This window comes from Argentina anserina, chromosome 7 (assembly GCF_933775445.1).
Source record: "Argentina anserina chromosome 7, drPotAnse1.1, whole genome shotgun sequence".
NCBI classification, from domain to species: domain Eukaryota; kingdom Viridiplantae; phylum Streptophyta; class Magnoliopsida; order Rosales; family Rosaceae; genus Argentina; species Argentina anserina.
The window spans coordinates 15,378,694-15,450,782 of record NC_065878.1 but is presented as its reverse complement, the minus strand read 5'-3'; the positions used below and the strand labels follow the sequence as shown (position 1 = coordinate 15,450,782).

At 38.0% G+C, this 72,089-nt stretch overlaps 4 protein-coding genes, 1 long non-coding RNA gene and 1 pseudogene across 7 annotated transcripts; 1 reads left to right on the top strand and 5 right to left on the bottom strand.

The window, feature by feature from the left end:
• Positions 1-16,634: 16,634 nt before the first annotated feature.
• On the bottom strand, positions 16,635-18,305 carry LOC126801731 (hydroquinone glucosyltransferase-like; annotated as a pseudogene).
• A 997-nt stretch (positions 18,306-19,302) lies between these two features.
• Positions 19,303-20,545, top strand: LOC126801732 (uncharacterized). Its single transcript, XR_007672868.1, has 2 exons — positions 19,303-19,447; positions 20,366-20,545. It is a non-coding gene; the product is annotated as an uncharacterized LOC126801732 (long non-coding RNA).
• A 383-nt stretch (positions 20,546-20,928) lies between these two features.
• Positions 20,929-27,384, bottom strand: LOC126803659 (protein trichome birefringence-like 25). Its single transcript, XM_050531426.1, is given in 5 exon segments — positions 20,929-21,414; positions 25,038-25,387; positions 26,172-26,451; positions 26,895-27,147; positions 27,375-27,384. Coding segments are annotated over 5 exon segments (1,335 nt in total). The 3' UTR covers positions 20,929-20,972.
• A 4,025-nt stretch (positions 27,385-31,409) lies between these two features.
• Positions 31,410-36,454, bottom strand: LOC126801933 (protein ENHANCED DISEASE RESISTANCE 4-like). Its single transcript, XM_050529431.1, has 5 exons — positions 35,744-36,454; positions 32,971-35,275; positions 32,441-32,501; positions 32,127-32,350; positions 31,410-31,895 (listed from the first exon to the last, which is right to left on the bottom strand). The coding sequence occupies exons 1-5, from the start codon at positions 35,859-35,861 to the stop codon at positions 31,841-31,843; spliced, it is 2,763 nt and encodes a 920-aa protein (XP_050385388.1). The 5' UTR covers positions 35,862-36,454; the 3' UTR covers positions 31,410-31,840.
• A 5,150-nt stretch (positions 36,455-41,604) lies between these two features.
• Positions 41,605-42,041, bottom strand: LOC126803658 (uncharacterized). Its single transcript, XM_050531425.1, has one exon. It carries the CDS (start codon positions 42,037-42,039, stop codon positions 41,605-41,607), a length of 435 nt encoding a protein of 144 aa, XP_050387382.1. The 5' UTR covers positions 42,040-42,041.
• A 3,946-nt stretch (positions 42,042-45,987) lies between these two features.
• Positions 45,988-50,319, bottom strand: LOC126801472 (jasmonoyl--L-amino acid synthetase JAR6). Of its 3 annotated transcripts, none has more exons than XM_050528832.1 (5): positions 50,010-50,319; positions 48,378-48,678; positions 48,175-48,276; positions 47,245-48,023; positions 45,988-46,604 (listed from the first exon to the last, which is right to left on the bottom strand). In XM_050528832.1, exons 2-5 carry the CDS (start codon positions 48,668-48,670, stop codon positions 46,060-46,062), a joined length of 1,719 nt encoding a protein of 572 aa, XP_050384789.1. In that variant the 5' UTR covers positions 48,671-48,678; positions 50,010-50,319; the 3' UTR covers positions 45,988-46,059. The 3 variants fall into 3 exon arrangements, with proteins under 3 accessions (XP_050384789.1, XP_050384790.1, XP_050384788.1); XM_050528833.1 differs by having other exon boundaries at positions 48,378-48,675; XM_050528831.1 differs by lacking the exon at positions 50,010-50,319 and having other exon boundaries at positions 48,378-49,968.
• Between the last annotated feature and the right edge of the window lie 21,770 nt (positions 50,320-72,089).

Below are 72,089 nucleotides of genomic sequence, written 5' to 3'. Positions count from 1 at the left end.
CTGTATGAATCAGATCAAGGGGTTCATTGTTTCTTTCAACACTTTGGAAGATGATCTAATCAGTTTTGTCTCTACACAAGTTCACACTTGTGCATGTTAATTGACATATATTATATTCTTCACTACCATAAATTAGGAAGACTCATATAGGTGTAATAACTAGTTTTTGACAATAAACAATCCACCACCCATGGCTCTATGTCAATTTCAGACAAAACACATTTGTCAACACGAAGTTTTATACTCATAAAACCCTTAAGAACATACATCAATTTATTCGATAATTTCAGTTCTGTTCTACAGATCAATCCAAAAACTTGGCTTGGTCATACCATAGCTCTAAGTCATTTAGTCCCTAGTCATAATCACTGACTTTTTTCCATGCTATCATCTGATATCATACAACAGATGTTCATGTCTGCAACCTCCTGAGTGACGGCTTCAATCAGGTTTGCCTCTCTCGTTTTGTTCCTCTTTGGTTTGTTGCAGTCCACAGACTTGTGACCAGTCTTGTCATAGTTGTAGCACTTGCCTTCAAACCTTGGCTTCTTGGAGATGCCTCCTTTCGGCCCCAGTTTGGACCCATGATACTTGCCTTTCTTGTTTTTGGAACCTTGACCGTGTTCCATCATGTTTGCCTTAGCAGAGACATCATTGATCCATGCTTTCTTTTCGGATCCTCGGTTGTCTTCCTTAATGCGAAGTCTAACCTCTAGATCCTCCATGGTCATTTCCTTTCGCTTGTGCTTCAAATAATTCTTGAAGTCCTTCCAAGCAGGTGGTAACTTTTCAATAGCACATGCCACTTGAAAACTTTCACCTAGTTGCATTCCTTCAGCGTGAATCTCATGCAGGATTAGCTGAATCTCAGAGAATTGACTCATCACAGTTTTGGAATCCACCATTTTATAATCAAGGAAACGGCCCACGATAAACTTCTTGGCGCCGGCATCCTCGCTTTTATATTTTTTCTCCAAGGATTCCCATAGCTCCTTTGCCGTTCCCATGCTAATGTACACATTGTACAATGAGTCGGCTAGACCATTCATGATATAATTCCTACATAAGTAGTCAGAATTATTCCATACATTCACAGCAGCAATCTTTGCTTGATCGCCATGGTCATCTTCCTTTAACTCAGGAGCATTCTCCGTCAAAAATCTTGCAAGATTCAGAGTGGTCAGATAAAACTTCATCTTTTGTTGCCACCTCTTGAAATGCAAACCGTTGAACTTCTCAGGTTTTTCCCCATGGGATACTGAGACAAGTACAACGGGAGCAGTAGGCACAGTTGGCACCAAAGGTCCCTTGCCATTTCCAGAATTTTCTCCGTTAGTCATTTTTTAGAAACTGAAGCACACACACAAGGTGTAAGAAACAGTGAGATAAATATCGTATACAAATTATATAAGCAATATCAAAAATAAACGTCTTAAGATTGTTGTAAGAAACAGTGATATATTGCATATATAATTAATAAGCTGAATTATAAATAATTATAAATCAGAAATGAAGAACACGAAAAGAAATTCAACAAAAATACCGAACGATTTGTGATGGAAGAACTAGTCGAGACGTGTGTGATACCACACTGTCCTTAAGACGTTTACGCCTCCTCTACCGGTGCAAGGATGCTTGGCGCTTGTCTCCCAGGATATAACGACTAAACAATTCTAGAAAGTTGCACTACTAACTAAAACCCTCAACGAACTCAAAATGTACCTCTATCTATCACCAGAGAAGAACTAAGAACTTTGAGAGTGGGAGAGAAATGTGTTTCGAATGGGATTATTTTACAATGAAAGGATGGTGGCTATTTATACTGTGAGGATTTGCAATCAGCAATAAATAAGATGACGGTTATAGAAATCAAAAGATCATAACATATATGAGTTACATATGTTACGAACATTGATTTCAATTCTGTTATAATTCTCCATAACACACAATAACTCAGTTGTTACAAGAAGAATTTAAACAGTCAAGAGAATTTGAAAAGTCAAAACCGAATTTTCGGAAATGCAAAAAGAATCTGCGTTCCGACCCTCAATTCGGTGTTGCATTCGTGTCCGCAGGTCGCACGGGCATAGACGAGTTTCCCTTGCGACCTAGGATTTGCACCCCACCTGCGCGTGCGCGAGAGGGTATAAGAGGGCTTACACACTTTACAATCCATACACAATGGATTCTATATAAAGTCTTTTCAACACTTCTCTTTTCCAATGTGGGACAATTACATTTCCCTCATTCTAAGTAGCCATCTTTGAGTGACAATTTCTTATTCACCCACAAACCAAATTACACAAATAAACATATGATCTTGTAGCCCTCATTATGGAGAACTCAAATCTATGTTCATCTTTTGATTAATTATAAGTTTAACTTAATTTAATTAATCAATTAAAATTTGGTTTTAAATGGTTTTTCCAACCATTTTCCAACAAAGTCCACACATACTTCCAAATGTATACCTCTGCGGTTTAGCTTTGACGACGATTACATTAATTTTGAAAGTTTGTATGTGTACGTGTATGCGACATATCAGTGATATCACTTGCATGTCATGTTAGAATTTCAATCTTCAATTCTATTTCCTACATACTTTGTGCTATGCATGTTCCAAAGTATACATCGATCAAGCTTAGAAGACTTATACGTACGTACTAATTATTAAAAACACACACACACAAAAATATATATAGGAATCTTACTATGAAACCTTGAAATGCAAAATAATCCTTACGGAATTGTTCTTTTCTATGTTCTTTTATAATAGTGTTGCCAAAAATAAGATGATACTGTGATAGAGTTCAGCATGAAGAATATGAACTAATTAAAGCTCATTCCAATATAACAAACAATTAACAAATTGGAAAGTAAGCCTGATTTGATTTCCTCCCCTATCAAAGACATGAGTTTCCATGAACAAAATCACAGTTGCATGCAATGTGCATTTCTCGATTGGGTACAAAACCGTTGAACTAGTTAATTAAAACATAGCATTTGATTTTTTTTGTTTTTGAAAGGAGCATTTGATATCTTATAATCAAATGCTTGATGCTACATGTTTTATGTTTTACGCACTAACGGTAACTCATGATCAGCTGCCGAGCTGGTCCGAAAAGATTAGGTTCAATCACTCGCTTTTATGAAAAAGACATGCAAAATAAGTAAGTATCTTCTTCCCTTTTATTGGTGGACAGATCGATTGAGTTCGTTTTTCTTGTAAACCATCATCTAACGAAATATATAGAGTGATGCTATTAACACATATATAAAAATGACGACACAATTCACATTCATATCATTCTAGTGACAATGATGTTATAACACACCATTCTTCTATATTCACACATCTAAGAACGAAACATTTAAAGAGTGTGTGAATAGAGACTTTAGCTATGTCAATATCATCATATCATATATATAAGGAGCATATATATATTAGATTTATCCATTGCCAAATGTCATACTTAAATATGCACACAAATTGAGTGTAATTTTACAACTGTAAGAAAAAAAATGAGGGCTTTATGCCTCTGTCTCTCTTGGCTAAACCCTAGCCGTCAAGGCTTAGAGATCTATCAATAGTGTCACAATCACCATCAGCAAGCAGATCATTGGTGTCTGGCTCATGTTGTACCCTTACAACACTCCAATATCGTCTCTTTTTCGACAAGCTCTCTATCAGGCTCTCTTTCCATGGCAATCCAAGCTACTTTTGGATCAAAGAGTGACAGTGTAAGGGGTGGTCTCTTGCATTTGTTTCCTGCAACTAATCCGGATGGTGTACGGCCGACACGAAAACGACTCAAAACAATTGAGGATTTGAAGATTGGTAGAGGTATGGGTCAACCAGGAAGAACTGGATTAGAATGGCGACATCTTGATGCTAGTGATCCAGTTTGGAGCTCTAAGATTGAGTTTTGCATACGTCGATCTTCTGAAGATGTGGAGATCCACACTCATGCCCTAATCTTTAGGGCTACGACGATGTCCTGGCTTGATGCGGCGGTGGGCGGTGCCGTTCTTGTAACCAAGGCTGCGATGGTGACTGCAAAGAATCCAACGGCGGAGGTTCATTCACTGAATTGGGTGCTCAAGTCTTTGGGTCTACCCAACCTTGAGGCCCAAAGCTATTGGTGTGTCCAATTTAGTATGGGTGCCCCTATTTTTTTGCAGAAATTTATGGATCTAGCAGATAAACTCTAGCTCTCTTTGGTCTGAAAGAGCCAAAGTGACTACAGTAACCGCGGCTCTGCGATCTGAAAACCGAAGCGACGCGATTTGAAGACCGATCGCGATCTGAGAAACCGACATGATCTGAAGAACTCGCAGAGACCGACACGATCTGAAGAACCATCGTCAGGTGACTTCATCTCCGACGCGATCTGAAGAACCACTGAGTCTCCGACTAGCGTTCGGGCTCCGTCTCTGACGCCGCCCAGCCTTCAGTCACCGATGCGAAGTTCTGCCTTCAGTCCCCGATGCCTGCATTCAGTCTCCGACGCCGCCCAGCCTCAGTAACCATCATATGTTCCCTCAGTATCACCACCGCCTCACTCCGGGTCCCTGGCCCTTTCCTGTGAAACTAGCCCCGTGACGTCTACGACGCTGTGAGCTACGAATGTGGACTCGAAGGAGCCTTATGGCTGGAGTGGAGTCGATTCCGCCGGAAATTGGAGCTTTGGTGATCTGAGCTGAGCTCTGTGTTGTTGCCTTGTTCTTGTGGCATCCTCGGTCTTTATTTTCTCCGCCCTTCCTTCGGGAGGTGGTGGAGTTTCAAATCCTATGTTTTCTCAACGCACACACACTAAGCATGGGGGTGACTGCAAGTTTGATCATGATGATCTCAGAATGGAGGAGCTGCCCTCAGCCCTTCACAACCCCATCCCTCTTCTACCGCTGCCTTTTTATGCGAGCACTCTCAAGAATCCTATCGACCGTTTTCACCAAACCATGATTGAGGAATTTTTTTTATGCTGATTGTAGCTACTCTATCGGAAAGCATGGGCAAAATATATCATTTTATGAGAAAGTTCATAACAAGATTGATTATGAGTGGCGTTGTGCTCTGATTGTCAAGCTCATGGGAAAACCAAATTCCACTAACTCTTATGACTTCATGCTTCGTGGACATCGCAGAAAATGGCAGGTAAGAGGAGGCTAACAACTTATTGATCTCACTAAGGACTTTTATATTGTTAAGTTCAATTTAGAAAATGATATGAATCATGCTTTGTGTGGGGGGTCCTTGGATCTTAGCTGGTTAAATTCTTGTTGTTTCTAAATGGAAGTCTGATTTCAATCTCTCTGTGATTCTATTGGTAAAATGGCATTGTGGGTTCGATTTTTTGGTTTGCCTGTTCAGTTCTTTAAGGACTTTACTCTTGAAAAAATTGGTAAAACACTGGGTGATGTTGTTAAGGTGGATAAATTGACTTTAGGCCAGTCTAGGGGAAAATTTGCTAGAGTTTGTATTGAGGTTGATTTAAGTAAGCCATTAAGGCCTTTTGTTGGGGTTGAATCCATTGCTTATAATGTGGTATATGAGGGTATCTCTCTTATCTGTTTTGAGTCTAGCTGCTTCGGCCATACTAAAGGCATATGTGCTACTCTGAAAAAGGATTTTGTCCCTGCAACTTCTCCTAATGTTGGTTCTGTTTCTAAGGATTATGTAATGAATAGTGTGAATCATTATGAGCCTAATTTGAGTTTCATCATGAGGCTACTACTCCAATATCTGGGGGTGTTCTAAAAGATGATATGGGGCCTTGAATGCTTATGTCTTATAATAACAAGAAGTCTAATGTGAACTCTAGTAGTAAGAAGGCTGGCTATGGTGGTTCTCGATTTGCTGTGTTGCAGAAAGACAATTTTAATGATGCTGATGCTAATGACTCCAAAATGACTGATTCCGACTCTGTTCATGCTGTAGCACCAACTATTATGAAATTATGGAATAATTTTCACGAGAAGAAAAATACATTACAATCAAGTCCTACTAAGAATAATCAGTCTTCTTAGAGTTTGAAGCCCACCCATTTAGCTAATCGCCTTGCTTCCAAGTCTTCTCCATCAAAAGTCAAGTTACAGCCTAAAGTTTATATACAAGATGTTTCACATGTGGGTGAACCTAGTGGCACAAAACCTGGAAAATTGCTCCAAAAAATGAAGAAAGGTTCATCATGATAAAAAAAAAACAAACTGAAATCCTTGAGGAACTTCCCTTTCAGGGTTTGAGTTTTGGTGGTTTGGGTAGTGGATTTTTTTATTCTAATTTTGGGCACTCACCTCCTGAGGAGTCTCTTGTTGAAACTGGTAAGTATTTTTCTCTTGTTGGAGACTCTAACTCTTGTATCGAAGATGTTTTTGCTGAAAATTACAAATTCAATTGTGATGATAATATGTCTTCTCCTTCTGGGGAAGATATGATTGATAATTAATTGGGGTTTCCTCCCTCCTTATTGTTGCTTTTCTAATAATTAGGTCTTTATTTTGGAATGTTAGAGGTGCAAGAAGTGAGATTTTTAGATTAGCTATTGCTGATCTTGTGAAAATTCATTCTAGTGATATTTTGGTTATTTGTGAGCCTAGAGTTTCTTTTAGTAAAACTTGGTTTGCTTTAGAAAAAACGGGTTTCACTGATTATACAGTGGTTGAAGCTAGAGGTTTTTCTGGTGGGCTTTGGCTAGTGTGGAATAAAAACAAGGTGCATATTGATTTTGTTGACGATAATTTTCAGTCTATTATAGTCTTTGTTTAACTCCCTGGTAAACCTAAATGGATGCTTATAGTGATTTATGCTAGTCCTAATCATACCTCTCGAGCTTCTCTTTGGGTTTATTTGGATCAACTTATTGTCACTCTTGATGTTACTTGGATTCTGAAAGGTGATTTCAATGAGCTTGTTTCTTGTGTTGATAAAAGTAGTGGCTCTCTAACTGGTAGATTTGGTGGCTTGAGAGATTGGATCAAGAAAAATGTTATGGTGGATATTGTTGGTTGAATCACTGAAGTATGATTATGTGTATTTATGTGTGAAACTACCTACTCCCAAGTATAAGAGGTCAAGTTTTAGTAAAGGAAAGTATAGAGTATCGTACCCAAGGGATTTGGGGAAACTCAACTCTAACTAGATTTCCGCAAGAAAAACTAGAAAAACATGCAGTCTAACTTTTTACAAGTTCATAACCTTAGCCCTTTGGAAGCTAAGAGTTATGGAGATGGTATTAACAAGTGATACTGAATCGATTTGGTTGATTTTAGAATTAAACTAAGCAAACTAATTCTTACACAAAAACAACAAAGAAATGTAAATGTAAAGATATAATCAAAATAGGAGTAGAGACTTAGACATTACACCTAGCCTTACTAATGCACAAATGTAACTCAAGATTAATGTATAAACATGTTTGACAAACTTCCTCCTAGTGCTTTGGTGAAGCTACCAAGAAACCAAATAAACATGCAATTTAACAAAGTCTTTTGGAGCCAAATTAAATCACACAACCTTAGTCCCAATTATATTACCTTATAATACAAGTGGGCTATGTACCACAAGCATAACACCCCCTTAGAGTAATTACACTCATGGCATAAGCATTAAGTTCAAGATAAGAAATTCAGGCAACTTAATATTTCCCATAAGAAACACTAAGCTACCACCTAAAGGCTACCAATGCTCACGGATTCAAGAAGTTGTCAAGTTCAAGTTCCGATTCATTAATTATCTAAACATGTTTCTAGGTGACAAAACTAGCAACACATTTAGTAAGTATTTTGAGTGTAGAAGCCCATAGATTCAACATGCATCAACATCAATTAAAAGTAAATGAATTCATTAGCACATGAGTTTGGCTAGGGCTAGCCTAGCCTCAAATCCAACTACTCACAACCTATTAAATACAACAAACCTTTGAAAATGAAATACATCAAAAAAGAAGTAGAGTAAAGAGAGAAGAGATTATCAAGGGTTTGGTACAAAATAATACCAAACCGTACCTCTAAAGATTCACTACCCACAAAGATGTAATAAGAAATAAAGTCTTCTAAGTATGGTATTAATAGGTTCTAACAAAGGAAGAACTCCATGAACACCATACTTTATCTACACAATCTAGGAACAAAGAACAAGGGTTGAGGATGAGGATGTGTAGAGGATGAAGAGAGTGAAGTGAGTATGACTTTGGTAAAACCCCCACACTATCACAACTCTTTACTCTAACCCAAATCTATGAAACAAGTTTGTGATTGATCAAAGGTGTAAATGATCTTTAGTTTTTGGTGAAAACCCAAGACACTTTACACTTCTCTTTGCACAACTTGATATCTATAACTTAGGCCTAATAAAACTATGTTAGAACTATGGAAATGATGAAGTTTTGATGGAGTTTTAGTGTGGTGAAGGAGATTGCACGAATTTGGGAAGAATGAGGGTATTTAAAGGCCTTAAGGTCACAAATGAATGGTGAAGATGTAAGGGCATGAATGACTAGATATGGTGGACAAATGTGTAAGCACAAATTGTGGATCTTGTTCTTGAAATAGTCCCCTTCATTTGTCTTCTTCTATTTTAAATTTAAATCCTCAATTCATGGAGCACAAATTGTGGATCTTGTTCTTGAAATTACCCCCTTCATTTGTCTTCTTCTATTTTGAATTTAAATTGTAAATTAAAATCTATAATTCATGATTCACCAATATGTTTCATTGACTTATTGACTTTAACCACCACTATTTTCGGCAATCACCTTCTCATCGCCAGAGTTTAACCGGCATTTTTCGGCGTTGACTTTTGTGTTCTTGTTAAATCTCCACATTTGCTCTTTTTTCTTGAAATTTTCACCCGAATCCAGAATGTGCGCTAAATCCACTCTTTTTAACGCGTTTTCGATCATTTGCACATTTTCCTAGCATGAGTAGGAAACGTAATAAGAAATAAATAAATATACAAAAAGATAAAGCAAAAGAATAAGAATAAGGCAAACATTATTAGGTTAATATTAACCTAACAAGGTGCATATTGATTTTTCTGACGATAATTTTCAGTTTATTATAGTCTTTGTTCAACTCCCTGATAAACCTAAATGGATACTTATAGTGATTTATGCTAGTCCTAATCTTACCTCTCGAGCTTCTCTTTGGGGTTATTTGGATCAACTTATTGTCACTCATGATGTTACTTGGATTCTGAAAGGTGATTTCAATGAGCTTGTTTCTTGTGTTGATAAAAGTAGTGGCTTTCTAACTGGTAGATTTGGTGGCTTGAGAGATTGGATCAATAAAAATGCTATGGTGGATATGGGGTTCATTGGTTCTCATTTTACTTGGAGTAACAATAGAATTAATGAAAGACTTGACAGAGTTTTTTGTAATGTTTCTTGGAGAGCTGTTTTTAGTGAAGCCTTTGTTTAACATCTTCCTAAAACTAGATTTGATCACTGTCCCATTTTGTTGCAGTTGAGGTCTAATAATTTTGTCAACCGTGTTGCTTGTCCTTTTCGGTTTCAAGCTATGTGGTTTTCCCATGGAAAATATGCTGAATTTATTTCTTCAACTTGGAATAGCTTGTCTGGTGATTTCCATTCCAAAATGTGTTCTCATTCAACTGCCCTAAGGAAATGAAATAGGGATGTCTTTTGTCATTTGTTTCAAGGAAATAACAAATTTCTTGCTATAATTGGTGGAATCCAAAAGGCTTGTGATATATTCAGTAATCATTTTCTTGTTAATCTTAAAGCTGAGCTTATTTATGAGTATGAGCAAATTTTGAATCAGGAGAATCTGTTATGGAGCTAGAAGTCTAGGGACTGCTGGTTGCAGAGTGGGGACAGAAACACAAATGTTTTTCCTATTACTACTCTCGTCAGACGAAGAAGGAACAAAATTGAGGGTTTATATGATAGCAATGGAATCTGGACCACTGTTGCTTCTTCGATGAAAAATATTGCTATTGATTTTTTCACTGATCGTTTTTCTCTGAATTATCTTGATGATAACAGGTTCAGTATTGGGAACCTTTTTCCTGATCTTGAGCAGGAGAATCAGAATAAACTTTCTAATCCTATTTCTCTATTGGATGTGAAGGACGCTCTCTTCTCTATTGGTCCTCTTAAGGCCCTTGGCTATGATGGGTTTTCTGCAAGCTTTTATCAGCATCATTGGCAGTTGTATTTTGGTGATATTTACTCCATTATTTGCAATGCTTTCATTTCTGGTTTCATCCCTTCTGGTCTTAATCATACCATTATCTCTCTAATTCCCAAAGTTGATGGTCCCCAACACATGGTTAATTTCAGGCCAATTAGTCTATGTTCCACCATCTATAAGGTCATCCCTAAACTCATTGTGGCAAAGTTGAGACCTCTTATGATGAAGCTTATAATTCCTAAACAGGTTTGTTATGTCCCTGGAAGACACATTTCAGATAATGTCATGTTAGCTCAGGAGATGTTGTTCAAGTTCAAGAAGTCTGAGGGAATTATGGGTTTCTTAGCTTGGAATGTAGACTTATTTAAAGCTTATGATAGACTTAGTTGGAGTTTTATTAAACATGTGCTTTGTGAAATTAAGCTTCTCTATATGCTAATCAAATTGATCATGAGTTGTGTTTCCTCTACTAGTTTTCAAATATGCTTTAATGGTGAACTCACTAACGCTTTTAAGGCTCAAAGAGGAATTAGGCAGGGGGATCCTCTCTCTCCCTACCTTTTTGTGTTGTGCATGGAGAAGTTATCTCACCTAATTAAGTCTGTTGTTGATTCTAGGAGTTGGAAAGTTGTTAAAGCTTCACAATATGGGCCGAGAATTTCTCACCTCTTTTTTGTAGATGATTTGATGTTGTTTATTAAGACTTCCTCTAGACAAACTTTTGATTTAAAGGGAATTCTTAATATCTTCTGCGTTTTATCTGGCCAGGATGTTAGTTATGAGAAATCTCTTATATTTTGCTCTCCCAATACTAATACAAGGCTTGCTAATGATATTAGTAGGACTTGTGGCTCCCCCTTGACTGCTAATTTGTGAAAGTAATTTGGTATGTCTTTAGTTCATTCTCGAATCAACAAACATACTTATGATGGTTTGTTTGATAAAGCCGAAGACAAATTAACTAGTTGGAAAAATAAAACTCTTAGCCTTGTTGGTAGACTCACTTTGATCCAAAATATTACTTCTGCCATCCCAATTTATGCCATGTAGACTACTAGATTTCCATCAGTTTTTTTGTGAGAAGATGGATAAGTTAAATCGAGATTTCCTATTGGGTGACACTAAGGCTAAGAAGAAGGCTCACTTAGTCAATTGGGATACTGTTTGTCAACCTAAGTCCATTGGGGGCCTTGGTATTAAGAAAACTTCTGAGATGAATCAAGCTATGTTGGCTAAGGTCAGTTGGAGATTTCTGCAAATGGATGCTGGTATGTGGACTAATATGTTTCAGGAGAAATATTTAAAGGATATAGACATCACTGATCATGATTTTTGTGCTCCTTCTGATTGCTTTTCAGTTTGGAGAAGTATTTCTTATGGTGCTCATTTATTTAAGAAAAATCTTAAGTGGAGAGTGGGGAATGGTAAAAAGATTAATTTATGGCATGATATGTGGGTTGGTTCTCTACCTCTTATTGATTGTGCTCTTTCTTATGCTCATATTGATCATAATGCTCTGGTGTGTGACTTCTGGTGTGATTATGGGTTGAATATTCAGCTTTTAAACTCTGTGCTGCCTTCTTATGTTGTTCTTCAAACTGTTAATATTCCAACTGGTTCAAACTCTGGGGGCCTACTTCTAATGGTTGTTTCTCTGTCAAGTCTGCTTACAACTCTCTTTTTGAGATAAATGGCGCTCAAAACCCTATGTGGAGATTTGTTTGGAATGTGAGTTATCCTCCCAATCTGAAAACTTTTCTTTGGTCTGTAATTCACAAGAAAATTCTAACTAATGTTCAAAGAGCTAGAAGAACGTTTAGTACAAGTGTTACCTGTCATATTTGTAACTCTGCAGATGAAAGTTTCCTTCACCATTGTAGAGACTGTTGCAGATCTAAGGCTATTTAGAATGGTATGAGTCTTCTTAATTCATTTCCTCTTGATTGGAATGGCTGGTTGGCGGCTCAGCTTTACTGCCATTTCAAAGTCAAGAATAACATTCGATGGTGCAATATTTTTGTCGCTGGTTTATATGCAAGTGGAGAAACAAGTGTATTTTTGATACCTCATTTATCATGTTTGTTCACACTGCTAAAATCATCTAGAATTATGCTGAAGAGTGGAGTTGCTCTCTAAGCAAGGCTAAAGTGAGTACTTTTTATAATTATACTATGCTTTCATGGTCTAGGTCTCATGCTGGTTGGTATGAGTTGAATATTGATGGCACCAGAACTTCTAACTCTGGGATAATTGGTGTTGGAGGGGTGATTAGAAATCAACATGGGCATTGAATTCATGGTTTTCAAATGAACTTGGGAATTAGGGAGATTTTGAATGTTGAGGCTTGGGGCTTATTTTTTGGTCTGAAGCTCATTGCCAAATATTACAGTGAAAATGTTGAAATTGAGTCTGACTCTGCCATTCTTATCCAACTTATGCAAAGTGATAACACTTCTATGCATCTTCTTGGGTCTGTGCTTGCTAGTTGTGCTTTTATGATTTGCAAATTACAGAATGTGAAGCTATCTCATATTTTTAGAGAGTGTAACATGATTGCTGATACCTTGGCCAAAAAGAGTATTTCTCATAAGTTGGGGCTGATTGAGTTTGTTGATCCCCCTGCACATGGTGCGCATGCTTTCTTGGACGATATGACCAGTGTTGCTAGATGTATGTGCACATGAGTCTGTTTTAATAGTTAGTCTCTATGATTTTTGTTTCTGGGCCTGTTAAGTCCCCTTTGTAACAAAAAAAAAACTCGAGCTCTCTTGGGTTTTGGATTTGGGACCCAGGTGACGTGGAATAGTATTTAAAGAAGATTCGAGCTATTATTTGAGAGCGAAGCTGAAATTATTTAATGAATGGACCTATTGTTATGTACCACCGTGGGTATTACCACAACTTCTTGTTCTGTCTATATATGGCAGCTGAATGATATGTAACGGTCATTCTAGCTTGATAGTAGGACCGTTTTATCTTTTGTTGATGACACCCTAGAAAGTGTTTTGGATGTGTTACGATATGATTGTAATTGACTCGATTGAGTCATTCAAATTTCTATAAAATTAAGTCCTTTAAAAAATGTCATACTTAAATTAATTTTTGATGAAGTAGGATACCAATTTTAATTGTCATGGAAAGCTTCCTCAAAGATGAGAACTAGCGTTTCAAAACATAAATACCTTTCCACGAATATTCGGATGAAGCCCTAACATTAAATTTATTTTCAGTAAAATCAACCATAGCGCCGTAGGTTTTTTTTCTCTTTCTAAGGTTTCGTTTCCATAGGATCTTATGATCAAAGCTTGTAGTGAGCATGGTTTGGCTCATGCCTCTTTCTTTTACCTTGTTGGCCTTCCTCTTTTGTGGTGGCGACGTTGGGTTTCAAGACCTACAGTGGTGGTCGGGATTTTTGTGATTGTAGTCTTCGGCTAGAATCTGGCATTGAAGTGATGCCAACCGTCTATCTTTTCTCTTTCTTCTGCTCTCCTGGACAAGGACGAGTGTGGGAGGTTGGGGAAGCGGGTTTGGAAGTTTCGCACTTGGGTATTCTCACGGGTGGGGAGGTCAGTGTTGGGAGCGCACTGGTGGCTGGTCTTTGCGTGGTGGGACTGTGGCAGTATTGGCAGTGATATCGGCTTGGGTTGGTGTTTGCTGGTTCACTTGGCAGCGTTGTTGGGTTATCATTGCGGAGGCCGGCGGTTGGCGTGGTTGTTGGCTGTCGAGCAGGAAGAGGGAACTATGGTTGGGGTTTTGTCGGTGCTAGGGTTCTTGATTTGGGCCTGGATTCTGGGCTTTGCCTTTAGGGTTGTTTGCTAGGCTCCTCTAGCTAGTCTCGATCCTGGAGATGTCTCCTCTGCGTAGGGTGGTTCCGGTTTTTTCTAAATAAGTGAGCATAGTCTTGCATTCACAACAAATGGTTACTTGGTTACTTTTTAGGATCATACCATGGTTGTCGGCATTGAAACTGTTAGAGTTAGTTTGCTAGACTTCATTTGTTTCGCATGGATCTAATATTTGCCCAAAATGTGGGTGTTCCATATTTATGTTGACCTCATATATTTTAATATATTAACGACTCAATTGTTCTATTTTTTTTTAAAATATCTTCAGTACAATTATTAATTTTGCTTAAGCCTTATAAAGTATCTAAATTCATAGGTTGGTACCTTGGGGGCTTGACTTAATTAATAAAATGTATATTTTAAGAAGTACAAAGATACGAAATCATCGATCTTCCATCTATATATTGTTAAATTCTACAGCTCAAATCGCTATCTTCCAACTGATAACATAAATAAAGAGGTACTTGATAGGTTATGAAAAAGATGCCGACAAGAGGTCCCATGTCTTTTGGTGACCTTTTAGATTATGAACGAACAAGATGCAATGTACCAAATTTAACGGGGAGTTTGATTATAACGTGAGTTTTTAAAAATTAAATTCAGTTGTGTGTTTAGAATAATTAATTACAGGATTTACAGCTATGTTGTAAGAATAATGAGATGTGAGTATTGAAGTATTTGGTGAATATCAAAATAAAAGTGTGATAAGTTTAGATAAAAAACTAAAGAAGACATGAAATTAAGTAGTATGAGACTTTAAGAGAGATAAAATGAGTGTAATAAGGTAAAAAAATGAAAATAATCTCAGAATCCATAATCAGAAACATTAAAAACCTAATTTCTAGATCATGTTTTAGGAAATGTGAGATTCAATTATAATCAGCAACAATTTTATTGACCAAACACCTAACTCAAATTATTTCATAATTTAAGCCCATAACCTCTAAAAAAAACTCGAGACTAAACACAACTTATGTCTAGTAGTTTAATTAAGTGGAAGGTTGGAGGCATATAAGAACATACAAGATTTTGTGGTAAATTGATTTTGTACTCAAATTAGATTCATTTCCCATGAAATAAAATCAAATAAATCGGATTAGTTTCAGTTTTGTCTTTGAAGAATTTGGTTGGTACCTTTTATTTAAGATTCCACATTTCTACATACCTTGAATTTTAAGTTGCTTCACTATTATTAAAAATGATGTGCATTTCGTGTTTTTAGCCTATCTACATTAGAGTGGATTCGTGAGTCATATGAAGCATCTCTTATTGTTGGCTCTCCGTCGTTATCTTTTTCCTGCATGCTAAAATTAATTTATATGAGCATTGATTCTAAAAATCTGAATGTTATTGTTCGTCGATCACTCGAACGATTTCATTCCATACATTCACTTTTGAATCTAATGTAATAGTAATTAAAGATCTATTATTATTATTAACTGATCATGAAAGCAGGATTGGTCGATCAGATATGTAAAAGGAGATCACAGCCCGCTTTTCGATCCCCTAGAATAAACCCATGCAAAATCTAACTAATTATTCAAACCGGCTTGGAATTATAAGAGCATCTCCAACAGATTATGCATTTTGGAGAAAAATGAAGATTTGGAGAAAAAATGTCTATTTTTCACTCCAACAGCTTCTTCATCTCATTCTCCAAAATAGAGAAATGGATGAAAGAGAATAGTTGATTCTCCAAATTTGCAGCATTTGCCAAAAATTTGCATAATCAAATATTAAATGTCTGCATTTTTTTCAACAACTTAAATTTAGATTACAACCAATAAAAAATTTACAATAAATATTTCAAGTTAACAATATAAAGTTAGAAAATATATTATGGTTATGATAAATAAGAAAATATAATACTTAATTGAAGTAATAAATGTAAAAATCTGCAAAATAAAGAAGCTGTTGGAATTAGAGCATAAATTTTTTTAGAGATTTTAAATTTTGCTTTTCCATTTTAGAAAAAATATGGAGAATTTGTTGGAGATGCTCAGGGAGGTACGTAATGATGACCCTATAATGACGAAGAAATGACGCTACAAGTTGGTGGAAGACTGCAAGGATCCAGTTGGGCTGTCGATGATATTGATCGATGATATCATAATATAAGATTAGGAGATTGTATATTAGACGTAGGGTCATTATCAAAACTTAATACTCCATTAATTATGCTATAAATAACTATATCAAGTGTGAATACAGTAATTAGTACTTAGTAGTGGTTAAAAGTACTCGTACGTGGTCAAGTTTTACTTTTGTTTATGCGATAATTGCACACTTATTTCGATCCCTATATAAAGTACGTATATATGAACACTAATTTATGTTTTAGTCTCTGTTTATCTTTACTTAATTTGGGACGATAACTTTGATTCATCGATCACTTGGGTGTGGTCGATGCAATGAAGTCACTTAGTTAGGTGCAAAGCACTCTGCACGCAATTGGAACTACAAGATCATGCTAGTGACACATTTCATATTTTACCTTGTGAATTTTGTTGTTGATACGATATGGATATAGTGACATATAGTTAGTTTGCTACTTGATCCATTCCGGAAACATGTTTTATATTATGTTGCATGTGTAAGAGGGTAGATATTATTCTGCCTGATACCTTATATACATGCGACTCTCAAATGGTACATATATGCAATTTAACTACCAGATCTTCTTACAAATAAATAGAATGACGTGGGTATATATATATGGGCGAACCCTGCCCGGCCAGCACACATATATTCAACATCTATCTCATAGAGAGAAACAACAAGAAAATGACCGTAATCCTAATTTCATGATTGCTTCTTCAACTTCATCACCACCTCAGACAATGCCTTTATGGACGAACCCTCTTCACTCAAGGCCTGATTAGCAGCTTCCTCCCATCTATTCATCCTCTCTCGAACCCTAAACCCTTCTTCCCCTTCCATTAGTTCCTTCACTACTCTACGAATCTCCTCACATCCCACTATGCCATTTTCATTCGCTTTCGGTCTCAAAGCCACCTTCATACCCTCGCACAGCACAGTTGCATTCATCTTTTGCTCTGCATACAAAGGCCAAGCAATGAGAGGGACACCATTGACAATGCTCTCGAGGATTGAATTCCATCCACAGTGACTCAAGAACCCACCTATCGAACCATGGCACCTCACTCTGTGGCGCCCATGATGGCACCAAAAGACCTCGACCTAATTTAGTTCTCTCCCTAAACCCCTTTGGTAAAAATCCTAAAGGATCTGTTTGGCTTTGGACACTGAAAAATGCTGCATTAGAAGCTTTGCTATCTGGACTTTTCACAACCCACAGAAACTTTGTTCCACTCATTTCAAGACCCAATGCTAGTGCATTAAGCTGTTCATATGAGAGAGTTCCACCACTCCCAAATGACACAAACAGAACAGAACCTCTTGTTTGTTCATCCAACCATTTCAAGCACTCATGTCCGCCAGGACCATGGGACGGACCGGTCTGGATAACTGGCCCAATTGGATAAACTGGTGGTCCGAGAAGCCCAATTTCATCTTGTAAGGCTTTTATAGCGTTTGGCTCCAACTCCAGGAAGCTATTCACCAGAACACCCTCAGCTAAATCAACCTTTTTGCCATATTGAAGAAACCATTGGTATCCTTCACTCTTTCTGTCTTGCAATGGCTCTGGAAATTCAGCTCCGGAAATTGGAATGCACCCTGGTAACTTCACAGGCTCAGCTAAGTCTTTGTATTGATCACAAGAAACCATTTTGTCAAGCTTAGGTAAATGAAGCAACAAAATCAAACCCATAGCCATGGAGGACCAGAACAAATATGATGGAACATTGAACTCCTTGGCAACATCAAATACATCAGTGCCGAAGATATCAACCACTAACCCAACTAGATTGGAATCGGCAACCAAGGACTCGAAAACGTTACGAATTTCGGAAAGGGAGCGAGTGACAGAAAGGGTGATTTTAGTTTCGATTTTGGTCTCTGGTGGGAGGTCATGGAAATCAAGAGGAGGGAGAAAGGAGTAGTTTATGGAAGCTGGGAGGTTTTGGAGGAGGTTTATCTGGGGTTTTGGGGGAGGTCCAATGGTGGGAATAATGAAAGTGATGGTGAAGTCGTGGTGGTGAACTAGAAGCTTAGCAAGCTCTACAAGTGGGATAAGGTGACCCATGCCTGGACTAGGAATCATAATTACGTGAGGTGAAGATGCTTTGTGGTTGCCTTCCATGGTGGCAAGCTTTGAAAATGGTTGTGAAGAAAGATGGGGGAGCTGAAAGAGTTATATATGCAATAAGTACGTCTTCTAGTAGGTTGGCGAACTTGTAGCGATATCTGGAATTGCAATGACTCCAGGGTTCAAGAAACATTGATAAGTACTGCTGTCGTACGTACTTGGTGGAGTAGTGTAGAGGTTGCTGAAGGTTGAAGTAATAGATAAGACTTTTGATTTCTAGGAGGTTTCTGGATTGAGACTTTTGAGTCTCAATCAGTACTCGATCTAGAGCCAGCTCAAGGATAAACAGTACATAAATGTTTCCAGAGAAATAAATGGTTACACTTAGACGAACAGAACTACAAAAAGTGAGAAGTCTAGAACATATATTTGTCCCGAACAATAGTATTGGTTCTTTGTTGGGAGATGAACAAAGGCGTACGTAGCTTTTCTTTCTGTTAAGTTGGGAGCTTACTGAACAAAATTCCATTGGCCAAAAGAAATGAAAAGAGATGTACCACCACGGTTGGACACTTCCACCCCCACTATATCATTTGTGTATAACGTCTAACAAAAATAAATTTAAAAGCTACAAATTTTATTGCTTTTTATTCTATTGAAATAATTAAATTACAAAAAAAAACCCTTGAGCATCTTATATTTACACAGTCAAACACTAAAGCTGAAGAATCTGATATTGATCAAATGACCTAGATTCGCAACTATATCAGTTACGAAATTGACTTCCCTACAGACATGATTGAGCTGAGTCTCTTTGTAATGTTTTGCAATTTGCACTTTTGCTAACAATTTAATATCTTTCGCCAGGGTTGCAATTATGTATAGAATCTTGGTTTTATTGTTGATACAATCATAAGAAATTAAAAACTTTCGAACCACCTTCAACATGAAGTTGTGAACAGCATGTAACTCTGCTCTTAGAATGTGTTTTATATTCCACGATAAATAGGCTAAGAATAGAAATAGAAATAAATAATGGGTTTGGGGTTGAAGAAGGCCCAAGCTGAGCCCAAAAAACTACACAAGACTCGCCTTTCAATGACTACTCCGACCACTAAAACTAACAAGAAGCCATAAAAACGCACCAGAAACCTGAGACTCTGCGAGAGAAAGGAAGACGATGATACACAGGAAATGGAGTCTGCTGACTGGACCCGTTGCCGTATTGGGAGGCATAGTCGCCACGGTCGTCGTCACCCACTTCGTCTTCGTCGGTAACGTAAGTTCATCTCTCCCTTTTATTCACTTACATCCGCGACTTCGGGTTCTACGGTTTCAGTCATTCAGTTGTACTTGGTTTATTGTATTAGATTGACTGTTCTGAAATTTTAGTTGTGAAATCAAGTAAGGAAATTAGGCGCAAAATCGAACTGGGTTTGAGGTTAGGATGTTTCGATAGGGTTATGGGTATTGGATTCTGGGATGCTAGACATGCAAGCGTAGTTTAGATAGTAGACTAGATAGTGGATTGCTTTTCGGATATTACGGTTTCGAAAAGAAAAAAATTGTTAGCAGTGTTCTAAGATTGGTGTGAACTCCGGTGGGATGTTCTTCGTCGCTGAGCAGCCTTGGGTTGGTCTTGGTGACAGGAGGAAGGCGATTGAAAGCCGTGGAAGCTTGACGCCTGAGTGATTGCCGAGGTAGTTGTAGGCTATAAGAAGAGCGGTGCAGTTGGGTTCGATGACAGGCACCTTAGGAAGAATGTAACGGGGAGAATGAGGAATTGAGCTAGAGGATTTTGATTCGAAAGGCTTGGAATGAGTAGATGGGGACGATATTGTTGAAATAAAAACAATCAATTGCTTTAGTATATGGCTAGCATAATTTGTGAATGATGTTGTAGCTTAGCAATGTTTCACTTTCTTAATTCAAGATTTTGACTCTTAGCTTTGTGCGATTTATGTTTCCATACAGTAATTTAACTTTTGTACAATTTAGAGTTGTATCTCATGTAGTAATTGAACTTCTGCTTAGTACTGCAGCATGAATGTAAGTTATGTAACAGCTGCCAGTTCTTAGAACATAACTAGTTTTTGATAAAGAGTTGGGAGCAGAACACTAGTATTTGGCAAAGAGTTTGGTCTAGTAGGAACATTTCGCAAACTTTGTAACTTACCTTTGTTAAATTTCTTTGCAGGATCGATTTCTTAAAACTGATCCAAGGAAGGAAGCCACCACTTCAAGAAAATAAGACAAGGATAAGAGTTGCATTATAATGTGACCTTTTTTTTTGTGCTCATGTGTTGAAAATGTTGTCTCGGACATGACTTTTTAATAATCCAGAATTGCAATCTGAGTTCTGATTTTTGTGGAGTCAGTTTCATGAATTCGGATTCTATGTTATGTTGACATGGCTTGATTGCAAACTAGTGAATGCCCAAATTCCATTGCTTTTTTTATATATCCACCATAGGGGCATGAGCTTGATTTCGTTATTGATCGTTGAATTTTGATCAGATCATTTCTTGCATCATGCTTGTGGTTGTTAGACTTGGAGCCGTGTATACAACTTACTACTGCTCAAACTTAATCACAAAGTAGCAAAGTGAACTCATGCATCTCTGTGAATTTTAGAACCAAACTTTTTGCATGTAGTTTGGTTTCTGGTTCAATTCCTTTTGGAGTTTTAGTAAAGCCTTCTTGCAGGCTATGTCCTTTCCTCGCCAATTTTATAACAAAATTTAGTTCAGGCCACGAATTTCAAGACCTGAATAACAACCGAGGATTTACAAAGGATCGTTTCATCATTGATATTTTTCGCTGTTAATCAACAATTCCATCATCAAATCATTCCAGGAGTCTATTGGCCCAGGCAAGCACCAATGTAAGCAGTCATTCTGAACTCTAGCATTTTGGTCCTTTGCAAATGGCTGGAATTGCCTGTAAGGTCCTGGATGCCCATCAGGTCTCAAGAAAGAAAGGTGTGCTGTGTCCAATATCTTTAAATTCAATCCTGCTTCAGCTCCTTTCTCTGAAGCCTTCTCAAATTCTTCCAACTCAATGTTATGCATTGCAGTGTCTACATCTTTCATATCAATCTCACCTTCCTTGAATGGCACTGTTCAATTGCAATACCCTCCACTAGACCACTCTCCATTCTCAAAGTGGTCGGGCGTGGTAGTCCTGAAGAATACAGATGCTTTATAATCAGAATCCTTGATGAAGTTGAAAACCAGGCGGAGAGTACTGCGATATTATGAGCACTAACGGTATTGGAGCACCATGATAGTGAAGCACCAAGAGGAGTGGAGCAATCTTTATACATGTATATATAGAGATGATTGTTGTATGTAATTTAAGCAAGATAGTGTAATACAAGTTCATTTGGTATCAGAGCCTTTGCTCTGTTTTTTTCCTGGGTTTCTGTTTTGCGGATTTGTTGTACAAGCTCGTCGGCAACTTCAGCCAAGCTTGCTGCCACCCTCTCTGGAGCTCGTCGGCGATGTCAGCGAGCATTCTGTGCGGTTCAGCAACGTCACCAACAAGCCGGTCCCGGCCCAGGGACGTCACCAGCGAGTGATCTTCCGCCTAGCTTGTCCCGGCCCAGCTCTTCCTCTGCCTAGCTTGTCCCCGAGCGTCCTCGCTGCCAGCCCAGTCGGCTCGTCCTCAAGGGGCGCCGCTCTCCGATCTCGTCGCCACCTCTCACGCCGGCACAATCCCGCTCCACCGCTACAAATTTGGTGCCGATCTCCCTTCGTTCCTCCGCCGCTGCCAGCGATTTCACCGGTCTCCTCCTTCACTAGCACCGCCGCGTCACGCTCCCCTCCTCCGCCGCGTCAAGCTCTCCACACAGCGCCGTTGCTCTTCGCCATCAAAGTCGTCGCTGCCGAGCTCCGGATTTCGATCTGATCTGCCCGGATCAGTCTCGACCCGCCCGGCCCAACATCACATCGCCCGGCCCATCACACGAACGAACGAAAATTCGGCCCGACCCGAATCAGACCCGACCCGGATCAGACCCGGCCCAGTTCCGACCCAGCCCAGAATTGGTTGTCTTGTGTCAGTGTAGGTTCATTGACAATGCACGTGCACCCAAGACAGAGTTATATCATTTTTTGGTACTTCCGCTGTATAATTCCTGATTTCTTGAATTCCTTTCTTTCAATGGGTTCTGGAGACGAAACTGATGTTCCGAAATTTGAAGTATCTGTCAAGAGTTCTGACAGTGGGTCCTTTGGGGGTACTAAACTTAATGGAACCAATTTCCGTAAATGGAAGAGACTTATGGCGGCTCATCTTCGAGGTATGCACAAGATTGGGCATGTAACCGGAGCCACTCATGCTCCTAGCAAAGATGATATTATTGCCTACACTAAGTGGGACGATGATGATGGTCTTGTGATGTCCGTCTTGTGGAAAGCTATGAATGACGAGATAATTGATCTGGTGGAGGCATGTGACACTGCGCAAGCAATATGGCTGACACTTGAAGGCTTATATACTAATGACTCTGATTTCATACAGGTTCATGAGTTAATGTGCACCGCCTTGGCAATGCAACAGGATGGGCAACCGGTGGCGCAATATTTCACCAAATTAAGAAATATTTGGGCTGAGATTGATATGAAACGTCCTTGCATGATCAAACATCAGGAGGATATTGTTTGGTACCAACGTGAGAAGGAGCTTGAGCGAGTTCACCATTTCCTGAAAGGTCTTGATACTAAACATAACAGTGTAAAAGGAGAATTGCTCCGCCAAACCGAACCTCCTAGCTTAATTACAGCTTTCACATATATTCGTAAGGATGAATCTCATCAGGAAAGCCTTCATCAGGCACAAGTTGAAGTTTCCAGCCTTACTATCCGTGCTAGATCTTCCGCATCACCTCTTCAGCAGGCCACTTCATCTCCACTTCACCGAGGACCACCACCAGGTTTCGGGAATCAGCCACGCCTTCCTTGTTCTTATTGTCATGATACTAACCATGCTCGCGCAATCTGTTGGAAGCTGTATCCACATCTTCGGCCTCTTAGGCCCCATCATCATCCCAAGGCGAAAGCAGCTATTCAACTAGTCCAGGAACCCGATATCTATGGTGTGGTTGGACACGATCATCATACCGCAGGCGGAGCAAACCCTACTGCCTCCATAGCTGGTCGTGGAAAAATTGGTATGGCTTTAAATATTTCTCACTTTGTTGGTTTTGATACTTGGATTATTGATTCGGGTGCGTCTGATCATATGACTTATGACAAATCTTATTTTACCGTATTGTCTCCTCCACCAGTACCCTATGTTACTAATGCTAATGGTGAGGCATTTCCCGTATTAGGAAAAGGGTCGGTTCGTATTACTCCCACAATAGAGCTTCAAAATGTGCTATATGTTCCTGTCTTATCTCATCATTTGATCTCTGTTCCCCAATTAAACGCTGACGCTAAGTGCTCTGTGACATTTTTTCCTATGTATGTGATTTTTCAGGATCTTCTCACCGGAGAGTTAATTGGTCGGGGGTATCTGAGGGGCCGGTTGTTTCATCTGGATCAGACATATGCGGGGGCGAAACCAGGGACACCATCTCGGACCGCTTTAATCTCCACTTCTGACAAGCTAAGTGAAGTTTGGTTATGACATCGTCGCTTAGGGCATCCATCTTTTAGTGTTATGAAATCATCTATGCCTACTTTGTTTCTTAGTGTGGATGAGTCCCTTTTACATTGTGAGACATGTGTTTTGGGTAAGAGTCATCGATCTACTTATTCCCGTAGTACTTCTAATAAACATAGTCTTCCTTTCGAATTAATTCATTCTGATGTTTGGGGACCCTCCCAAGAATCTACTGTGTCTGGGATGCGGTATTATGTGTCATTTATTGATGATTGCACCCGTCTTTCATGGATTGTTCTCCTCAAAACAAAAAATGAAGTTTTTCCTACTTTCCAAACTTTCTATACCACTGTTAAAACACAATATAATGCCACAGTTCGAATTCTTCGTTTTGATAATGGGGGGGGGAATATATGAATCATGTTTTTCGGGAGTTCCTTAACACACACGGGATTGTTCATCAAACAGCGTGTCCTTATACACCTGAGCAGAATGGAGTTTCTGAAAGGAAAAATCGTCATTTACTTGACATGGCTCGGTGTATTCTTTTTAGTGCCCATATGCCCAAATACCTTTGGGGTGATGTTGTCCTCACTTCTGCCCACCTCATTAATCGTCTTCCCTCTCGTGTTCTTCAGGAAAAAGTTCCATATGAGGTACTTGCCTCTCATATCTCCTTACCCTCTTTTCATAATCTTCCTGCTCGTGTTTTCGGTTGTGTTGTTTTTGTCCATCTTCCAAAACATCAGAGATCTAAGTTAGATGCTCGGGCCGTTAAATGTGTGTTTGTTGGGTATGGAGGACACCAGAAAGGGTACCGGTGCTATCATCCACCTACCAAGAAGTACTATGTCACTATGGATGTCACTTTCTTTGAGGATATGAGTTATTTTCCCTCTTCCGATACTACTCTTCAGGGGGAGAATTCATACTTCGAAGAGCTGTATCATGGAGAGGGGGAGACAAATAAGCCAGTAGATATGATGACCGGACCAATTGAGATTACCGATATGTCCGCATCACCGAGTGATTCCGATATAGTCACTCCAACGATTCAAGCACCAGAAGATGACAACACAACTGCCCCTCATACTACTGACCAAAACTCTCCTGGTACGGAAGATCACTCATACGATGTTAGTCATTCTATTGGGACTAATACTAGTGATACTAATAGTAGACAATATGTCTTGCCAAATAGGTCTACTCGGGGTCAGCCAACAAAAAAATATGAACCTATCTTTCAGGCAAAAGCTAACTTTATTCATTGATATGCGTGTTCCAATCCTACCTCAGTTAAGTTCTTTCCGGGGCAGTTTTGGCAGCCACTGATTGTGTTGTTTTCATGGTATATTGCAGTTTTCAGGAACCATTTCCCTCTAGAAATGACCACGTAATCCAAGCTGTTGTATTGATTGGTCCATGTCTTGTCCAGTTTGTCTATATAAAGCTGGATCTCTGAGGTGGAAACCCCATTCCTGTCTTCAAAAATAGCTGCTTCGATGAGTAAAGGAGTCCAGATGACCGAAAGTGTGAAATTGTGAGAAGGGAAGAGCCATCTCTTAGACCTGTATTCTTTGTCATGGTATACTTCAACAGCTTGTTCCACCTGTGGGACACAACCACTAAAACTTGGTTAAGATCTTATTCACGATCAGATAAGCAAAATCCAACAACAAAGGATATATCTAATGCTTCAGTACAACATGTAGGTCCTTCTGTATCTAGCTACCAACTTGGGGTAGTCATTTAGAGATGATTCATAACACTCATCTGTAAATGAGGCACGTTACACTTTCTCCAATTGTTATAAAAGATCAAAGCGTAGGAACATATATAGAAACATAAACACTGTTCAGGTGGGAAGTAACAATCTTTTTTTTTTTTGATGTAGAAGTAACAATCTTTATTGCAAAATAATTTCATAGTTCTATGCATACATCAATCATCATTATTGTCTGAAAAACAAAGTTGACACTGAAACTACAACAACGATCCCATATTCTTGGTAAGTGAACCAGCTAGAGAAAAAGACACTGACCAACTTGAAAAGAAGTGGTCTAAATGCACATAAATGTAGCTGTAGTCCACAACTAACCTCAACATTTCTGTTGGATTTGAAGTAGAATTACTAATCATTCATAGATCATGATGAAGATGAAGCCTTGCAACAGAAGCCAGAGAAGAGAATTATATGCAGTGATTAAAGGAGTGCCCTTTGTCCCCATGATTAGTATACATCACTAATGTACATAGTTACTCAATCCCAAATACAAGAAGTGGCTAGAGTTTCAAATAGTTAAATTCGGTCAAAGTAGAGATATGAAAACAATTAAAAAACTGAAGATAAATTACATAGGCAGCAGTTGTTTGTGATGTGGATGAATATGTACCTGAGAGAGAAGGCACAACAATGACTGGACATGGTTCCGAGAAATTGAATCGCCGATAAATGCCCATGGCTTGTTCCTCATTAGAGCAAGAACTCTACCTGCATTGAACTTGGGTAGCTCACAGTCTCTAGGACTCCACCTCCAGTAAAAGTATGCCGAATCAGGGCGACCATTCTTCATACAATTCTGATGAGACTCTATCACAGGGCAACTCTTATTGGTATATCTCGGTCCTGACGGGTCTGGTACCCATTCTCCAGTGAAAATGTCACATTTAGTGCAGGAATATAAGGTATGATAAATCAATTTCCCCGCAAACCTACAAAACCTTTTACTATTATCTACTGCTCATTGCTCAACTTTAAGCATCAAAGATTTTTCATACTTAAACTAAGTATACTGATGAATCAGCTGGATCATCACATGGTTGAAGAAACATCAAATTTATCACTGAAAACAACAGTAACCAAAGAAGCGAAAGTCAGATTACTAAAACCAAGTCAGGAAGTCAGCTCGGAGAGTTCGATTACTTCAAAACAATTCAAAATGAAGAATTCCAAATGCTTGCATGTATGACTGAAACAAAGACAAAGGCTATTTATAGAAGGGAAACAACGAAAAATCAATAACAAAAACGAAAAGGTCTTAACTCTAAAAGCCTATGACTGAAACAGTTGAACATGCATGGATCGATGAAATAAAGAAAGGCAATCGTGCTTACCATTCTCAGGATTTTGGGTAACATTAGTTGCGGGAAAATCAATAAGGAAAGAAGAAACATCGGACTCTGTTTCTTGCTCTGTTTCAAGTGGAGCTGGCAGTGGCTCTAATACTGAGATTAATCGAGCCGAATCGAAGAAGACAAGCCGAAAAGCTAAACCTACTAAGAGAAGAGAAACTGCACACTTCACAAACACATTATTATGTTTGTGGAACGATGATGGTGATGAAGACTCAAACCTCATTTCCTGCACCACTTGGTGTCGGAGAGATGCGAAGATAAAACTCTGATGCAGAGAGAGAGAGAGAGAGAGAGGCCTGAAATGTTGAAATGAGAAACTGGTTTTGGTTTTTGAGGTGGCTAGTGTTCAATACCTCTATGTGTTGTCTGTGCACTGTGCAGTAACGTGAGATCAAAGAGAGGTAATTCAAGTTTTTGTTACTGCTGAGTTTGGTTGATATAGAACGATATTCATTTCTCACTCATTTTCATTTTGCGATCACTTGCTTATATCTGTATCGACGATGATAGTAAATTCTGATAACCAACATAAATAGCATAATATATTTTTGTTAAGAGATTTTAGAAATCGATATTGTCCTGTTTTAACCAATGTTAAAAATAAGTGAATTGAATAACGTTTTCGGTGGATTAGTTTTCTAAGAGGTGGTAGGAGTATGATTGATGATTTGATGTAGAAATTGAGGCTCTTTTATTAGAAAGGTGGTAGACATGTGTAACATCTGCAGTGTAGAAGCAGCAAGCACGAAAATGAGGGTCGTTCTGCTTAGATTATTACAGTTTTGATATGAGCAAGATATGAACTTCCATAATTCGATCATTTCAAAACAGCTGGTTGAACAGCTTTAACGGATAGTTTTACATCCCAAGGGACCACCTTTCTAACTTTAACATTTGTTTTTGAGAATGAAAGAACACTTATTATAAGGACCTGCTAGCTTAGTTTACACATGGTCCAAGACCTAGAATGTAATAATCCTATTTTTCAAATAATATTTGGTTTGATGTGAATTTTATAAAGTTGTGAAATTCAAGTAAAATAAATTTGATTGTTTGTGATTTTACGAAACGGAAACGGAAACGTTCTCGGAACGTTTAATTAAAAAAAACGTTACGTTTCCGAACTAATATATCGACTTTTCTTCCGTCGCTCGGTTGTGAAAACTTCATTCACGAAAGTTGTAGAGCTCGTCGATACGAGTGCGTGGACATGTGACGCGTTAGAATCGGACATCGGACGCGAAAGTTATTAACGTCGGAAGTTCGTTTCTGATTTTAGAAACTAGTATAAAAAGGGATTTTTATCAACTAGGGTTTCCAAAAGTGGAAACCCCTCATTCTCTCTCTCTCTCTCTCTTCTCTCCGCCTCCCTCTTTTCTTTCTCTCTTCTCTCTCTTCCTCCCCGAGCTCTCTCCCTCTTCCTCTCGGCCTCACCACCGATCTCCCTTCACAAGGAGACGTGGCCCTCACCGCCGGCCTAGGAGGCGTCGCACCATCCCCCACAGGCGACCCCGAGGTCGACGCTCTCTCTCATGCCACGTCGGAGCTCCACCAACGACACCAATTTCTACATTTTCTTCTCCGCCGTACCCGAGCCATCTCTGGTGGTTTTTAAGCTCGATTGAGGTGAGGGTTAGATTAATTAGGTTGTTGTGATGCTTGGTTGTGATTTTTGTGGTTGTTTGATTCGTATTGGAGGAGATCGGAGGAGGAGGGTTTTGGGGGAGATGTTGCCGCCTTAGGCGGCGCGTGTGGACATGTGGAGGTGGCTAGGCACGGTGTGATGCCGTGGGAAGGAAGAGGGGAGGAAGGAGAAGGGTTTTGGGGCGGCGGTGGTGTGATACGCGCCGTGGTTGGTGTCGGCGTGTGTGCCCCACGCGCTGCCACAGTGAGTGGCGCGTGTACCCCACGCGCCGCCACGTGCGGCGGCGCGTGAACAGTGTTTCCGAAGGGTAATTTTGTAATTTATTTCACGTGCGGTAAATGTAAAAATGATTTACGTACGGTAAATGTAAATATAAATTACTTTCAGTAAATGTAAAAAGTAATTTATAAAGGGTAAATCAGTAATTAATATTTACTGAGACAATATTTACATTTAAATAGTATTCGTACGTACAGAAATACGTAAACAATATGTACACGTACATGGATACGTAATTGATGTGTATTTGTACATAAATACGTGAACAGTAATCCAGCGAACAGTAAATTCGTAAAACCATAAATTGCTGAACAGTAACTTATTATTACTGTTTCGCCATTTAAAGGTTTACGAAACATTTCTAAATTCTTTTCTTATCTTTTCAAGGTGATCAATAAATCAAGGAAAGGAATTATCTTCGGAAATTGTGGAATTACGCTCAAGTCGATAAGGTGAGTAAAATCTCACATATTTACGAATCTACCCTTGCGGTGATTTCTAGATTTTTGCAAGAGTTTTAAATATTGAAATACGACACGTATATGATATAGTGGAATATATATATAATTGTATAAATGGTAAATAAGTACATATATATATATAGTTTGCTATATTATATACTGTTATGATTTCATTGTGAATATGTCATTTCGATGACGAGAATTATACATTGAGCATGTGATTTAATTTGTACAATAAGAGGTGTGATTATTGTACGTGGTTTTAACATGGTGTTTGTTAAACGTTTTGTCTTCGGAAGTGTTTATGAAATATGACATGTATATGATATAGCGGATTATATATATATATATATTGTATAAATGGTAAATAGGTACATATATATATAGTTTGCTATATAATGTACTAATATGATTTTATTGTGATGAGGTCATTTTGATGACGGAATTTATATATCGAGCATGTGATTTTGATTTGTGCAATATGAGGTGTGATTATTGTACGTGTTTGGCATGTCGGAACTTAGCCTTTGGCCGAGTGAAAGTTACGATACAGTTAGAGCTTTAGTCTGTCTGTCGGAGTACTGCATGTGAGGTAACAGGTGGTTATCGGCTCATGAGTACTCATATTGTTTTGATGTTGGGTAGCAGGTGGTTGCCCAATATCGGCGGTGTACTACGTGAGGGGTAACAGATGTGTACCAGCGTTCATTAGTACACGTATTATAAATGTATTTGAGTAACCAGAAGGGTTGCCCGATTTCTCATGAGCACTTCATTTCATATATTTTTGAGACAACCAAATGGGCCGTCCATTGGCTCATGAGTACATTTATATTTGTTGATTGTGGAGTTCCGTATATATTGATATGTGAGTTATATTTTCATTTTACTCATACGAGCTATAAGCTTACCGGGTTTGTATTTACAATCCCGGTGCACCAATTCGATGGTGTAGGGGATAATTCCGCAAGTGTTGATTAGTGGAGAGCGAGAGACGACTCCGGAGACTCGAAGTTGTTCACTAACCTGCTTGTGGTGAGGTTTCTAGTGTGGATTTGTGTGTGCGAACTTGTGAGGTTTTATTTGTGAGTTTTGTGAGAGATTGTGAGAGATTGTGAGGATTATTACATTTCCATTTTATGTAATGTCGAATTATAAATTTGGTTTGTAATAATTGGTTGTCTGAGTTGTATTGTGAACTCAGTAATGATCCGCTGTGCATTTAAAATGATTTCGATTCGTTGAGATTGTTTTGGTGTTTTACGACTTTGAAATTTTGAGTTTTTAAGCTCGAAATTTTGGGGTCGTTACATAGAATTTGTGTCATTAGAAGTTCATGAATTGTAGAAAGTTGGGTTTGAACTTCGTCTTCGAGAAGTCTACATTTCTTCATCAGTGTATTAGAGTGTTAGTGTACGTAAGAAAATGTCTAAGAAAGTGAAAAGAGATTATGCATTCGTAAGAGTATGATTGTATCTCTCGGTTAATTAATGATTAATTATAATTTTAGCCACAAAATATAACTGGAGGATAAGTTGGCAGAATTTAAATTTTGTACCAGGAATAGTTTTTACAGTAATCTGATTAAGACGGTGATAATTTTCTGGAGGTTTAATTGGTCTATTACGCATTGGTATGTGGTTGTTGGAAAATTTATTAAAGAACAAATATCTATTTTGTTTCTTAGATTAAATTAAACCTAGTTTCGAGGTTAGACATGCCATGGATGTAATAACACCTCGTGATGCTAAGTAGACTAGATTACTTGGTTCAATTCAAATTTCTACTGTCACAAACATAGATTAGAAGCAGAAAGCTTGTCTGTTATGAGTGTTGTCATATGTTTAACTGGATCCAAATAGCATAGCATCTCTACCTCCAATATAGCAACAGCTTTGCAAATTGCAAAGCATGAAGGCTTATAAATGGGAAAGTGAAAGCTTTAAAGAGGTTTCATTTCACAGGCACATTCTGTCGATTTCTAGGATCTGGATTTGAGCCATTCTATTATTTGCAGCCTGCAATTCAAGCAACTCTATTATCTGTTATGTTCTGCCATTTACATTTACTAGTACAGAACGGCCCATACTTAAAAAATCCAACAAACCTGATGGAATTCCATAATATAGTTTAGAGATGAATGTATAAAAACCATCATATGAACAAGATGAATTTCCAACCTCGGATTATATAATAGGAAGAAAGGAGAAATTAAACCATATACAGAAAAAAATTGGAAGTCAGCTGAAAGAAAAACCCTACTTGATCTACACAGCGCAATCATAATAGGGTACATGATCATCTTATGTACCGAAACACAACTAGATAGCTAGATTACTCCAAAGAAATGCGCAAGACTGGAGCCAAAACTATCCTACTAAACAATCCTGAGCAGGTTATCATTCCTTTTTTTTGGTAATCTGCGATATTTTGCAGGACAAGCTCTTGGTTTTCTTCTTCTTTCGACGATATTACTTTCTAACTCAGTATGGAAAATTTCAGATTCTACAGGTCAGAAGCGATTAGTGATTTCTAAAGTTGATCATGTAGGTACTTTTGGAGGCTTCATGCCAAATCCTCGCTTCACCTTCTGGACCCTGTAGGAAGTGTCAAAGTAAACAACATTAGAATATGTGCAAAGACACTCATAGAAGTGATGTGTAGTTATATATGCTACACGTACTGGGAATATATTGATGACAAAATCAACTACAGAAGTGCAAAGCTAGAGGTCAAGTGAGAAACTATCTAGTCTTTACTGCCAGTAATAATAAAAACATGGTACTCTCAAGTATTTAGGAAGCCATCATATTAAAATTTGTGCTTACGTTGGGGCAAGCTTGCCAAGGCTATCAAGTTCTTCACCAGTGTCCTCATCTAGAACTCTCCCGGAGATCTCAATGATGTAAGATCTATCTCTGGCAGTGGGAAGTCCTCTACTGGCCAACAAATCCAAATCCCTTTCGTGGAGCTCTCTTCCATTTACTAAAATACCAGTATTTCCACCAGCACAGTTCTCAGGCATCGGGTAATTGAACTCTTCAATAAATGGCTGCACAGTGAAAAGAACATATTATAAGCAGGTTAAAACTATAACAGATAGCTTATGCACTGATAGTAGTATGGTATCCATTTTTCTTACAGGAATTATGCCTTGCCCAGGCCCACCCATGATACCCCAGAATCCTGCCCGGAAATCATACCTGTTAGGCCAATTTAGAAAACAGAAGCATTAATTAACAGGTAGAAAATGAACTAAATTAATATATATAATTTGACAGGCACAGTTTCAAAATAATTTGACCCTTCAAACAATGCTTACAAGAATGTAAACTGTACGCATGCAAGGAGATGGATTTACAAATTACAACTAACCACCAAATCAGAAATGACCACGGATATCCAATAAGTACAATTATCTGGTACAGTTCGGGGAAAAAAAACTTGAGAACAAGACAACTGGTTTGACCCTGATATTACACATCATTTCTTATTAAAATTGGAACTCATTTTCAGAAGAGGAAAAACAAATTTGAATTTCATTATGTACTGGTGATCAGCCTAAACATATGCTATTACACCTATTAGGATGTAGTCCTACATTTATCTTATAATCTATCAAAGCATTGATCTACAGCACACTTAGAAATGCACCAAGGGAGTTAAACTTACCAATATTGTCCAGGATGAACTGTTCCAGCAATCTTTTCGGCCTTCTTCAGCACACGGTCTGGTATGGGGTGCCCATTGATTGAAACATTGCTCCTACCATGCTCGTTTGTCTGATTAGACTTGGAAAAATCTCTAAAGCTCTTCTTAATGAAGTTGGTGATGAACGAATCACCACCTTTGTTGACTTTTGGCTGACCCTCCTCTTTGCTTGCATCCCATGAATCTTGGGAAACCCCCGTATTAGAGTACTCATTGAATGATACCTCCATTTCAGTGGCCAATGATGTCTCTTTCAAGGAATTTTGTCTCGACGTAATCTTATTTTGCTTCACCTTCTCTTGATCTGAGCGACTACTTCGGTTTCCCTTCCCAAGACGATTTACCGCATTATTTCCTGAGTAATCAAAATGATCCTGCAGAGGTGAACCAGGAGGTGGTGGTGAAAAAGTGGCTTTGATAGGCTGCTGAGTAGAGTTTGTGACATCTCGTGGAGCAATTGGAAGTTCTGGGTTGCAGTCATCCTCAGAGGTACTGGGAGATGATGAATGAAAGCTTTGCATCTCATTAGGCTTGGTTGTTGTTGAACTCAGTACTGGAAATGGTAAAGCAGGTTCTCTATCTATAGACTGAAAATCATAACCAGAATTATCATAATCTTCAGAAGAGAACTGAGTATAAATCCGAGAAACATGGCCATGAGAATGTGAAGACCCATCTATAACCACCTGGCTCAAGCTATTATCAACTTCTGAATGATTTTGTTTCATTTCAGCGTGATGTGAAAGAACAATTTTCCTATTTGAAACTGCAAAATCAACTACAGTAGAACAAGCACCACACCGTATCTTCTGTTGACTCTTTTCCATAAGCAATACTTTCTTAGGCAGTTGAAGAATTTCAAAGCAATTGTTGCATGTGACAAATGGAGCACCACCAGAAAATGGACGACATCGCCGACCAACACTGGCTAGCTCCATCCTCAGAGGAAAGCTGCCCGTGTAGGAGTTGAGATCATTTGGCCATCTTGTATGGGGTTGAGGAACTTGAAAGGGTTGGGGAACTGCAGTCCTATGTCTGTAGTGATCATTAGGACCAATCAACCCAGGGTTTTCAGGATGGGATAAGATGGGATTTCCAGGGAAGTCCGTGAACCTTTTATTTTGGAAAGGATTGGGTGGAATTGGTGCTGATGAACGCTTGTGTTTTTCATAGCAATAGAAACAGGGACAAGAAGGTTGGTGGAGCATTGCGTTATGTGGATGCAGTTCATATGGATCAAGATGATTTTCAGCATACTGTACAGAAAAGTATGGATGGGATGGCTGTTTGTATTGCCTAGGAAATGGATGTTGAGCTCCACTGAGCATTTGGTGTCCATAAGGATCCCCATAACCTGGAAAACTAGTTGAGTTTTGCATGGAAGGAGTGAAGCTAGGCATAGCAGTTTCATGGCCATTGGCATAGGGAAAATGGTCGGGATATTGATTATACTGAGGGTGAGGGTGTCCTGAAAAATGTTTATCAGGTCCAACGTACTGCATGGAAGATCTACTTGGTCCCGAAGAAGCAGCTGGATATGAAGTGTCGGTACCACCATAAGGATCTACTGGAGGGACCATTCTCCCATCAAGAGGAGCTTTCTCTTTTGACCTATCAGCCATATCACAAGACCGACTAAGTTGATCCCTCAACTCATCCAGCTTCCTCAGAAGCTCAGCTCGGTCTTGTTCAAGGGACATAACTCTTGTTGCCCCATCATGGTCATTAGCTTTCCTCAATGCTTCCCCAATCCTATTAGAAGAACCGGACTGGTAATTTGATGGACCCTCGTCTGGATAATTAGAAGTCAAAGACCTCATACCTTCGACATCAGTTCTTGGATTTCTTTGAAACCCACCTTTTGCACCATTCTCCCCAGCTTGCCAAGCTGCCATCCATGCTGATCTTCGGCTTAAGCTCGTGGAACCAAATTCTGAACTCAAATCTCCATGCTCTCTTCCCATCACATTTCTCACTGCATTCCCCGGTTCATCTTTCTTCATGCTCCTACCGAGGCCATTCTCTACAGCCCAGTTATCAGTTGCAGCTTTGGGTGGCTTCATACATATTTCAGCATCTTCATTCTCTAAAATCCTTTGATCAGATACCAAAGAGCCTTCACTTGACTTAACATCTGTATCAGAAACATCACTCAAAACAACTACTCCTTTATCATCTGAATTAGCTAATGTAGCAAAAACTCCTCCCACCATTTCTTCGTCCGACTTCTCAGACAAAGCATCCCCATCTAGCCTTTTCTTTTTCGCTGTAAATGAAAGAAAACACACAATTTGATCCTCAATTCTAAAGAAACATCCAAAAAGCAGACTTCTTTCAAAACTAAACAAAATTTTCCTTTATATTGGTTGCAGAATCCACTACAGGAATGCTGTTGATTAAAGAACTTAGCAAGTTGCATTCGTTTTCAGCTATAAGAAACTCAGCCCCACAAATCCAAATGATTAGTCCTTTTTGTGTTGGTGTGTGTTTTTGGGGTCTTATACCGTACCAAATTTCAAGGCCAAAACACCTGACCTCATCTGGGTTCCTAACTTCATAAATCCAACACAAATTTCTTCAAGAATCACAACTATCAACATCAAAAACACCTCAGCATAACTCCCCAATTCACTTATTATAAAAACTAACATAAAAATCCCATCTTTCTCTAAATTGAACACACAAACAATACCAAAAGTAAAAAATTGAATCAAAAACAAAACAGAAAAAGTACCTCTAAGAACAGCACCACAGCCACCACACTGATACACGGAGTAATCAGCTAGCTCAGGAAGAAGATTCTCACACTTTGGGCACCGAACCAGCCTCACTTTTCCACCAGAATCCCCCATTGTTCATCCCCAAAGCCAATAGTCACAAAACCCAGAAACCTCAAAACCAAAACAAAACCCAACTGTTCACAGTCAAAAAGAAAACCCAAAACTTTAAGAAAAAATGAAACGAGGGGTTGTTGGTGTTGTTGGTCGAAGCTGAGCTGGGTCTGGGTTTTAAGGAGGGGTGTAATATATAGAATACTCAAAAGCTGGGGAATATATATATGTGAGTGAGTGAAAGACAGGAACTCTCTTTTTCTTTATTTAGCTTTCTGTAGAATCAAAGCTGCAGCTTAAAGTGAGCAAGGAAGGAAGGAAGTAAGGTTTTTTGTGGGGACAAATCAGTACTTGTAACTAGTGCCCAGAAAACCATGAGAGACCAGTTTGAACTTTGAACTCAACAGCAACAAGAACAAGAACAACCCCAGAACTCAAATGAGCTCAGTTTCTGTGTTCTGGGAAGTTCTGCATTTCTTTTTCTGGTTGTGTGTGTTTTTTTTTCCTTTTTTGTTTGTTTGGTGAGAAATTTAATGTGTAAGAAGAAGAGGGCAAGACAGAACAAAAGTGAGAGTCTTGAAAAAGAAAGAGGGAGGGGCTTTAGTTTAGGAATCACAGAGGCCCGTTTTCCAAGGTTGTACGCCGTTTTGGGCGTGAAGCGATGCCGTTTCGCGCGCGCAAGTCAAGTGGAGGGTGTAGTGGGAATCGCCGATTGTCTGTGGGGAAGAAAGTAAATCGGCGACTTTTTTGATGGACTGGGACTGGTCACTAGGGGGTGACCTTTCGTGGTTTTTACACTGTTTGGGACTCGACTTTAGACCGTTGAAATAGTGTGGAAGCAACGGAGAAAATGTTGTATTCATGGACCAAATTTGGGTTTAGGGTTTTAAACTTTTAATCATCAAATTTGACTCGTATTCGGCTCGTTTTTAAGTTCTAAACTTGTGAAATATTGTATATCTTTAATATGACAACTAAAGTGTTATCTATTGATATATTACGCGAGCAGACCTACCTTCGCAACTGTACAATTTTTTTTTCATTTTTTCTAAAAAATTTATGTCAACTTTGTTATATTTTAACTATTGACGAAACTTAAATTGCATTTAGATTCGATGGATAACATGTTTAACTTTTAATATTATGACTAGCTATAGTTATAGACTTGAAGGTTTTGGCTCAATCTAAGCTATGGGTTGACTTAGGTCATCAGTTACAAAAAGTGGTAGCCATCTCCTAGGGTTCTTAGGCGGCGGCTCGGCATTTTAAAATCATTCGAGGTGGCTCCACGGCGGCGTCGATGGTTGTTAGCGGTGGTGGGGATGGGCTTTCTCGTTGTTGTTACCAAGTCCGACAAGTTTCTTGTCAATTCGGGAGGAGCGATCTGACAAACCAAGTCTCGTCTCGTCATCTTCATTCCTCAGGCTCTAGATCTCGTGTTTTAGGAGTAACCGAATTTGGTCTTGATGTGGTGGTGCCTTCACTTTGGGCTACAAGTGGTGGTGCCAAGGAAGTGGCTAGCGGCTCTCCTCTTGGTGGCCGCTGGTCAATTAGGCTGGGCTCTGGGAAGTTGGGCTTTAGTTCAAACTGCCGAAGTTGGGCCGAATGAGTTTGGTGTTGGTGACCCCGTGGTGCTCTATGCTGGATTATGTACTCATTTTAGGGAGATCCCTTATGCGTATGGTGGTCCTAGCGATCATCAAATAAACAAGTTGGGCACGCAAACATTTTATTTTGGTTGCTAGTGAACATTTTTTATTTTTTTAAGGTACATGCTAGATTTGGGTGCACTTAATTCTTTAGTTAGAGTTTTTCTTTGTTTTGGTTATTTGCTTATTTCCAATTTATACCGGGCCGAATGAGTGAACTAGGTTGTATCATTATCTCAATCTTAAATTCTATATTAATGACAATATCCGTCGCATTTTAAAAACAAATGCACCCATATTTATTCTGCTTTACTCGGAAATGAAATCTAAATTCCAACTCATCAAGACCTACTAGTCAAGCTTGTGCGCTAAACAATCCACTACATCCCTCTTTATCTTTCACTTTGTTGCTTTAACTTTGGCATAAGGTTCTCTTTAAATTTCTTCTTAGGGTTTTTTTTTTTTGTTTCCAATTTCCAACTTTGCCTGGTGGCGACCGGTGAGAAGAAAGCACTGTTTTGGCCGATGTGAAAGTGAGAACTGAGAACTGAGATAACGAAGAAGAAGAAGAAGAAGAAAAAGAAAAAGAAAGGAACAAATTAAAGAGACTGACAATGTCCAAAACTAACGGCTGTGATTCCGTCCGACGGGAACAACGACTCTCTGACCGGTCGAGATAGGATTCTTCTCTACCCCATACCTCAGGTGATCGTGACCCTACTGGATTGGACAATGTCCCATCAGTACTTTGTTATCCGCATGCACGTCATTTTCACTGCCACGTTTTGACTTTTGGCAAAATTCACACAAAATGATGGAGAAGAATCAGAAGATCCTGAACAAGAGGTTAATGGAGTGCTTGAGGTAAATTTAGTAAAATGAATGTTTTACTTCTAGGGTAAAAGAGTGGTGTAGTGTTACACTGTTACTTTGGAATGATCAGGTTGAAACTGGGGATTTTGAGATTTTCTACCATGTGAGCATCTACGGTACCATAGGGCTAATCTTCTCTTTCAAAAAAGGTACTATAGAATCATACTCGGCGTGAAGTTTTGCCCGAGATTTGGCTTCGGACTATGATCGAGTTTTTAGATGAAAATCAAAATGAAAGTGTAAATCAACTTAATGTACAACATCGTAGTTGAAAATGTATGAACCACAAACTATTGGCGGCTACATTGCAGTAAAGAGCGATCGAATTGCATCGTTTTGAGGACCGATCGGTATGGTTGTTGCGAGTGGATACGTTTATGATGCTCATTCTTTGCTTCCAGACTAACTCCGAGCTACGTTTAACCTCAGGGTGAACTACACCATTCACTGTTCAATGTGATTTTGGTGTTTGGTTAAAACCGATCCCAACTTGATGTTGCAAGATGGGATTTGCCAACCAAGCTAAGGGACATGAAATTAATATAAAGTTGCCACAACATTGGACCATGTTAACGTGGTAGTGATATTTTCGGTATCAGAACAAGTCATGAAAGCCAGAAAAGATCCAGATCTAAAACAAGTTGGTTGGATGAACTTATAGATTAAAGTATGAGACAGGTAAGAGTGTTATTTGCTTTATAGAGACTGGACTACTCTTTTGCACAACACTCCTTATTTGCATTATGAAGTGGGATAACACTATGTAGAGCTAATAATGTAAGCAATATAATGATTTTAATCAAATTGAATATGCCACCCAAGATTTTAAAGAAATTTTATTGCACTGGTGGATGATAGTCCGATCCTTTGGTTGTTCAATGTAAGAAAGATATGTACGTATATAATTTAAACCTTAAAAAGCAAAGAAGGTAGGTTGCAATCATATTGAATTCAATAGAAGTAAGGCAAAACTTATCTCACTTCAAAATTATGTTTCGTAGACAAGTTACTCTTACAACTTAGCATTGCAAGTTATAAATTCGACTTAACTGGCAATGAGTTGTTTGTAAATCATTTGCACGTACAAATTGCTTGGAGATTAAGTACTATATTTTGTCTGTGCGGTGCTATAGACAAGGAGTGTTAATCGCAAGATCACAAATTAGTATCCTTATTTGAGTCATTTGCTATATCTCCCAAAACTACTAGTACTACTCTATTAACAAGAAATAGACAAATGTTGCAGCAAACTCATTGCCTAAAGAAACATGCTTAGCTTAGGCGCAAATGGTCGTGCTCTTTGACATTATATATACCATGCATACTGATTACATATCTATAAGAAACTAAGCAGAAGCAACTCTCTTCTTGTAACACAAGCTTTAGGCCCACATGATCAATAATCATTCCAGATTGCTTCCTAACTTAGCTGGTCCTCTTCTTCTGATCTTTCTGAGATCTTACTGGTTAATTATTCATCACCCTTTATCAATAAAGTACGTGTTAAGCAATTTCTGTGACTCATTCTCCACAAACCGCGGAATTGCATCATCCTGAACAAGTGAACAAAAATGAAAGGAACAATTACTTGATGTAAAAATAAACAAACAATGACTAATCATCTGTGACGATGATCAAGCCAACAACCATGAGTTCAATCTAGTGGGAACACTAGTTTATCAAATGAAAACTCTTGAACAACTATGTTTTACAAGTCCCAGTATTAGTATTACTTGGCTTAATTTGTGTTTTTGTTTTTGAAAACAGTTGCTTTCTTGAGAAGGAAGGCAAATGACATGCAATAGCTTCAGCTAGAGCAAATCCAAATTAGTTATATATAGTTGGTGGCACATTTCCAATTACACAGCAGCAAGAGTATTATTGGAAAAAAGCTTTCAGGAGTTTCAGCTAACAAGGTCTATGCTTTAAATTAGTTAAATACTTTGAGTTCAAGCATAAGGTTTATACAATACTCAGTCAACTCATCTGGTTGTGGAATCCTTAATACTTAGAATGAATGCATGGTAAGCATGACTAATCATATCACTTTAATATTGAAAATTATATTAAGTGGTTGGCAATTGGGTTTCTTCAAATGAAAGTTTGATAATAAAACTCCTGTTGATTGTTTCAGGGTTCAGAAGCTAATCAAGGTGGGGAACTGGGGATGAGCTATTTAAGAAATGTATATTTTGTTTGGTGGAGGAGGCTACTTGCCTAATTGGTTGATGTTGAGCTACTAACCAAGCCCAAAAAGATGGCCTGGTCTTCATATTTAACAATCTCAAGTCGGATCAATAACTGGCTCGAACTTAACCGCAATTTTAGTGAACCGGGGTAGACTGTAGACAGACACAGAGCTTATGATAGTACAAAGGTCGTCCGAATGTCCGATTATACATTTCCGGTTCAAAGCCAAACTAATACCGTTCTAACTAAATTAGATCAACAATAATTTAATTGGATTAGGATTGCGATTATTTTACTATTTATTACGAAGTAATCTTGTGTTCATTTACCTTTACTTAATTACAAATTACAACTAATCATTAAACGAAATCCGGTTATCACAATGATTAGCCATAAATCCACTTATTAAACGCCCCTGATTGGGAAGTCGGCCAACAAGTGAAATATGATTTCCAAGTAGCAAAACAGTTCAACAAGCTGTGATTGTGTGAGCACACAATCCATAGAAAGGTGATGGTCATGCTGGCAATTCTGGCATGTAGCAAGCTGCAGTGCTGCACTATATATAATCTTTTGATGCAATTTAATTGACCCTCTTATATCTGTTTAACCTCTTACGTTTAAGATAGTTAGTCTGCTGCTCCAAACTACTTCCAATCCCTCCAAGCTAGTGATTCACTTTCTCTCATCTCTACACTAATGAAGAGAATTGAAAAAAAAAATTCCAACCCCAATTCGATAGCAGAATGCACATTATGGAACTAAGATATTGCGGTAACAAGATTTTCAGCAATCAGAATTATATAGAAACAAATTTGGGGTATTGTGTGTGTGAAGTGCATCTGAGCAGACAAGGAAATATATCCGATTAACAGATTTAGATACTACTAACTAATAGGATCCAATGTATATATGCATTGAATTCAATGATTCATTTCATTCCAATTGATTCATAAATAACACCCAACATCACAAAGATGTCATTGCAAATATGTATATATATAAAGTACCTAACATGAGTACAAATCTCCGTGAACTTGAATTACTTGATATCACCTGCAATGCTTCTTCCTCCAGAGACCAAGCCTCCTGTAAAGGCCGAAAAATCCAGCAGTCTTCATTTCCTTGGTCTTGTCTTTTTTCCCTCCATCCTTCCTCTTCCACATCTTCTTGATCCCCAATATTTGGCTTTCCTCCATTGAATTAGACCCATTTGCCTCCAACATTGTAGTAGTAGTAGTAGTAGTAGTAGTAGTAGTAGTAGTAGTAGTACTAGTAGCTGAGGTCCTATCGGATGAAGAGGAATGACAAACGTCCTTGGCTATGAACCGCTTGAACGATCCTCCTATATATGGGAATTCCATCAGATGGCGCTCGATCAAATGAGTAACCGAGGCCAGTTCATACGAGTCATACAAGGGGCTGCCACAGTCCCATATAGCCAATGCTGCTTCATGATCTCCTTTGCCTTCCATTCTCTCCTGCATTTGGATTTGAAATGAAGCTGTATTATGGAATGGTACCAATGAATAAGATGAATTGTTTTAACTGATGAACTTATAAGAGATGCTTCTGATATAGGATGACAAGTGACAATCATGCATATTCTGTGTAGGTTGGCATAAACACCATTCATGTATTTGGTGGATGAGCCTGCATGATTAGCACAAGTATTATGTCTTAAACTGACTATAGTGCCCCCTAAGGCCCTAATATGAAGATTTTTTTTTCTATTTTTGATGTATACAATGGTAAATTCAATGTATTTATACATGATTGTCTTTCAGAAGAAACATGATACAGATCCGACTCATTACTTAATTAAATTAGTTTACGATGAGATTTGTGTAGGGAGAAGTATATATACATCTAACTATCAGCGCATAAACATAATTTATGCATGAACTTTGTTTGTATCCGACATAGGAACACCGAACACCGAACACCGATTTTGTTTCTTAATTAATATAATTAGCTATATATGGATGGATCAATCACTGTTATGGAGCCCAATTACGTACACTGCATAATTGGGCTAGGTGAGTTAGGCGGGATCGTAGGCGGGAAAGACGGGCGCCTAGGCGGGTAAAGCATACACATTGCAAGCGCGGAGGCCGGCTAGGCGGATTTTAGGCAGCTTGCAAGTGGTGGAGGTTGTCGCGGAGTGGTCTATCTTCCATCACCATTTTCTCTCTCTTGGAAGGCTTTACGGCCGGATATCGGTGGATCTCACTGAAATATGGGACAAGAAAGAACCATACTTTCTCACTTGAAGTTACTCCCACATTGGCCCCTTACATGAGTTTAAGCTTTCTCATGGAGCTTTTAACCCTGTACCGCTGATTGAAGAAGCTGTTTCAATTCAAAAGAGACTTGTAATCTGCATGCTACAAGTTGCCTCCGTGTTACCTCATCACTTTTCTTGGCCAGAGATAACCTAAGGGGGTTCGCAATTAAACCAAGTTTATTACTATGCCAGAAACCCTAGTAGCTGCTCCCATTAGGGTTTGGCGACCTCTACCCTTATTTAACTTATTTTTACTATTATGTTGTCTCACACAAATCCATTGCCTCCCATCTTTCGCCATGACGAGTCTAGAAGAGGTCATTGCTAGCTTTGCGCATTCCATGGCTCTCGCTAGTGGTGATGTGATTGATGTTTCTTCCATGGATCCGTCAGATGACCCTCCGATCGAAACCAATACCTTTTTTTTTTGGCCAAAACTCTGACCACCGATATGGTGGATGTCAAAGATTTGCAAACTGTGTTTCGTCGGGTTTGGAAGATCCGTCGGGGATTTAGGGTTCAAGAGCGTGGACCTTCGTTGTTTGTTTTCCATTTTGATGTGGCTAAGGATCACAACACGGTCTTTTGGGGAGGACCCTGGTACTATCGACATGCTCCTATGCTTGTGGAGGAGTATGATGGACTTCGATCTCTATCGTCAATTCTGATGAATAAGTTGTATTTCTGGGTGAGATTGCATGGTATCCCGCCGACACTGGAGAAGGAGAAGCACATCAAGAACGTGGTCTATGTTGCTGGTACGTGCGCATGGATGATGATATGCATACCTATCAGCAAAAGGTTAGGGTTAGGGTTTTTCGGGGCCTTAGCAAACCTTTCTTCCGAAAGAAGACATTGAAGATTACGACATGGTGATTGAGGAGATCGAGTTTGAATTTGAGAATCTGCATGGTGTTTGTTAGCATAGTGATCTCATCTATCATGAATGTGGTCATTGCTTCAAGTCCGGACGCCCTAACTCTCAATTGGTGGCGGCGTCAAGTTCTAGTGTTGTGCCTTCTCTACCCATGCTACCTCAGATTGGTGTGTCAGAGGGTCTGTTTTGTTTCAAGGGAGTGGTTATTCCCTTTATGCCCTCAATTGCACGAAATCTCTTTGCTCCTAAGCCAAAGCTGAGAATGCCAACCATTCGGCGCAGTGAGGAGGGGGAGTCTTCCAAGGCTATTGTGATTGCGGAGCCACAACTGGAGCCGCCACTGATTACCTATAAGAGGGCTCGATCGGAGACTGTTGTGTTGTAGCCAAAGAAACCAAAATTGCTACTTGTGAAGGATAAGGTGCACAACTCTCCGAAGAGGGTGAAGTTTCCGGGGATAAAGCTTACGGCCAAAACTTTTGGTCTTGTGGAGGATGGTATTGGCGCGTTGGTGCCCCATCAGGTGGGAGAGTCCAGTGATGAAGTCAAGAAGAAGAAAGGTATGCCTTATGGCTCCAAGAATAAACCCAAAGAGAATAAGGAAGTTGTAAAGGGAGATGGTGTATACCTCCAAGCCCCAGGTTATGTTCCAGGCCTGAGTGTGAAGGGCAAAGAGAAAGTTTAGAGAGTTTTGTTGCCTATTGTTATGCTCATTAAGTCATAGAATATGAAAAGTTTAAGAATAATTTGAGCGTCCCCTATGTACTAAATAATAGTTCTATGTTGCATGCTAGTTTTGAGTTATACTCATAACCTCTTGTTAGGTGCTTAGTCACTGCAGAGGAGTATGTAATGATTATTCAGGCCACAGTGAAATCTATAAAACATAAGTATGTTTAACATGGGGGGGGTTAACGGGGGGGGGGGGGGGGGGGGGGGGGTTGCAATTACATCATTGTCTTCTAAATTTAGTCTCCATCAACTTTAAGGGGTTTCAAGAGTTTGAAGCATCTTAAGATTCATCTTGTCATTGTTGGTTGTGCTCAATGGACTCATTTTGATAGACGGTATGGTATCAACAAAACAACAACTGGTGTAGTATATCATCAGAAGTGACACATGATCATGCTTATTCTACACAAGCTAGGTAGAAATGATGATCGATGACTGTTTTTTTTTTCTGATGAAATGAATACCAATTATCATAATAAAACACTCATGAATAGAGAGAATAATTTCATATGTCAATTAAGCGTCTAATATGTTCCGTGCAATGTTTAATCTCAAAAACTTATTCTAGGTTACATACTCCATACATAGAAAAAGCTCTATAAAGCATAGTTTAAATCAACTTGTAAGATTTAAGGAATCTAATGAAGATTGTATATATACAAACTAGATAAGCGTTGCGAAGACAGAGACTTAATCCTCCAAGGTATTAAAGCCTTTCCAAAAAGAGCATCAATGAGTAACTTTGAATCTTCTTCCACAATGATAAATGATTGAGAACCGCAATATGATGTCCTTCATGAAGGGCTATTAATGCATCTGCTACTAACACAAGAACATGACCAACAAATTTAGAAGCAGCAAACTTGCAATGATCATAAGAAAGCCATCACCCTTAGCCCGATCACGTATAAGAAATCCAACACCGCCAAGAATAGAGGAGCCTGGTTTAGAGTTTGCCGAATTATAACTGGCCCCCATTGTAACAGCTTGATAATAAACTATTTAGGATCCACATGAGCATTTCTGATCGAAAGAAACCTAGGTTTAGCAATGCATTGTCATACAATTTTCTTTTGTACGACAAACTTAAAATTAGGGCCAGTTTTTGTCTGATATGAAGAGAAGAGTGATCGACATTCATGTGGTCCTGTTTCACCATGTCCACTAAACAAAATGGGAATGGCACTACACTCAAGTATGTGGCACAGATTGGAATACCCAATGCCACAATCTCATGTGAATCCAGCTTTCAATTGTCAAAATATTTGTGCTCATCGACAAACGTAGACTTTTCAAAACCTTAAAAACCTCCCCTGGTAAAGTTCTTCATGATATTGACTGAGACATGTATTCATTTCCATGTTCTTAGCAAAATGACGTTGATCCCTTTCATTTTTCATTCATCATTACCAAAAATATGAACTTATTTAGTTATATTATAGAAAAAACATACGACAAAGTCGAGCTTGAAACATCTTACTTTTAGAACAACCTATTTACTCAGGAGGCCGATTGAAAGAGAAAGAGAGAGTAAGTTGATGCCTTTAAAAAGCTAAAACATACTGGATTCATATGGAAAATTAACCAACAACGTCCAATCTACATTGACAGTTATTTATTGTAAGCGGTACTAGTGAAGCTCCTAACTACATTGCCACATAAGATTTGCAAAACCTTGCTGTTGTTAACCCCTACACATCTTGGGGTCTTGAACTGGTTGACAGCAGATCCTTGTGCAAGGTAATGGTGGAGAATCTTTTGGAAAGTTCCCTTCCTAAGAATTCGGAGCTCGAGTGGACCGATGCCGTTGACTTTCCTTGAGCTCATGTAGCCTGCATCCACAAAAGACTTGTCCAAGCAGTTGCAGCATTCACCGAGAACCTCTTGGGATGCTTCACCACTAAGTTCCCAGAAGATCACATAGTGACCAGGGTCTGTGGACAAGTCTACATGGCTTGAGAAATCAACGACTTCCAATTTTTCTGCAGCCAAAAGCTTGGCTGCTTCTTCGACAGATATCTGCAAATCTTTCTCAGTGTTCTTGTCGATGTTGATGTTAAGCAGAAGATTGCTACGGCAGAGGAATTTGAGCTCAGGTGTCGAGTTATGGAACCCCATCACCTTCACTACATCTCCTAGTCTGTATCGGTACAAACCTGCAAATAAAATTGATGAGGTAATTAGAACTATAGAAAATTAACCGAATTGACAACTTGATATTGTTTGACTACCAACTGCAATACAAAGCTACCAAGTAGCATTATTTAAAACTGCTTCTTCCCCATTACAGAAATAAACAATTTATCCTTTTGAGCGTTCAATCAAACTAGTCTTTCAAGAATTATGATGCGTAGTACATGGGGGGCATCAAAAGATGCCAACCACATCAACAAGGATTATATGCTTAGATATTTTTAGAGGGTATCTATCTTACTACAAAATAGTCAATTCTAGAATAATGAATATTCACTATTTCTTTTATTATGTCATTGAACACAATAATGAATAATGGATGCATGTGGCTCAAGCTTCTAAGCCAGCTGGGGGAAGCACATTTTGGGAGACCTCTAAACCAAAAACAGCACCAATATTTGGGAATAACAGCAAAGTATGGATAGGGCACAAGAACAGAAATCATTGTCCCTAAATTTGAGGTCACATGAAGCTGAAGCAAACCTCAAACATCTATTGTACTACGGAAGCAGTAATCGATCTGCATAATTTGGAACCCTAGGAAGCAATTTTAAATAAATGAATCCCAAAAGAAATCATAAATACTCTAAAGCAAGGAAGTACCTGCAAAATTAGTGACCACAACCTCATACTCTTCACCAATTTTCACTTCAGTAAGACCCACTGGTTTGAACTCAATGCCATCCCTAATAGGGATGAATTCAAAGTAGCCAATGTTAGGGAGCACAACATAAGTGGTCATCTCAGTTGGTACTTTTGGGTTGACATTTGCTGCAATCCAACCCTCAGAAGAACCATAATCAGCACTCAACAAAGGTAAACCTGGTGCATAATGCCTCAGCTTGTTCGTATAAGGCTCCATCGACCCAGTCATTACTCCATATAAGTACTTGGCATTAGGGAAAAGGGCCGGTATCAGACCATACCAATTACTCAATCCAGAACATTTTCTGTGAATCGAATCAGCCAATTCCGGGTTTGGCTTAAGTAATTTGGACATGGCTGCACGGATCGATGGCACTGTGATCCGGCTGCTGAGGGTACCATCTCGAATATCAGAACACAGTTCCTCCCACAATAACTCAAAGGTTCTGAAAGCTTGGACTATGCTGTGAGCAAATGTCGAGCCTACCAACTGAATCTCATCACTGAAGATCAGCCCACATAACAGATGGCAGTATAGAGATTGGTGGAACTCGAGACCAAATATTACTTCATCAGGGCTGCAGCAAGGGGTCTGCATGGCCTTCATTGTTTCCTTGAACTTCGAGCAACGGTAAACATTGGTGGTTGCAGTCCCAGCTGCCAAACCACCTTTGGTTTGAAATTGCTTGCTTCCATAGATGAACTGTAAGGCCTTCCCATTCCCAATAGGAAACTCCCTGCAACAATGCAAATCATCTGGATCATCAGAGGAGGAAAACTAGGACATCCAAAATGATTTAATAGGCAACATTTTGATTCAAGGCCACACCAGAGTTAATATAAAACATAATTCACTTTGATTTTATGGCGCAAGATTTTTGTTAGTACCTGTTTCTGAAGGCAAAAGAGGTTTGGTATATCTGCATGGTATTTTCCATCAGTTCATCATTGAAAGGCACAAACTTTGACCTTCCTTGAGTAGTACCAGAACTGCAGGTTCACATAACAGACAGTCAGAAACCGAAATGTGCACCATAACTCAAATCTCAATTCAATTGACGAAGCGATAAAAGAAAGAATCAATATATTACCTCAGAGAGATTGTTGTGATTGGTTTTCCAGTGAGAACTGGAGAGGAATCACCATCTGCAATTCTCTGAATATAAGGGTCCAAGTCCTTGTGAGTCACAAGGGGAACAATCCTCTTGAAACTCTCAGGGTCAGTTCTTCCATCGAGTCCCAAGAGCTGCAAGTACTCTGCGGATCTGTTTTGCTCCAGAATCTTCTTGAGGGTCTCCTTCTGGATCCTCTCCGCATTACTTGTCATTGCTTCAAAATCCTCTATGACTTTCTCCATGTTGAACTCTCCTTTTTTCTCCAACATCTTCACTGCTAGAAGAACAAAGACACCATATGTGGTATGATTAAAACCACGACAAAGAAAGATGACCCTATTATAGATGCTCAACAATACAACGAAAAAAACCCTGTAATGAATCTCATTAGTTCTTATAATAAATCTCATTGATCCATCTTCTGGCCAAAACCAAAAGAGATGACTCGATAAATCCAAAAACACAAAAGGTACTTAAAACTCAATTATAACAACAGAAAACCTTGATCTATCTCGATCTAATCAACTCCTTAAGATTCTGACACAACCCGTTCTCACTTAGAAAAGGAGGAATCATTGGCTGGCAAAGAAGAAAGAGACAAACATATGTGCAGCCCCAATCAAAATAGATAATCAATTAGATGCTCATGCACAATGTGACAAAACAGTTGAGGCATTCATAACAGCTAAGAGCAACTACAATTGTTTGTGGATTTGCAGCTGGATTTGGGTGAGTAATCGAAATATAAAAGAATCCAAAGTTCCAAACTTTCAATGTTCTTTCTGTTTCAGATGTCTATCAGCAACCAAACAAAATTAACATGAGAATTCCAGAAAAAGTTGCAATCATTCAATAATTAAATTAAGCTTCTTGAAGAAAAAGAAGAAGAAGCGAGACCACTTTAAGTAGAAAATTCAAAGAGAAGAAACTAGCTGGGGATGGTTATGCTATAGCAGAGAACACAAGGTCAAACTTTCGAAAAGTGAGTTGAAAGTAAGGTTCACTCTTAATCTCTCATTAAAAGAGTCCTTCGATTTAAAATCAGAAGACGAAGCTTCAAAGCTTTAATCTTTCACTGACTGCAGTCAACTAAGTCAACTCCCAAGAAATTTCCAGGAAAAGAAATAAAAATTTACAGAGAGAAAGAAAAGATTGGCAAGGAGATTGAAAGTAGTTCAATATATAAACAAAGCTAGAGTAAAAAGGGTCTGCAAATCATTAAGTTCTTGCTCCAAAGACCAGGTTTGTTGTACCCAGTCGGGTTTAGAAGTTTTCGAAAAGATCAAAATGAAGCAATGATAGAAACAGAGCCAGCAACATATAGAAATTCAGACATCCATGTGGAAAACGAGCCTCAAAAGTTGCTGTGCGTCTCCACTTTGGATAAAAATAACCATGAACTGCTCCAAATCAGAAAACAGAAGAGACTTTTCGGGAAAAAGAAGTTACTTCAAAACTTGGGGTCACTGCTTGACTTTCAGTTAAAACTGAACAGAAAACGGAAAGAAAGAATCCAGGGAAGAAGATTGAACTCGATTCAATCATGTAAAAATCTCAAAACCCAATTGAACTCCAAGTCATGAAACCAAAGTAGGAAAGAAACAGTACCTGAAACTCAAAGCCTGTCTGTAAGAAGCAGGGGAAAAACAGAGCACTCTGTTTCGACTTCTCGAAGAAGAAAGAAAGAAAGAACGGAGAATTACGAACACAGTTGAGCAAAAAGTTACAGAATCACTGAAATCAAAGCAATCTGTTTGGCCTGTCAAAGTCTCAACGCACAGAGGAAACAATTTCTAGAGGGAGATTGGGAGAAAGAGGGAGAAGAAGAAGAGGAGGAGGAGACTTGTATTATAAAAATGTTGGTTTTTTTTTTCTCGTTGAGAACCAAATGGCTATTGCTAAGCTCTGTTTGGCTTAAGCTACTAGAGTGCGGGTTGGGGAGTGAAGATTTGGGGTGGAATCGTATATATAGGCTCTTACAGGATTACCGTGGACAGTTGGCTTTGCTTTTTACCATGTTAGATGTCCATATCACAACCGTCATGGTTTTTTTCCCCTTCTTATGGTTATTTTTTTTATTCTTTCCTAAAATTGAGGGGACTGAAATGTGCTCACCCTATATTACAATCTACAAACCTTAATTTTTACTACTAAAAACTCAAAAATGTCCATATTTTCATCTCTTCAAATTGTCGAAATAGGAACATATTTGTTATTTCCATTGTAAAAAGTGGGTGAGGGCGTGTGAATTGCATTTACGGAGGCTAAATTCTATATCTTCATATTGTATCTTGATTGTATTGAAGAATCTACTCTCAGTGTATGGTTAGTTACGTGCATCAACTATAAGATAATAAGTACTTGTTAATGTTTAATCAATCTTAAATAAAGAAATTAACTAGGTTTTAACTATACTAATTAATTCTTTAATTATCTTTAATTGTTTATTGAATGTAACCTTCTTTCAATCAGGAAAAAGAAAAACACATTGCCGAGTTCAAGAGCTTCTTTAATTAATTATCTTTAATTGATTATTGAATGTATCCTTTCAACCATTTTAGTTGCTAAAGTTTGGGAGAACCATATTCCCTACACGCACAAGAGCTTCTGCCGAGTTCATCATCTCCATCTTCTACTGTCGTCAAGTTCTCTTGAGACGTCAAGGAGCTGCTCCCATCCTCCACTGTCATCTTCCATTCCTTCTCGGTTTATAGTCTTTTGTATTCACTGATGCTTATGGCATGCATTTTCTATGTTTTCCAAGACTTGAGTAACCAATTGTTTTAGTTAGGGGATGCCCTTGCAGCCCCGTTAATTCAAAACTCAATTAAGTTCATGTTTTTTTAGTTAATTCTTGATTGTTATGTGATTAGTGTGTCTTGCTTTGTGCTATTGACAACTCTCACTCGACAGAAGTTTTTACATAGGCAATATATATATTTGTCTTGTGGAGTCACACGTCCATTTTAATTCAATTTTTTTAATGGTTACATGCATACACCGAATAACACGTGAATACAAACATATACATATGGTAAATTCTATCAATAATATCATAAGTGGTCATCATTTTTCTTATAATTTGGATTCTTTGAAGAGCAATATACATTGGAAATATAAAAACCTAAGATATTTGGTACAAAAAATTATGACCGACATCATAAGGTTATGATTTCTAATCAATAAGTTTGAATGGTATGTAATGTTGGAAAATAATGTTTGTGGGTCTCATTCAAAATTTTTAGACATCATCATATCTTTTCATGTTTGGAGTAGATTCTCAGGTATTCAATGTGTTTGCGGTGGTGTAGTTGTAATTTGTAAATTAGAGAGAACCCATATATATTTCGCTTTTCAACTCTTGTTGGAAATTATTCATTCTTCGTTCGTATACCATACATGGTTCCAATTTGTGTCACCAAGAGAAGCATCTATTCCCTAGAGTACTTCGCATTAATTTGCTTCCCCAAATGATTTTGTTCATAAGTGTTTGTATTCCTGATCACTAAATCGTAAATTTTATAAATTATGCCCAATATATGGTTTCCTCTGTCTTGTATCACAAGTTTTATAGATTATGCTACATTTTCCTCTAGCTGCTCACACTTGCGTTTGATCTCATATATACTTTGGTCACCCACTATACGTAGATTATTCAGAAGCAAGTAATAGTAAATTGATTCAAACTACGTACTGATAGAAGGATTCACACTAGCTACTTCCATAATTATATATTTTGTTTCATTAATACTATACTGACATTAGACTTTCTAGCTAGTCTCTTTCTTTGTTTCTTAATTCCACTGCTAATTATTATTCTTACGGATAGAGAAGCTTCTAAGCCCGTGGCATATACGCGATCGATGTCCTATCTATCATTTTTCCATAAATTTACTGATAAACTTGCAAATTGCAATACTACGGTACTACGATACACGTACAGAACAAATTAACTGGAAATTTGATCTAAACATGATAGAGCCCATGCATCGCTCTCAAATGATCTAAACATGCCTGTTGAAAATATCAACCTAGCTAATGTATAACCATTTGAAGGTAAACTCAAATGGCATATATGTGCAACTTGCTAACTACTTAATTAATACGAATTACTGAAGTACATGTTAATTACTCATTGTTCATTATAATATACTTTTCCAAAGTCATCTTGATTCATTTCATTTCTCAAAAACCAAAAAACAAAAGTGTATATATACACACACACAAGAAAACGTTGTCTTGATATTATTACTCCATTGTCGTGACCATTTTTGAGTTTGATTTATTGCAACAATTAGCCATTTAACTATACTGTTGAAATGTGCCCAATATTCTCTAAATTTGAGAAAATCAGGAAAATGTAGAAACATTGCATAATTAACATAGTATATGATGTTTTTTTTTCTCCCTTCTCAACCCTAGCCGCACCCTGATTGATGGCGGTGATGGCTTTTGGGATGATGGTGGAGGGATCAGTGACAATAGATTTGACCGCTTTCAAACATTGGGTTGATCACAGCCAACCCCCTTCTTTTCTCCTCATTCTATCCTACCGAATGGTAAGGTGGAGGTTGATTCTTGGTGGCGGATTGGTATTGTTGGTTCCTTTGGTCCTGAAGTTGCGATTTCAGCTCCATCGAGAAGTTTAGAGCCTCGTCTTCTTTATGGCATGTCACAACTCGGTCTCGGTGGCTTTTACCGCAACTAACGTCAGTCCTAACACGTGAGTTAAATGTTACAGAGTTGAATGTAAATAAAAAATAAAAAGCTTGTTTCCAGAATCGTCCTATATTGGCTCAGTAAAATCTAAACTTCTCTATAAAAAAGTGTAAAAATAGGTGGGTGAGCAAAACCACACGCTCAGTGAGTTGATAATGTAATATGTCAGTGAAACATTATCATTTTTACACACGCTATAAAATAGTATATATCATATATACATTGATCACAACAATTCTATCACATTACATCCTCCATTCTTATAGGATATCATTCAATTTAGTGGACCATATGGGCACCTAATGCACACAACCTATACATCTTTCTGTTACATCTTTATTTTGGCATAACCAATCAAGAAGTACACATGTTCCATGATTTGTCACACAGTTGACCCACACATAATATAATATACATAAATTTCACATATTTTGCAAATAGACATGTTTCACTTAAAAATAAAAAGATATTTCAAAATAGAATAAATCATGTTTTTCTACCATTTTAACAGCATTTAAGAATATTTGAAACACATTATATAAATCACTCACCTCAGCATACCACCCCGTATACCGAACGTAAATGATACCGTAAACCAAACCTTCTAAAATTCATCGTCGGATCTATCCCAAACGTATAGGATATAAAGAGTACATCAATACAAACACATAGCCTCTCGCAAATTCAAAATAAGAGTTACATATAAAAAATTATGACCCACTGAAGTTTTAGAATAAGAAATCCAAGAGAGAGAATTCTCCGAATTTTGTGGAGAAATACTGACGGATGAACAACCTATTTATAGTAGTTGATTGACATAAATGGTCGGTTCAACATAAGGAACCAATAAAACGGCGACAAGTGTCAAACATTTAGGAAAAACTTCACTTATCAAGTGTTGCACTCTCAAGAAATGACATATTTCCATCTGACATGTGTCAGGTCAAAAGGTTTAAAAAACTGACAGCACATAATTGCTACAATCATGCAACAAAAGTTAGTCAAACAACCAATGAGCACACGAGACGTCATTAGCAACACCAATTTCGCTCAAATCTTCAATCGTTAAAAATAGTTTGGAATTCTAAAAAATTATCCGAAAAATACCACGAACTTGTGGCGACCCCTAGTTTCTATTTCTAAAAAAAAAAAAAATTGACCAACTTAAAAATCGGAATATTACATGGCGGCAAGTTGGTGTTGGTCGGCGACATATCTATGGATGTGTGGCCATCAAAGCTTGGGTTGATGGTTGACAATAGTGTGGTTATCACTGCTTGAAGGGGATTGATGGATTTTTCTCGGCATCCAGGCTTCCTCGCTGACGGTGTGATCCTACGCACATGGTGAGGGTAGGTGGATCTCGAGTCAGTGTCATGTCGAACTGGGCATGGATGTTGGGCCTCATCTGCTGCTAGGGCTTCTTAGTCATGTGTGGGCTTTGAGCTCTGTTTTTGTTTTTGTTTTTGTCATTTTTATGGCCTTTTTAGCTAGGTTAGACCCTAACTAAGTAGCACGGACATGAGTGTCTGTATTGGACACGATTCGATACGTAGACACGGCATATAGAAATTTTTTTGGACACGTTAATTAAATATTATTTTAATATATATTTATTTATTAAAAAAATATTTTATAAATTTGAAAAGTATTTAGAATTTTAGATGTATATATATATATATATGTCAAAGTGTGCATTAAAATGATGAAAACATAACTTGTTAGAATGGCTAAGGACTTGATAAGTACCTTGGATAACCAAATCCCACCACAAATATTTTTATTTTTATCACGAGTTTTTCTCCTTATATATATATATATATTAAAATGTGCATAAATATAACAAAAACTGAATCGTTGGAATGGTTGAGGAGTTGTTGAGTGCCTTAGATGACCAAGGTTCAATTCTTACCATAAGCACTTTCACTTTTATTATGAGTTGGTGCGTGTCCGCGTGTCCGATTCGGATACTCACGTGTCTGATTCGGATACTCACGTGTCCGGACGTGTCCAAAGTTAGTTCGCGTGTCCGTGTCTGTGTCTGTGTCAGACACGCAATACGGTGCCATGAGCACGTGTCCATGTTACTTAGGATCCTAAGGATGCCCCCTCTGCATAGGGTGGTTCCAGTTTATTTCATTAAGTGAGCGTAATCTTGCAATTTTGAGGCACTTTAGTTATTGGGTTATTTTGGATTCACGCCATGGTTGGTTGACATTAGGGCTGTTAATCGGTTCCGGTTCCTGAAGGAATCATTGGAACCGAACCGTTTAACATCAGTTCAGTTCGGTTCCTAGAAAAAAATGAAGTTATACAGTAGAACCGAACCGTTTTTAAAACAGTTCGGTTCGGTTCGGTTCTAAAATTTAAAATGTATAGGAACCGTTTGGAACCGTTTTGGGATCGGAACCGTTTGCAAAAGGGAGAAATTGCTTTAAACTAAAGTACTAGTTATACTCCATTTGGTGGAGGACAGAGACTATGCCCGGGTTTGGAATTATCTTGTCTCGAATTATCAATATTCCCATATTTCTTGTCACCAGATATAAGTATGATATGCTCAAACTAACATCAGTCTTGAATTTAAGACAATTTTTTTTGGAACCGTTTTGGAACCGGAACCGTCATGGAACCGTTAGGAACCGAACCGAACGGTTCCTATTCTGAAAAATACAAGAACCGAACCGTTTAAATAACACGGTTCGGTTTACGGTTCCACCTATTTTTGGCTGTTTTGGAACCGTTTACAGCCCTAGTTGATAGAGACAACTGGAGTTAATTTCTAAGTTTAGTTGTTTCGCATGGTTCTTTTGTCTCGAAGTTTTATGGAGTGTTCTATGTTATTGTAGACTTTCTAATTTTCTAATGGATGACATTATTGTCGCTTTTCAAAAAAGAAAAAAAAAACTCTACTGTTAGCTTAATTATTATTAGGTTTTTTATGTTTTCATAGCTCTGTCCTTAGGCTATACTAGTTTGGTTTTTTTACGTACTTTCCCTTAAACTAGGTGCACGTACCTTTTGTGAATTGTGATATCATCTACAAGCTGGGGGGAATTAGGGTTAGTACGTACGTGGTGATTACCTATTAGTCTTGACTCTTGACATGTGGTATGCAATATTCCATAAACAATTCACATATGTTCTCATGAACCCGTACATAGGTCAATTATTAGTTAAACTTGGTAATGTGATTGAAAAGTTATTAGGGAACTCGAATTGAATTAGTGATGTTAAGGACGTTAGTTAGAACTGAGGTAGAAACAATGCAATAGTGCGTATAATTGATAGTTATATATTTATGTGAGTTTTATTGTGTTAATTATTCATTTTATTTAGTTATTTTTATAATGTTTTTATATTTTTAATTAACTTCATTTGTTTTTAGGTATTTTGAAGTGGAATAAAGAAGAAGAGAGAAGAAAGAGAGGGAAATCCAATTCTTAATTTGAATATCTTGACAAGAAGAGAAAATATGAAATTTCGGCAATTTTCCGAGCACCATCACTTTTGGTGGTGCCATACATTTTCGGGCTAATTTTATTGAGGAATAAGGAATGAGCAACACATTGTTATATCACAACTAGATCTCATCTTTTTTAATGAGATTTAACCACACCATTTTTATCTATTTCTCACAAAATCATGACTCCCCATTGTCTAAAATTTACACATATATTATGCAAAATCTGATTTGATTTTGGGTGTAATCATCACCTCTAAGTCCATCATTACCTAGTCATCACTCACTTCTTCCATGATCATTCACTTCCTCCATGATCACACACTCCCTTCCATGATCACTCACTTCCTCATTTATCACTCACTTATTCCATAGCCAACCACCCCACTCACTACACCATTATCTCTCAATTTTCTCTACTTTTCCACCACCATTCTCCTATGTAAAAACCTCAATCACCACCATCTCCATACACACCATTTTCCACCACCAACCAAGAGAAAAAAAGGGAGAGGGGAAGAAAAAATAGAGAGAAGAAAGAGAGAGAGAGAGAGAGGGGAAGAAAAAATAGAGAGAAAAAGAGAAGACGGACAAGGAGAGCCGAAGCGAAGTCACCTTCAATCTCCTCAAGCTACAACCCACATCTCCTCAAGGTGCTAAAATTTTATCAAGTCTCCACAAGAAAAAGGAAGTTCGGTCTCTTCTACTTTAATTCATCTCTCATGTATTTTTAATGCTTTTATTCAAGATTATGTGTAACTAAATTCCTTGATAGTAGGGGATAATCAAAGCTCTAGATATGTCTTTGATTTCAAACTCCAATTGATTTATATAATTTTAGATGAGAATGTCTTCACTGATTGTTCATTGATAATTATATTGCATGTCTCATTGGGTCGATACTTTGATGCATGTTTCAGAGTTTTATTATCTTGAATATGTATATGACCGACATATCGTTGCATATTCTGTAAGAGATAACAAGTTCTTTGCAGGTACTTATGTGAAGTGATTCTTTAGTAATCTAAGGCTATCGACATTGACCTTAGATTCTTTGTTATTACTCAAACATTCTTAGAACTTCATGATTTTAATTATTTTGGTCTAGATACCGACATTTCATAGATCAATTAATTGAGAATATAGTTAAGTCGATACCGACATTTCGCTTAACATGACAAGTAAGAGAACATAATATTGTTAATGACCTAACGACATTGGCTTAACTGTGAGTGCATTCATCTATAATTATTGACATTGTTTTGGGGTGATTTAAGAATATCCAGTAGTGGATAGAAGTTCCTAGCTATTGTTTTTCTCATATTTACATCCATATTTACTTTTTAATATTCTTTTTAGCAATACTTCTGTCTTATTTATATTTGTTCACCAATCAAACTAATTCCTAACACCCTCAAAATTAGTGTGGTAGTCCACCACTGTGTCTAGTTAGTGTCTATTTAATTTTGTAATTTTCAGTTGAGTCTAAATTAGCTAATTAATTAGGTTTCCGCTCCTAGGTCGAGTCTGTCAGATTTCTGGTTTACGCGTATGTTTGTGTTTTTAAGTCTTAGTTTCACCAATCTTCTGCGGTTAACGACCCATATTTTCCATTTACTACATTGATATAATTGATTTAATAATAGGATATATTTGTATGTGTTTTGCGCCTATCAACAATGCATTGATCGATCTCTCATAATTTGAATATAAAAGGCAATACGCACAAGGCATGATGAGCTTGCGTCAACTTGTTATTGGTTGCAAGAGCATGATCGCCTTCCTATATATGGGGGACACTATGTCAATGATATTAACTTAGCAAGTTTGAAACTATATTATAAAGGAGAAAACTAAGTGATCACCTTCCAAATGTGAAATTAATTAATAAGAATAATGTCTCAGCGGCGATAGTAGGGCAACATCGACATCCTAACTAAATTGAGATCACGCGTACGTTTGCACTCAATGACTTGTTTTTGATATACAAAAAATTAGAATAGCGATCTTAATTAGTGAAATTATATAAACATCCTAGAAGGCCAGAACAGGTCTGAAACTCTGAATCGGCCTATTGTGTAACTACATATATAAACATAATATTGCATGACTTCTAGATCAAATTATTGCAACTTACTTAAAGAGAGATCGAACGAATTCTTGACCGGCCAATTGGCTCAGATCACCATTCGTAGGTAAGCCACCAATAGATGAACATGGGCACAGAGAAGGCACAAGACGGCTCGCCATTATCAGAACTAGAATCGTATTGATCGATCCGAAGATATAAGACACAGCTGACGACGTCCAGGAAACCCTAGCTATGGTCTTTCATATATACGCCAAAGAAAGGAAATATACATATCACCAGTTCTCTTACTTAGATGAATAGTTGCACAATTATAAATGGACACTACTACAAATATGAGCAACAGCGTACTAGTGGGAATAACATTTGATATCGATCAATCTCATCTGACTCAGCTTGATAGATATCATCCACTGTCTAGTATAGTTAATTGGTGACTGCTTGCTACTATTCTTCCTCGATCACGAAAGAAAGAAATTAAGAACAATTACCTATCACAACATGCGTCATCATTTTTACAAGTAAATAGTCACAGTTGTTTACGAATGTGATGCTGATTGGTTTTCTGGAATCGTGAAATACATGCATGGAGCTTCATGGGTCATCATATGGATTACGGCGTCGCACACATATAATGCAGACTCTTGTAATTAAATTAGATTTTCAGGAGGAATAGAAAAAAATGATTTATCAGAAAAAAAAAATTGGCATATATTGGTATGCTTCCAAGTTCCAAAGTAAACAAAAAAGAAAGGTGTTAGAGGATCAAGAGCACCAAATAAATTATAAACGTGACTTATGCACATATTCTCATCGAAAATAGAAACGTGCCTTATCTAACTGAATAAAAGTCGATGCAGCGTTGGAGTCGATCCATCGATGCACGAGCTGACGAACATGCATGCCTTAGATTATACAACAGAGAACAAATCCGTTATTATTGTAAAACCCTATCTATGGCTCGTCATCGGGCCGGGCCTTACATTTAGAAAAGTGACGGGCCGAGTCAGGTATTTTCACAAATATGAAGATCTAATCTCGCTCATCTAAAACGGGTCTTGCAAACTTTTACGGGCCGGGCCTTGCGGACTTGTATTAGAAAAAAAAACATAATACTCTTATTTAAGAGTTTGGAACAATAAAAGAATTCTAAAAAAAACATTATAAAAAAAAGTCACATATAAATTCTAGTTTCGAAATATTGTCGATCGACACCAGTAGATGTGATCAATATATATATTTAGGGACCCTATAAAAATTTCATCCGTATTAGACATGGTTTAACCGTCTGTACCTACGGTCAACAAAAAAAGAGTTTTGACATATTAAAACCTCATTGACCGGGGCTTTGCCAAATGAGTTTTCTCGTTGCGACCGCGCACGATTGGTGACAAAAATTATGTGATTTCAAATATGTAAACAGTTTTAATCATTCGCATCTTGGTTATGGGTACTCTCTTAAGGCATATTAGTGGGTGTTTTTGGTTTACCAAAAATTCAAACAGTCAAACGAGGTCCGAATTAAATGAAATTTTATAGGGTCACTAAATATATATACCGATCACATCGGCTGGTGTCAATCGATTTTGATAAGTTTCCTTCATATAGTCGCTTCATAATGCGATAGTTTTATTCTGAACCTAATATATAGGTTATGATACATTAGTGAACACTTCGGCGATCGACAACTCCATTTTGAAATATTGTCGATTGACACCAATAGATGTGATCGATATATATATTTAGGGACCATGTAAAAATTTCATCCGTATTAGACATGGTTTAACCGTCTGTACCTACGGTCAACAAAAAAAGCGTTTTGACATATTAAAACCTCATTGACCGGGGCTTTGCCAAATGAGTTTTCTCGTTGCGACCGCGCACGATTGGTGACAAAAATTATGTGATTTCAAATATGTAAACAGTTTTAATCATTCGCATCTTGGTTGTGGGTACTCTCTTAAGGCATATTAGTGGGTGTTTTTGGTTTACCAAAAATTCAAACAGTCAAACGATGTCCGAATTAGATGAAATTTTATAGGGTCACTAAATATATATACCGATCACATCGGCTGGTATTGATCGATTTCGATAAGTTTCCTTCATATAGTCGCTTCATAATGCGATAGTTTTATTCTGAACCTAATATATAGGTTATGATACATTAGTGAACACTTCGGCGATCGACAACTCCATTTTGAAATATTGTCGATTGACACCAATAGATGTGATCGATATATATATTTAGGGACCATGTAAAAATTTCATCCGTATTAGACATGGTTTAACCGTCTGTACCTACGGTCAACAAAAAAAGCGTTTTGACATATTAAAACCTCATTGACCGGGGCTTTGCCAAATGAGTTTTCTCGTTGCGACCGCGCACGATTGGTGACAAAAATTATGTGATTTCAAATATGTAAACAGTTTTAATCATTCGCATCTTGGTTGTGGGTACTCTCTTAAGGCATATTAGTGGGTGTTTTTGGTTTACCAAAAATTCAAACAGTCAAACGATGTCCGAATTAGATGAAATTTTATAGGGTCACTAAATATATATACCGATCACATCGGCTGGTATCGATCGATTTCGATAAGTTTTCTTCATATAGTCGCTTCATAATGCGATAGTTTTATTCTGAACCTAATATATAGGTTATGATACATTAGTGAACACTTCGGCGATCGACAACTCCATTTTGAAATATTGTCGATTGACACCAATAGATGTGATCGATATATATATTTAGGGACCATGTAAAAATTTCATCCGTATTAGACATGGTTTAACCGTCTGTACCTACGGTCAACAAAAAAAGCGTTTTGACATATTAAAACCTCATTGACCGGGGCTTTGCCAAATGAGTTTTCTCGTTGCGACCGCGCACGATTGGTGACAAAAATTATGTGATTTCAAATATGTAAACAGTTTTAATCATTCGCATCTTGGTTGTGGGTACTCTCTTAAGGCATATTAGTGGGTGTTTTTGGTTTACCAAAAATTCAAACAGTCAAACGATGTCCGAATTAGATGAAATTTTATAGGGTCACTAAATATATATACCGATCACATCGGCTGGTATCGATCGATTTCGATAAGTTTCCTTCATATAGTCGCTTCATAATGCGATAGTTTTATTCTGAACCTAATATATAGGTTATGATACATTAGTGAACACTTCGGCGATCGACAACTCCATTTTGAAATATTGTCGATTGACACCAATAGATGTGATCGATATATATATTTAGGAACCATGTAAAAATTTCATCCGTATTAGACATGGTTTAACCGTCTGTACCTATGGTCAACAAAAAAAGCGTTTTGACATATTAAAACCTCATTGACCGAGGCTTTGCCAAATGAGTTTTCTTGTTACGACCGCGCACGATTGGTAACAAAAATTATGTGATTTCAAATATGTAAACAGTTTTAATCATTCGCATCTTGGTTATGGGTACTCTCTGAAGGCATATTAGTGGGTGTTTTTGGTTTACCAAAAATTCAAACAGTCAAACGAGGTCCGAATTAGATGAAATTTTATAGGGTCACTAAATATATATACCGATCACATCGGCTGGTGTCGATCGATTTCGATAAGTTTCCTTCATATAGTCGCTTCATAATGCGATAGTTTTATTCTGAACCTAATATATAGGTTATGATACATTAGTGAACACTTCGGCGATCGACAACTCCATTTTGAAATATTGTCGATTGACACCAATAGATGTGATCGATATATATATTTAGGGACCATGTAAAAATTTCGTCAGTTTTGAACATGGTTTGACAGTCCGTACCTATGGTTAACAAAAAAATAGGCATTTTGACATATTAAAACCTCATTTACCGGGGCTTGCCAAATGGGTTTCCTTAGTGCGATCGTGCAAGATCGGTGACAAAAATTAAGTGATTTAAGATATGCAAACAGATTTCGGTGTTTGCATCTTTGTATGGGTCCTCCCTTAGGGCATATTAATGGTGTTTTCGGTTTACCGGAAATTCCGACAGTCAGAGGAGGTCTGAATTGGATGAAATTTTTACAGGGTCACTAAATATATATACCAATCATATCGGCTGGTATCGATCGATCCCGAGAAGTTTCTTTCATACAATCGCTTCATAATGCAATAGTTTTATTTTAAACGTAATATAATGTATATATAATATTTTATTACTTAGTGGGCTTTTACAGGTCGGACTTTTACGGATCGGGTCTTGCGGACTTTTGGCGGGGCTGGCCGGGTTTCACACCTATAAACTAGGCCCGACCCTCTACTCACAAAAACAGGGCTTTCTCACGGACAAGGCTAGATAAAAGCCCATCGGACTTGTGGGTATCCATGGACTTATTAGATCAGCGGGTTAAATGATGACCCCTACCACCTCGTTTTTACTTTAGACGTTTACATAAAAGAACAAAAACACACGTACGTTTTTCTTAAAATGAAAGTGATATCGACATTCCTTCTCTCTGTATTGATAGGAATGATAGGGCGTACAAGTAAGAGTGTATATCCATTAATAACTTACATGGTATATGCATTGTTTCAGAGAAAAAAAAGAGAGTAATAAGGTCATACATTGATCTCTAGTTATGACCTTTTACTATTTCTGTTAAAACCATATAGGGAACCGATGATTACTTATGTGAGACCATGCGAAGCCATAAGAATTGAGCATCTTAAAAGGAGAGATCAATCTGGGTTACTTGAAAGTGATGTCTAACCCAATAACGGATCAGGAAGACATCATGGTTTACTCTAGTCTGGCACGTACGTACTTTCCGCAATTAAGAACAACTTTTGAACATGAGCTAATCTGCTATCGCTCTCAGCTGAAAACAAAGGCCCCTTTGAATCTTTGATTGTGCGCCCTAGCTACTCTTATAATCGATGACACTCACACTTTAACACCGTACTATTCTGCATGCGTGGCTTAATTGGATCCTACACATCAAAACTTAAAGTCAAATCAGAAAAGTAGCCGAACGTACGTAATAATAATCCGAGATATAAGCATAAGTACAAGTAATTCGTGTATAGTAAACTTTCGGAGGTCGATCGACTTAGATTTGATCCCAAACTCATAGAAATTAAGCACCTGAGTTTATTAGTACTACACATTTCGAAATTTACTTTGATCTATTTTACCCCATGGAAAGAATTAGCCGTGAAAAGTCTTCTTATGTTAGGTTTAATTTCTTCTCATTGTAACTTTATCTTGCTCTTCTATATGGTTAAGTATATTATTTTAGGTCTTCCCAGCTAGCTAGCACATAAATTCATGGATTTATATTTCACAATTAAAAAGAAAAATAAGGTATCAGACTATTTTAAGTCTCACAAGAAACAACAAACGAAGTATCGATTGATATATTAAATATCGATCGTATTTCAACTTATTGCTTCAACTTGCAAGATATAATAACGTCGACGGCAGTAGTATCTCCGATATCGATCTGGTGGGGGGAAGTCCTCCAACAATGGTGGTGGAGGCAAGAGCGGTGGCCGGTTATTGGATAAGATTAGTCGCCCTTCTAGGGTTGATTTGGTTTGGGTTTAGGTTTAAATTACTCTATTTTAGGCCTGATAAGGATTACCACTTTTGGATTTTTATAGATTGGTGTTTCGTTAGATCTTTGAGGCTTTTTTTGGTTTGAGCCTTCTCTTTCACGGGTGCAGATCTTGTTGGGAGGGTGTTAGCTATGCAGGTGGCAGTGTAGGTGATGAGTCAACCTGCGGAAAAGAAGTCAGAGATGAGAAAACCTATCTCTGTTGAGCTTAATTAGTTTTTTTTTTTAATATGAAAGCAAGTCTAAGTTGATGTGGTTGATATCTTTTATCTTTCTTCTATACTAGCTTACGCTTGTTATTTAAAATGTTATAAACAGTTCTGAAATAGTATGTGAGTCATTGCCATATTGGCTAGTTTCGTCTAGACTTTAGAGTAAAGAGATAACTCTTTCTGTCAGCCTATAGGGATATGTTGTCTTAAATCTGCTCACTGAATATAATTGGCTGATATTTTGATTTGAAAAAAAAAAGTATCGATCCATATATAGTTTTATATTAAATACAATCATGCAAGCTACATTATATTAACAAGACCAAATACCAGTCATTTCCAACTTTAAAATCCTAGTTCATCGCAAGTATGACAGGTATATTGTAATAGTTATTTAACCAAGAGATAACAACTTACAAGCCTTAAATTTCAGTCTTCCAATAGTTTCTTTAAGTCGAGTGTATATATGATCGATCAAGGCCAATCTCCCGTATTTTTAGTCCTGTTTTCTTTATATATCAATATAATTAGAAAACGACTTCACCAGCCAATTCAATTATTTTCCAAGTCAGAATAAAGATGTACTCTCTGACTTCCAATCCATGTGAAATGAACAGTAAAGTAGCTCAGCCGTATTTCAATTTTTTATTTAAAGAAAATTGAAGGTCTGTGGAATTTGGATCCTTGTAGTTCACTTCTGATCGATCATCTACGACAGATACCCGTGCAGAGAATGGCCGCCTCAATATCCTACACTGGATTATATATGTGTGTGTACTCGCATGAAAAACATGCATTATGATTTTATTAACGGCTGCAACTCTCAGATGGAACCCAGGATTTTGACGGCCTTGGCTTAACCCTAAATCCTGATATTCGAGCTTGGCTGTTAGCTAAACACCGACATTTTTCCCGGCGCAAAATGAAGTTCGCGTGGAAAACATGTTCGATCTTTGCGGCGATGATCGAATAAGCATTTCACTTGCAAGTGTTTTCTATATGGACCAACCGATAGTCGAGTTTTAAAGCCAACAACAAGGCTAATTGATGAACAAAGTTCCGTCTGGTAATCAAGCAGCTTTCTTCTTGATTAAATAATTGATGTTCCACTAACAACAATGAAAAATAATGGTTTAGGTATGATACCAATTCAGCCAAACCCGAATTTTATTGGTGAGTTTTCTGGATAGTGGGTTTTGAGAATTGAGAGTTTTGTTTTATGCAAATGTTGCCTTTGATGATCATCTTCAAGAAAAGTATGCTCGTTTTATTGACTATAGTCGGCCCCGTGCGGTAGGGTCAGATTATATGGGAAACTAATCAGGAACATTAAGGACGGCATTCTTTCTAATTTCGATCCTATTGTGTTGATTTTGTGGTTATATCAGTATGTGTGTGTCTATATATATGTACAGACGTTATTGGGTACGGAGGTCCGGACCGTCCGGATTCGCCATTTTCCAGCGACAGCAGGCCGCAACGGTGGGACGAACCACGACAGTCACACTACTCACCTTCCGGCGATCCCGTCTGTGCCGGCCAGATCTCCATCGGCGACCTACGACGGCCAGAATCTGCAAAAAAATAAATTTTTGTGCAGATTCCGGTAATTTCGCAATTCCAACCGTTGTGGGTCGTCGATAGAGCTCCGACTGGCACATACAAAATCGCCGGGATGGGGGAGTACGGCTAACACCTTCCGCGCCGTCGTTGCGCGTCGCCGGTGGCCGGAATGGCCGAATCTGGACGGTCTGGACCTCCGGATTTGAGAAAAATTATATATATATATATATATATGTGTGTGTGTGTGTGTGTCATGCATGGAATAGAAAGGGGCGGTATGTATAGTTGGGTGACTCACACTTTGTACTGGCCTAGAAAGGCGTTTTATGTAATACGTATTTGCTGGTCTTAAAAACCTATATGATTTAATATCCATAGTTTTTTGCATTACTGATTATGTTTGTCGTAAATAAACTTATTTTACAAATAAAAGATAATTTCATCACTCAATTATAAGTTTGGCCATCAGGCGATACATTTTCCTCTAGCTGCTCACAGTTACATAATCTACATTAATTTATGTATTTTAATCAGTCACTAGTACATAGATTAATCACAATTAAGTAGTACATTAATTAACACTAAAGCACGCAATACGTTTGTGGTTAAGTGATGTGGTTTGAAATCCACAGAGGATCTAGATAAATTCTATCGCTTTGCTCAGCTGAACCCCACCAATAATTTTGTCTGGGAAAGTTTTCTAAATTAGCGGATGCTTGTCTCACTCAGGAACTAGAACTGCCGACCTTTGCTCAAAAAACAAAACTACAAAATAGAAGCTGCCGACATGAACAAATTCTCAGATATAATATATATATATATATATATATATATATATATATAGTCCATATCCATAGTGAACATTCACTCTGAAATTACATAGTGAAGTTCTAATTTTGGCACACTTTTCGGTCAAATTTTTTCACCATAAGTAATTCAATATTTAGATATGTTATTCAAGATCATCACTATAAAATTTCATCCAATTCGGACATTGTTAAGGTATTGAAATTAGATTAAATCAATGAACGAATTAAAAATGTCCAACGTGAACCGTTCGTGTAAATCTCGATTTTGAAAGCTCAAACCATTGTTAAATTGGATGAAATTTTGTAGTGATGATCTTGAATAACATGCCTAAATATTGAATTATTTATGGTGAAAAAATTTGACTGAAAAGTGTGCCAAAATTAGAACTTCACTCTGTAATTTCAGAGTGAATGTTACTATATATATATATATATATAGTGCTGCTATTAACACACATTTTTTTCTCTATTGACACACCCCTTATATCTTTCTCACGTAGAATATTGTTACTCACACACCCAATTTAAAGTATGAAACATTTGAAAAGGTTTGGGGATAGAGATTATAGGTGTGTTAATATCAATTCCCTATATATATATATACACATATAGATTATTTTTTCGATCTATTCCTAATTTTAATTCTAAAAATTAAAATTTATTGAATCAACTAATTAAAATTAACATTAAAATAATTCTATTAATCATCAAAATTAAAATATATACTAATCAATAAAATTAAAATTAATTATACTAATCATCAAAATTAAAGTTAATTATATTCATCATCAAATTTTAAATTAATTATATTAATATAAAATTAAAATTAAAATTAAATGTAGTTGATAATGAGAATTAGATGTGGATGATCTATTAAATAAACTAATAAATTCAAAACTCACTCAAAGGGCTATAAAACAGTGTTAAGGACAATTTTAGCACTTAACCATACCCTTTAGCCCTCACTGTTTGGCAAAAAATAGTCTCGGCCAAGGACGAGCCGAGGGACTCAGAAACAATCGTCATTCTTGTTTGCGGGTGTGCCAACTCATGGCTGGACGGCTAAGCGAGGTTTTGATTTATGTGTTTACGCTGGATCTAACTTATTTCAAGTGACTTTCGGCCGAGGAAGGAACGCTCACGGCCGTTGGGTTCAGATGGCTTTGTTCGGACTCCGGCCAAATCAATAGCCGGGATCTTCGTAGACGTCTACGTGTTGACTAAACTCGAACGTGCAGGCGATAGGTAAGAGATCGATCGGGTGAAGGTACTCGCAGATCACCGTGAATATGAAAGTGAAACGGATTCGGTTGTGAGAGCGTTGTGAGGTGATGTGGGTGTAAATGGAAAATTGCATTGATCCAATTCGGACTGGCCGAAGGAGATCAATGGATCGATGGTATGAATCTAAATTAACAACGTACTCCTAGGTGCAAGAAAGTAAAGAGGAAGAATCATAAAGACTAATAAAAGTAAAATGAAAGTAAATTACCTATGAAATGAAGTAAGACAAGTTGTTTGAAGAGTTGTATATTGATTGTTGAGTGGTGCTGAACGTTTTACACTAATTTACAACGTGTTATATATACTGATCAACCTCTAGCTATACATATCCCAAAATGGCAACGAAAGCCAACTTCCTTATAGGTCATTTCGAACATGAATGTTGAGACTCGACTAATTTCCGAAATGGTTGGACCCTTTACTCGAATTGATAACTTTCCTTATGCAAACTCCTTTTTTTCTAAACTCATTCAGCCATGCTTGTCTTTGGGCTCTGGCCATAAGATAACTAAATGTCAACTACATCTTGGCCCAATTTTATTTGTCGGTCGCGTCCATTAGAACTATCCAAATAATCATGGGTCGTTACCAATCAATGCAGCATCTTGGTTGAACTTAACTCGGGACTCGGCCGTCATGGCCCTTTCCTCTTGTTATTCTCAACTCCAACCATATGAGCAAACGTTTTTAAATTTGGCTGAGCTTCAATTCAATTTAGCAACTCATGAGGGTTGCTAAATTTAGGTGCAAACATAGCCCCCCTAGTCTCATGATCATCGCCTCTCAAGCCGAGTGGTTGTGAGACTTGAACACATAATCTCAAAATATTGCATATCACTCGTATAGATTTCAAAGTACTTCAACCATAGATGCATTGGTTTCTATCCAAATTTAACTGAAGCAAGATAAGTGTATCCATGGTTGGGTTAAGAGTGCAGACTCGGCCAAATATTGAATTCTAACTGCGTCCAAATCTTGAATTTTGACTGCGGCCGTGACAAGCGTGTTCATTAACTCAGCCAACAAAGAATGAACTTAGTAAACGTGGCCAAAAAAATATGGCCGGTCCTGTGATTTGTGTTATCGATGACGTTGAGTTGCAGCCGCATAGAAAATAAACAAAATGGGTGTGAAGTTTCACACAACTTCAACTTCACCTCCAGCCTAGAAGCCAACCTCAGCCAAATTAAACACGAACCAAGCTCGGCCAAGAAGCCAACCTCAACCAAAATAAATAAAAACCAACCTCGACTGAGAAGTCAACCTCAGACAAAATAAATAAGAACCAAACTCGGCCGAGAAGCCAACCCCAGCCAAAATGAATGAAAATCAACCTCGGCCGAGAAGTCATCCTCAGCCAAAACAATAACTATGGCCGACATCAAAATCTAGAGTGTGGCTGATTTTAGCTTGGTCTCAGTCAAAGTTGATCTTAGATAACACACTTGGGCAATGTCACAAATGAGTACTCACAAGTTCAACGAGCAATTTCGTCTATGGCCAAATCTTTTAGCCAAAATGTAAAACCACAGCTGAGCTTAGTAAGAGGATGTTGGGTTGTAGCCAAATCATTTAAAATGAGAGTGCAACTGGATGATAAAGGTCGGTTGCAGGCGAAGCATTCACCCAAAAGCCATAATCATGTATTGGGTTGAAATCTGTCCATGATCACACAAAAATGTTTGTGTAATATTGTATATATAAGCAATCCTGTGGTTATAGTTCAAGCCCAAAGTTCACATTTTCAAACCCATTCTTCATTTCTAGGGAAGTGTGCACTCTAATTAAACCATTTACAATTGCAACGTCTCCACCTTCTCCCTCTTCAGTAAAATACCCCTAATCATGGAGACCCCTCATAAGGAAAGAGATACACCTTCTGTGCACTTTTGTTAGCTCAAGCCAAATTTGTATGTTGTAAATCGGAGCCAAACTCTTGCATTACTTGTTTTTCTCTCCAAACCTATGAATTGTTGTGACCTTCCAATGTCTGACTCGGGCGACCCAATATTTGATGCAAAATCTTAGCCAAGTGGTTGTGAAACTTGAACATAAAATCTCAAAGCATCGCATACCATGTGGATTTTTAATTATTATTGTCGAATTTGATCTCCAATGGCGGCGAAAATGGTTATGAGAATTTGACCGCAATAGCTAGAAAATGGTAAAAGCCGCAGTCATTAACTTGACCAACTTAAAATTAACTTAGGAGCGTGACCAAACATATATGGCTAGCACTGTGATTTGGGTTGTGGCCAAATTCTTGAAATTTAGGTTGTGAATGACATTGAGTCGTCGTCGTCTAGAAAATAAACCAAATGGGTATGAAGTTGACCACCCAGTAGAGTGAATGTAACTATGGTCAAAATAACCGGCCTCGGCCGAGAAGTGGAACTCATCCAAAAGAAATAAATACCAACCTCGGCCGAGAAGAGGAACTCAGCCAATAAGTACCAATCTCGACAGAGAAGAGGAACCCAACTAAAATGATTAACAATCAACCTCAGCCAAGAAGAACTCGGCCAAAAAATGAAATTTTTTTATCCTCGGCTGAGAAAATGAACTCAAGCAAAATGACTAAAAACCAACCTCGACTAAGAGGAGGAACTCGACCAAAATGAGAAAATAAGAGTCGAACTCGGCCGAGAGGACAACCTCAGCCAAAATAAATAACTAATATACTACCTCTGCCGAGAGGACAACCTTAGCCAAAATAAATAACTAAGACTCAACCTCGCCGAGAGGAGAACCTTAATCTAACTAAATAAAAATCATCCTCGGCCGAAAAGAGGAACTCAACCAAAATGAATAAGTACTACGCTCGACCGAGAAAAGGAATTCAGCCAAAATGACTAAAAACCAATATCGGCTGAGAAGAATGAACTCAGCCAAAATAATTAAGAGCCAACCTCGGCCGATAGGACAACCTTAGCCAAATTAAATGAATAACTATGGTCGGCATCAAAATGTTTGGAGTCTGGCCAATGTGCCTTAACTTGGTCTCTATCAAAGTTGATCTCAAGTCACACGTACACTTGGCCAAGGTCACAAATGAATACGCACGAGCCGAGGGAGCGACCTCGTTCATGGCCAAATCTTTTAGCCAAAAAGTACAATCGCAACAGAACTTAGTAAAAAAAAATTAGTTTGCAGCCAAATTTTTCTAATTAAGAGTATGGCTGAATGATAATTGTAGACTTGTAGCTAAAACATTCATCCAAAATTCCTAACCATGTGCATTATTGACATCTTCTTCTTTCTTCTTCTTATTCTTCTTCTTCTTCTTTGTCTTCTTCTTATGTCTCTTTAATTTCCAAGTATCTATCATTAAACAAATCCTTCGCAAAGAAAAATTAGAGAAACCACAATAATCTCCTCGGAAAACTCCAACCCCAAACCTATTTTGGATGATCTGAGACAATATACCATTATTCTAGCGCCATAGCCCCCTAGTCTTATAATCATGGGCTCTCAAGCCGAGTAGTTGTGAGACTTAAACATGAATTATAGAAATATCACATCCTACCCACGTTGACTTAAAAAGAATAACCGAGTACCTCGGCTGCAACTGCATGTGTTTGTACCAGAGTCCAACTGAAGGGAGTTAAATGTGACCACATTTGAGTTAGCAGTGTACACTCGCTCGGCCAAATCATGATTTCCAATTGCAGCCGAGATGTTTATAAGACTACGCCGGGGTGATTATATGACCACGGTCAAAGTTGATAGAACGATAAAAGGCTCATTGGTTAAGTTGGCCAACTAAAAATAACCTTATAATGTGGTCAATGAGACTGGAAGCATGCGCGTGCTGAAACCTCACATGTCTCGCAATGGCCAAATAAATAAAACTGACATGGTTGGCCGAGACAATGGGATTTGGGTCGCAACTGAGCCTACATAAAGTGGGGTAGCGGTCGAGACTCCATAAAGTTGGGTTGCGGCCGAGTCTCTATAAAAGTTGGATTGC

What these genes read in the sequence shown, in the direction of transcription:
- LOC126801472 (XM_050528831.1), bottom strand. Translation starts at nt 48,811, where the DNA reads ATGAGATTTATTATAAGAACTAATGAGATTCATTACAGGGTTTTTTTC. An exon ending in ATCACAACAATCTCTCTGAG is followed by an intron (nt 48,277 to 48,377) that starts GTAATATATTGA and finishes GTGAACCTGCAG; the next exon opens with TTCTGGTACTACTCAAGGAA. An exon ending in TGTGGTCACTAATTTTGCAG is followed by an intron (nt 46,605 to 47,244) that starts GTACTTCCTTGC and finishes TTTTATTTGCAG; the next exon opens with GTTTGTACCGATACAGACTA.
- LOC126803658 (XM_050531425.1), bottom strand. Translation starts at nt 42,039, where the DNA reads ATGCAGGAGAGAATGGAAGGCAAAGGAGATCATGAAGCAGCATTGGCT.
- LOC126801933 (XM_050529431.1), bottom strand. Translation starts at nt 35,861, where the DNA reads ATGGGGGATTCTGGTGGAAAAGTGAGGCTGGTTCGGTGCCCAAAGTGT. An exon ending in CTGTGGTGCTGTTCTTAGAG is followed by an intron (nt 35,276 to 35,743) that starts GTACTTTTTCTG and finishes TTTCATTTACAG; the next exon opens with CGAAAAAGAAAAGGCTAGAT. An exon ending in CTTGGCAAGCTTGCCCCAAC is followed by an intron (nt 31,896 to 32,126) that starts GTAAGCACAAAT and finishes CACTTCCTACAG; the next exon opens with GGTCCAGAAGGTGAAGCGAG.